General features: G+C 45.7%; 1 protein-coding gene and 1 long non-coding RNA gene across 2 annotated transcripts; one reads left to right on the top strand and one right to left on the bottom strand.

Moving 5' to 3' along the window:
• The first annotated feature begins 36803 nt into the window (after nucleotides 1-36803).
• LOC120994807 lies at nucleotides 36804-57844 on the top strand. The gene is made up of 3 exons (XR_005777472.1): nucleotides 36804-36816; nucleotides 54622-54626; nucleotides 57412-57844. It is a non-coding gene; the product is annotated as an uncharacterized LOC120994807 (long non-coding RNA).
• A 2619-nt stretch (nucleotides 57845-60463) lies between these two features.
• Nucleotides 60464-61710, bottom strand: CLDN3 (claudin 3). Its single transcript, XM_040423628.1, has one exon. It carries the CDS (start codon nucleotides 61255-61257, stop codon nucleotides 60613-60615), a length of 645 nt encoding a protein of 214 aa, XP_040279562.1. The 5' UTR covers nucleotides 61258-61710; the 3' UTR covers nucleotides 60464-60612.
• Between the last annotated feature and the right edge of the window lie 10379 nt (nucleotides 61711-72089).

Genomic DNA, 72089 nt, shown 5'->3' with positions numbered 1-72089 from the left:
GAGGTAGCGGTCCTGCTGCTGGGTTGTTGCCCTCCTATGGCCTCCTCCATGTCTCCTGATGTACTGGCCTGTCTCCTGGTAGCGCCTCCATGCTCTGGACACTACGCTGACAGACACAGCAAACCTTCTTGCCACAGCTCGCATTGATGTGCCATCCTGGATAAGCTGCACTACCTGAGCCACTTGTGTGGGCTGTAGACTCCGTCTCATGCTACCACTAGAGTGAAAGCACCGCCAGCATTCAAAAGTGACCAAAACATCAGCCAGGAAGCATAGGAACTGAGAACTGGTCTGTGTTCACCACCTGCAGAACCACTCCTTTATTGGGGGTTTCTTGCTAATTGCCTATAATTTCCACCTGTTGTCTATCCCATTTGCACAACAGCATGTGAAATTGATTGTCACTCAGTGTTATTGACTTGGAGTTACATTGTGTTGTTTAAGTGTTCCCTTTATTTTTTTGAGAAGTGTATCAAAAGTACCTTATAGATCATCCTCATTGTGTTATCATACAGTCTTGTCCCGCTTTTCTGCCATGTATATGCATGAAAAAATCGCCTTATAAAGTACTCTTCTCCAGCTCCACAAGTCATGTTAGAACTCAAGGGGATAGCCCTTCCCTCACTCCAGGCTGTAACTCCCCTGCCCTAACCCCGCCTCTATGCAGTCTAATTGACACCCGGCTCAGTCGCCGGGATCGCGCTTGTACAGGTGGCGCATGCGCCGTCGGACTCAAGCGCGATCCTGTAACTGAATCGCGCATGCGCCGTCCCCGATGCCTGCCTGTCTTCAAGATAGCCATCTAATTAAATCTGGGTTTGTCACATGTGTATATCTATGTATAGATAGATAGCCCCATGAAATATGCAGAGTTTTTGACATATAATACCTGCTGAATATGATAACAATGCTCCAGATGATCACTGGCTTGCGATCTGCGGCAAGTACACAGTGATCACGTGGACGCATGGAGCGTGAAGATCAGGGCGCGCGCGCGCGTGAGGAAGAGAAGACAGATGGCTATCTTGAAGACAGGCAGGCATCGGGGACGGCGCATGCGCGCTTTAGTTACAGGATCGCGCTTGAGTCAGACGGCGCATGCGCCGCCTGTACAAGCGCGGTCCCAGCGACTGAGCCTGGTGTTAATTAGACTGCATAGAGGCGGGGTTAGGGCAGGGGAGTTACAGCCTGGAGTGAGGGAAGGGCTATCCCCTTGACTTCTAACGTGACTTGTGGAGCTGGAGAAGAGTACTTTATAAGGCGATTTTTTCATGCATATACATGGCAGAAAAGCGGGACAAGACTGTATGATAACACAATGAGGATGATCTATAAGGTACTTTTTTTTTTTTTATTCTTTTTATTGAACACACAAAGTCAATTATGATGACAATCTTTGTACACATTCTATGACATAATGTACATCAGTAATTTTGACAATTACATAAAAGTAACATGACTTTGCAAAATAAAAGAAAAAAGAAAATCACAATAAACATTATGCTGTATCCAATCTTATGCTTTTTCTTTTCTAGACAAGAGGTATTTGCATGGCTGAATAAAACCTTCTATAGAATCTATTGCTTTCACCTGTACCAACTGTTTTCACATGTCAAGGTTTTTACTTCTATCCAACTTATTCTGCATTTAGAGCCTCAGTTAATCTTCTAGCAGAATAGGCAGTCCTAGTGTCACAGTCGTTACCTTTGACTGTGACCTTCCGTTCTTGCTCATTCGGCGCTCCTCGCTGAAGTTCTGTTCCTGTGTGTAATTTGTGGTTCTTTATGGGTTAACTTCCCTGTGTGCCTATTAGGAGTTAATCCTCTGTCTGCTCCATGGGTGTGGTCTCTCTGCTGCACCCATGGAACCTGTATATAAGCCTGAGGTTTCCTCAGTTCTGGTTCAGCTCTCCTGGTGTGTGTTGTCTTGTCCTGCTCTGCTCCTGGTTTGTACTCTTTCTCCCATGCTGCTGACCCATGGGATCTGTGTCTGTCTGTGCTCTGTGAGTTTCCCTACTTGTTCATTCTGTCACGAGTTGGAGGTCCCAGGAGAGACCACCGCGTTGTCAAGCAATAAACGGAAATCAGGTACAGACACATAAGAGTTTATTGCACAAACAGAAACATGGAAAGCAGCACAGATAAAACATGAGCTCTATGTACCGTCAGCACAGTGGGAGAAAACCCCCACTGCGCCACTGTCTAGTAATACTCCAGAGGGGCGTAACTAAGCAACTCCTAGTTTTCACTAGAGCCCTAGATGGTAGGGTTAGACTTAGCCGCAGGAAGTTGCCAGGGTCCACTCTGGAGCGTGACCTAGACAGTGACAGCAGGAGCGAATGGACAACAGGTACCAGAAGGAACCGACGGCACATAAGCAAACATAACATACAGGTAAATACAAAACAGGGCAAATAACACAAGCAGGAGTTCATGCAAGGGAGCAGGAGTGGCAATGAGCAGAGAAGGACTTGCTCCACCAGTAGTAAACTGCATGGCCTTGTCATGCCACTCTGCTGCAAAGGCTTGCTGAACACAGACATCAGAATAAACACAAAGTAACTAAAACATAACTGGCAGAACAGAAAGACAGGAAAAAGGACGCAAATGAACAAGTAGGGAAACTCACAGAGCACAGACAGACAGACACAGATCCCATGGGTCAGCAGCATGGGAGAAAGAGTACAAACCAGAAGCAGAGCAGGACAAGACAACACACACCAGGAGAGCTGAACCAGAACTGAGGAAACCTCAGGCTTATATACAGGTTCCATGGGTGCAGCAGAGAGACCACACCCATGGAGCAGACAGAGGATTAACTCCTAATAGGCTCACAGGGGAGTTAACCCATAAAGAACCACAAATTACACACAGGAACAGAACTTCAGCGAGGAGCGCCGAATGAGCAAGAACGGAAGGTCACAGTCAAAGGTAACGACTGTGACACCTAGAAGACGCACACCATGTCCCCCACACTTTTTGAAATTTGGACGAGCAGCCTCTATTCTTGTACACTATGTTTTCATATGGTATGACAGTGTTAACCAGTTGTTTCCATTGCGTTAGGGTAGGTGCCCTGTCACCCATCCATCTCATGGCTATTGCCTTGCGTGCTAAAAATAATGTCTCTCTCAAAAATATCCTAGTGTGGTGAGAATATACAACTTCATCCAGTATTCCAAATATGCAAGTTTTCGGATTTAGTGGGAGTGTGTTCTCTATACAGGGAGTGCAGAATTATTAGGCAAGTTGTATTTTTGAGGATTAATTTTATTATTGAACAACAACCATGTTCTCAATGAACCCAAAAAACTCATTAATATCAAAGCTGAATATTTTTGGAAGTAGTTTTTAGTTTGTTTTTAGTTTTAGCTATTTTAGGGGGATATCTGTGTGTGCAGGTGACTATTACTGTGCATAATTATTAGGCAACTTAACAAAAAACAAATATATACCCATTTCAATTATTTATTTTTACCAGTGAAACCAATATAACATCTCAACATTCACAAATATACATTTCTGACATTCAAAAACAAAACAAAAACAAATCAGTGACCAATATAGCCACCTTTCTTAGCAAGGACACTCAAAAGCCTGCCATCCATGGATTCTGTCAGTGTTTTGATCTGTTCACCATCAACATTGCGTGCAGCAGCAACCACAGCCTCCCAGACACTGTTCAGAGAGGTGTACTGTTTTCCCTCCTTGTAAATCTCACATTTGATGATGGACCACAGGTTCTCAATGGGGTTCAGATCAGGTGAACAAGGAGGCCATGTCATTAGATTTTCTTCTTTTATACCCTTTCTTGCCAGCCACGCTGTGGAGTACTTGGACGCGTGTGATGGAGCATTGTCCTGCATGAAAATCACGTTTTTCTTGAAGGATGCAGACTTCTTCCTGTACCACTGCTTGAAGAAGGTGTCTTCCAGAAACTGGCAGTAGGACTGGGAGTTGAGCTTGACTCCATCCTCAACCCGAAAAGGCCCCACAAGCTCATCTTTGATGATACCAGCCCAAACCAGTACTCCACCTCCACCTTGCTGGCGTCTGAGTCGGACTGGAGCTCTCTACCCTTTACTAATCCAGCCACGGGCCCATCCATCTGGCCCATCAAGACTCACTCTCATTTCATCAGTCCATAAAACCTTAGAAAAATCAGTCTTGAGATATTTCTTGGCCCAGTCTTGACGTTTCAGCTTGTGTGTCTTGCTCAGTGGTGGTCGTCTTTCAGCCTTTCTTACCTTGGCCATGTCTCTGAGTATTGCACACCTTGTGCTTTTGGGCACTCCAGTGATGTTGCAGCTCTGAAATATGGCCAAACTGGTGGCAAGTGGCATCTTGGCAGCTGCACGCTTGACTTTTCTCAGTTCATGGGCAGTTATTTTGCGCCTTGGTTTTTCCACACGCTTCTTGCGACCCTGTTGACTATTTTGAATGAAACGCTTGATTGTTCGATGATCACGCTTCAGAAGCTTTGCAATTTTAAGAGTGCTGCATCCCTCTGCAAGATATCTCACTATTTTTGACTTTTCTGAGCCTGTCAAGTCCTTCTTTTGACCCATTTTGCCAAAGGAAAGGAAGTTGCCTAATAATTATGCACACCTAATATAGGGTGTTGATGTCATTAGACCACACCCCTTCTCATTACAGAGATGCACATCACCTAATATGCTTAATTGGTAGTAGACTTTCGAGCATATACAGCTTGGAGTAAGACAACATGCATAAAGAGGATGATGTGGTAAAAATACTCATTTGCCTAATAATTCTGCACGCAGTGTAAGATCTGAGAGCAAATTTATAACTTCACCCCAGAATGATTGTAAAACTGGGCATGCCCAGATGAGGTGCCAAAAATCAGCTCCCTCTGACGTGCATCTATGACATTCGGAGTGAGCACGTCTGCCTATCTTAAATAGTCTGGACGGAGTTAAGTAACTTTGGTGTATTATACATACTTGAATAAATTTATTATTTATGGCCGGTGACACTAGTGTGGGGGATTCCAGCACATCCTCTATATCTTCATTGGATAAGTCAGGAATCAAAGCTTTCCATTTATCTAACGCTATCATCGGGGTACCTTTCAGCTTGACATTTAAGAGGTGAGTGTATAGTGCTGATATGAAGCCTCGTGGTCCTTGAGAGCGTATAATACCAATCATTGGAAAAGAGGAGAAGAGGACTGGGGTGTTTCGATAATGTGTCTGTAGGGCGTGTCTCAACTGTAGGTATCTATAAAATGCCTGTCTCGGCAGCTCATATTTACGACTCATGGATTCAAAATCATTGAAAACATTATTATTATAGAGGTTTCCCATTGTGATGACCCCATGTTCCATCCAGAATGTCTTGTCCTGTACAGGGAGTGCAGAATTATTAAGCAAGTTGTATTTTTGAGGATTAATTTTATTATTGAACAACAACCATGTTCTCAATGAACCCAAAAAACTCATTAATATCAAAGCTGAATATTTTTGGAAGTAGTTTTTAGTTTGTTTTTAGTTTTAGCTATTTTAGGGGGATATCTGTGTGTGCAGGTGACTATTACTGTGCATAATTATTAGGCAACTTAACAAAAAACAAATATATACCCATTTCAATTATTTATTTTTACCAGTGAAACCAATATAACATCTCAACATTCACAAATATACATTTCTGACATTCAAAAACAAAACAAAAACAAATCAGTGACCAATATAGCCACCTTTCTTTGCAAGGACACTCAAAAGTCTGCCATCCATGGATTCTGTCAGTGTTTTGATCTGTTCACCATCAACATTGCGTGCAGCAGCAACCACAGCCTCCCAGACACTGTTCAGAGAGGTGTACTGTTTTCCCTCCTTGTAAATCTCACATTTGATGATGGACCACAGGTTCTCAATGGGGTTCAGATCAGGTGAACAAGGAGGCCATGTCATTCGATTTTCTTCTTTTATACCCTTTCTTGCCAGCCACGCTGTGGAGTACTTGGACGCGTGTGATGGAGCATTGTCCTGCATGAAAATCATGTTTTTCTTGAAGGATGCAGACTTCTTCCTGTACCACTGCTTGAAGAAGGTGTCTTCCAGAAACTGGCAGTAGGACTGGGAGTTGAGCTTGACTCCATCCTCAACCCGAAAAGGCCCCACAAGCTCATCTTTGATGATACCAGCCCAAACCAGTACTCCACCTCCACCTTGCTGGCGTCTGAGTCGGACTGGAGCTCTCTGCCCTTTACCAATCCAGCCACGGGCCCATCCATCTGGCCCATCAAGACTCACTCTCATTTCATCAGTCCATAAAACCTTACAAAAGCTTTGCAATTTTAAGAGTGCTGCATCCCTCTGCAAGATATCTCACTATTTTTGACTTTTCTGAGCCTGTCAAGTCCTTCTTTTGACCCATTTGGCCAAAGGAAAGGAAGTTGCCTAATAATTATGCATACCTGATATAGGGTGTTGATGTCATTAGACCACACCCCTTCTCATTACAGAGATGCACATCACCTAATATGCTTAATTGGTAGTAGGCTTTCGAGCCTATACAGCTTGGAGTAAGACAACATGCATAAAGAGGATGATGTGGTCAAAATACTAATTTGCCTAATAATTCTGCACTCCCTGTAGTGTCAACAAATCAGGGAACATGGCGTTATCCCAAACCGGGGTTTCCAATAGATCCGTCTTTATATCACGTAAATGCTTGCAGGCTGTCCATACCTGGACTGCCACTCTATGAATTGGTAATAATTTGCGAGGGAACAATTTCGGTTGTTCTAGAACCGGCCATAGGTTAGTGAGACCCAGGTACTCGGCTAACTGTTTCTTCTGTCTACAGAGAGAAACTTCCGGATATAACCATGACTTGATATTCCTCAATTGCCCTGCAAGGTAGTACAAGTGAATGTCTGGCAAGGACATACCTCCTTCTTTTTTAAAACGGGTTAGATTCCCTATTGACAACTTGGGTCTGTTAGCTCCCCAGATAAAGGGTGAAAGCAAGGAGTTAATTTTCAGAAAAATTGCTTTTGGGATTAAATATGGAGCATGCTGTAGAATATACAGACACTTCGGTAATATGATCAGTTTTATCAGATTTATTCTCCCAGAGACTGATAGAGGCAATCCCTGCCACACCCTGCACTTTTCTTTACAATATGTTATAAGTGGCTGAATATTTAGATCATGATAGGACGTGACATCCTTTGTTATGTATATACCTAGGTATTTATAGCTATTTACAATGGGTAATTCCCCTCGGGCAACGTTATCATCCATCTGGTACAGTGGGCACAGAGTCGATTTGGACCAATTTATTCTCAATCCAGAAAACTGGCTAAATTGTTCTATTATAGCAATTGCCCTAGGGAGTGTGGACTCAGTCTGTGACATGAAGAGCACCATGTCATCAGCGTATAGGCCTACTCTATCTTCTTGCTCCCCTACTCGGGTACCATGGAATTGTGAGTCTGCCCTAATTCGTATAGCCAATGGCTCTATGGCTAAGGCGAACAATAATGGTGACAGAGGACATCCCTGCCTGGTACCTCGCCCCAGTCTAAACTTTTCTGAGAGCATCCCATTCACCAATATGTCCACCCACTGTAAATATCTAGGGCCAAAACCAAATTTCTTAAGGATCTGGAATAAATAGGGCCATTCAACAGAGTCGAATGCCTTTGCTGTATCTAAAGACGCTAAGGCCCATTCCTCCTGCCTCTGGAGCCCAATCTGGGTCACCACTTGCACCCTCCTAATATTATCAGTGGTGGACCTGCCTGGTAAGAATCCGGATTGATCTGAATGCACCAAGGTGCAGGCTACTTTACCAAGTCGTATGGCTAAGATCTTTGCTATAATCTTATAATCTATATTCAATAAGGATATCGGACGATATGATCCACATTCATCCGCATCCTTTCCTGGTTTCAAGAGTACTACAATAGTTGCATCGGATAATAACGGTGGAAAACATCCATTCTTAAATGCATCTCTATACATACGCAGCAACAACGGATTGATATGGGAAGCATACTTAATATAAACTTCCAGGGGAAGTCCATCAGGACCTGAAGCTTTCCCCCTAGCTAACTGTGCTATGGATTCCTGTATCTCTAGGGCAGTTATAGGAGCTTTCAGACTCTCCACCGCCTCCTGCGACAGAGTAGGAAATTCCAAATCCATGACATCTTCTATCACATAGTTAACCCTGGATTCATACAGATCTCTGTAGTACTCTTGAAATCTGTTCGCTATAGATTCCGGATCAGAAAGTGTCCGTCCATCTAACGCTTTTACTCGCAGCACCGCAGGGGAGGCTTGATTTTGTCTAACTTTGTGGGCCAAAAGCTTACTAGATTGATTTCCTATTTCAAAGTATGTTTGTTTGGTAAAGAACATTTTCATTTGAGCTTTCTCCTTAAGTAAGGTTAAATATTGCCTTCCTGTTGTCAGCCAAGACTCTCTAAGATATGCCTTCATAGTTTCCCATAGCAACGTATTGTTTGTTTCTTCTTCATGGCCCTTTATAAAAACCGCCAGTTGATCGGGAATGCGATCAGACGGTCCAAACAGGGTCAACCAAAAGGGATTAATCGTGTTGAGCGTCTGATCACACCCCCATCCATTATCAGCTTTAGTTGCACTGGTGCGTGATCGGATACACCTCTAGACCCATACTCTATATTATATGTTAAAGAGCACATGTGTAAGTTACCTAGGGCATAATCTATTCGCGATAGCGTATTGTGACTAGCTGAATGACATGAATACTGCCTAACGTCAGGATATTTAAGGCGCCACATATCTAACCAACCTACCTCCTCTAATAGTGCTGCAAGAGACGTTTTATTATGAAGCTGATTATCCACAGACTCCACCTGGTGATGCCTATCCAGTTCCCTATATAAAGTCATGTTAAAGTCTCCGAGACTTACTATACGGGCTGATGGATAAGAGGCTGCGAAGCTCACAGCTTGTTGTATCACCTGCATGGAGAAAGGCGGTGGAATGTATATACCCAGAATTACATACAACGTACAATTAATATATGCCGCTACAAACACATATCTCCCTGCCGAATCTATCTGGTACTGTTCCAGTTCCCATCTAAGAGATTTATGCACCATTAGTGATACCCCTCTGGACAGAGTCGTGTGGCATGAATGTTGTGCCCATTGTACCCAGGGTTTTTGCAACCGCCCAGCATTCTCGGCTGTCAAGTGAGTTTCCTGCAGGCAGAGAATATGAGGATTGAAATTCCTGACAGCCGAAAATACCATGGTGCGTTTCCTTGCTGTTCCCAGTCCCCTTACATTCCAAGACATTATACGAAGTTCTGACATGATGATTTGGCTTCAAGGACCTCATTTACCTCTCGTCTCTCTCCCTTTACTACATTGTGATTGATACAGCACATAACATATAAAATTTGAACCGTCAGGCATCTCCTGACATAAACTGTGAGTGCTCGCATGGTGTAACTGAGGAGCATACACTGCACTCTCGGCATATATACCACTTTTGTTAGGTGGCACTGCAAATAAACGGGGTGTGCATTTGGTGATTTACCAGTTGCACTAAAGATCTTATAACTGATACAAGGGAAAAACCGTAACCAAAACAAAAGCTCACTCCCTAACTTCTAACGGGGACCCGGTTCAGGACTTGGATCACTAGACCATCGGGGGATTCCACCCCTATCCAGTTTTTCTCAGCCTGCTCTGTATACTTATTATAACCTATAAATTAACAGGTCTATTCGTTCCACTTTCTTCCCATCACATTTTTCTGACCTTGTTCAGATATGATCATGGATGTGGATAGTAACAGAGGAGAAATACTATGACAGGACCTAAAAATAGCTTAATTTCCATTAGGCTGGCTATATATTCATATATAACTTTACCGCAGGTAATATACTCAAGTCCCCGGCTCTCCTTGCCATGCCGTCAGCAAGACTTAGTTGTCCGCATCTTTATCTTGGAGCCCCTGCATTTCTTCCCCTTCCATCCAGCCAGTCAGTGACTTCTTCAGGGTTATTAAAAAAAAAACGGCTCACTTCCCCATCCACTACTCTTAAGCGGGCCGGGTATACCATGGAGTAAGGCAGATTCTTCTTTCTCAGCCTCCTTTTCACTGTGCTAAATGTCGCCCTCCGTTTCTGCAATTCAGACGAAAAGTCCGGGAAAATCATGATGGTGCTGTTTTCATATTTGAGTTCTCGCCTGGTACGTGTCATCTGTAGCACATGATCTCTATCCATCGAGTTTAGAAGTCTTGCTAGCAGTGGTCTCGGTGGATTCCCCGGTGGAAAGGGTTTGGCGGGTACTCGGTGTGCGCGTTCTATAATAAACGCTGCTGAGAAAGACGCCTCTGGAAAGGAGCTGCGTAGCCATGTAGTGACGAACTCGCACGGATAATTGCCCTCAGCTTTTTCAGGCATTCCAATTATCCGTAAGTTATTACGGCGTGTACGGTTTTCATAATCGTCACACTTTTGTTGCCAAAAGCTGACCTTCTGCTCCAGCTCCTGTACTTTCGTGGGGATCGGCTGTAAGCGGTCCTCCACATCAGAGATCCTGTTCTCAGCCTCTTTCACACGATCCCGGATAGCCTAAATGTCGTGGCGGAGTAGGCCTATGTCTACCTTCACTTCCTCTAGCTTACCCACCATCGATGTGCGGCAGGTAGATATTGCGTGCAGTAACTGTTCGGTGACTTGCTTAAGGGATGGTTCGGCGGCCGCTTGCTCTGCTCCCACATGCGCAGGTTCTTCCGCTACCTCTGCTGCTGGTGAGAATCGTGAGCCCGCGCCATCTTGGTCTTCCACGCGGGCAAACTCCCGGAGTCGTTCTGCAGCGGACTGCGCTTTGTTTCGGGACATGCTTATACTGCGGGACTTCCCCGACCTCCTGCTGGTTCTGGAGGTAATTTTTGCGGCAGATAAGTGTGAGGATAAAGTAGAAGTTAGGGATTTAGGCTTGGAGCTTCTCTACATGCGTCCTCTCATATCAGCTTCCGGCCACGCCCCCCCTCTATAAGGTACTTTTGATAGTTTATTAAGTGAAATGCAGGTTAAAGGTTCACTTTAAAGTTATCACCACTTAAAGTGACACTGGTCAGATTTGCAAAAAATGGCCTGGTCCTTAAGGTGAAATAAGGCTGTGTCCTTAAGGAGTTAAACGCTTATACAAGTAGAGCCCCCCGACAGAGTGGAGAGCGTGTCAGCAGTAAGTTTGTGTTGACATCACTGATTATTTTGCTCTTCCTCTGATCCGTCAGAACAATAACCCACAAAAAACGGATCCTGTCTGTGGAGCATCCGCCTTCACTCGGTCAGCATTTGGTCAGTAATCCATCAGTATTGCTAATTCAAAAAAAAAAAGAGGACTGGATCCAAAACAGAGATGACACGTGAACTGAATATTTGCATGTCTTTTGTGTTTTGTACCCACTCCTGCTTTTGGCTACCAAATCATAAGCTATAAGCCTTACAGCTGCTACAGATCAGAAGAAGGGTCAAATAAATGATGTCAGCCAAGCCAAAAATGCTAAATAGAGTATGGAGGTGGTGGCAGCATCAGGAGACCACAGAGTGGCAAGGTGACATATTGTGGAGGTAGCAGCAGCATCAGAAGACCACAGAGTGGCAAGGTAATAGTGTGGAGGTGGCAGCAGCAGCATGAGGAGGCCACAGTGTAGCAAGGTGACAGTGTGGAGGTGTCAAGTCAGGAGATCAGGGAGACTGGCTGAACGTGGAGGAATCTAACAGCCTACTTGATTTCTCTTCATTCAGTGTTGATAGGGTTAATGACCACTTCCCTTTTCTCAGCTGTTGCTCAGTGGTCATCACTCCTACCCTTTATAGTCTTACCCCACCCTTCGACTATGCGGTAGATAGCTTCACTTGGGTTTAGCTGAGCTGGTGTGAAGTCATCTCTGGTGTTCCTGCTTGCCCTTCCCTACAGAAGTTATGTGTCGTGTTTGTGTTTGTTTTATTCACTGTTGTTTGTATCTGGGCCTGAGACAGAGACTTTCATTCGTCCATCTGGGGAGAAATGGGTTGTCTCTGGTCCTAACCTTATTCCAAGGCCTTATAGGGAATTACGGGCCCAGGTATACTGCATATGAGTATTCCTACCTTCAAGGTCTATTCATATTGATAGGTAGTTAGGGCCCGGATTAGGGTTATTTAGGAGGTGACCTGTTTCTTCCCTAGTTTTCAGGCCCAGTTACAGTTCCCCTTCCCTCCTGTGTTCAGTGTGGAGTTTCCCCCCCACACTAATTGTGACAGGAGGTGGCAGCAGCAGCAGCATGAGGAGGCTGCAGAGTGGCAAAGTGACATAGTGTTGAGGTAGCAGCAGCATCAGGACACCACAGAGTGGCAAGGTGACATATTGTGTAGGTAGCAGCAGCATCAGGAGACCACAGAATAGCAAGGCGACATGTTGTGGAGGTGACTACAGAGTAACCCAGTGACAGAGTGTGGAGGTGGGTGGCAATAACAGTACCCGCTGACAATGGTGGGTGTAAGAAGGAGCACTTGGCATCAGATTTGTGGCATCAGGTAGGTGGCAGCATCAGAATAGTAGCTGAGGCAGGTAGCCAGAAGAAACCGGTCTCTTTTGTCAAGGTTTGGGTGAGGCAGCATAGATCATCTAATCTAATGCATCAGGCATTGGTGGGTGGAAATCCTGGCTAATCCACGCCTGATTCATCTTGACAAAGGTCAATCTCTCCCCATTTAGGGTGGACATGCGAGTTCTCCTTGGGGTAACTGCTGCACTAAACACCCGCTCTGATGTCACACTACTGGCTGGGCAGGATAGCTTTTCCAGGGCAAACTCAGCCAGTTGTGGCCATAAATCCAGTTTGGCTGTCCAGTAGTCCAGCGGATCTTCAATGACAGCTGGCAGGATGCACTCCAAGTATGCCACCACCTGCTGGTTCAGGTTCTGCTCTATGTCTAGCTGCTGGTGAGTAGTTTCTTCACTAGGCGGGTGAAGAAAGCTGCTCATCTGCGACTCTAGACTAAGGCTGCTGCTGATGGAGCTGGTACTGCTCCTGCCACCCACCCCTTCTCAGCAGCCATGGCAGTGGAACGTGAACGCAGAGGGCCCCTTGGTAAGACTTGCGAGAGGATGGATGGTGGCGCAGATAGGCAGCGGCAAACTGACTACATAGGATGTCTCTATAGTAGTTCAGTTTGTCCTCCCTTTCAGCGGGTGTAAAAAAGGCCCCCATTTTGGACCGGTAGTGAGGGTCCAACAAGGTGGAGAGCCAGAAGTCATCCCTCTGGCGAATGGTGACAATTCGACTGTCACTACGCAAGCAAGTGAGCATTCAGCCGGCCATTTGCGTAAGTAAATTGGAGGGACTCCCTGTCTCCATCTCTACTGCATACTACCACAGTGTGTCTGGGTCCTTTGCCTCATCTTCCTCATTGCCCTGTAGCTCCTCCAGATGCTCCTGCTTCTCCTCTCCTGTCACCTGTGTAGAAAAACCACCCATTTCGCTACACATTGCTTGTGCTCCAATGTCCTCCTCCTCCAGTTCAGCTCCCACAGGGCTCATGTGGCCGTGAGATCTAGGCTCCACGTCTCCAGTCCCCTGACCAGCCTGTTAAATAATATATGATATATAAATTTAATTGGTATTTAATATAAAGGCTTTATTACACTACACACTGACACCATCCATAGTAATACACAAGGGTGATGGGAGGTCTGTATGGGAACGTTAAGACCTATATTTGAAGTCTCCATATATGACAATGTAGAAGCACATACATTAGTAAGACACACCTGTATCTATGGTATAAATGACTGACAATACAAAAAGGGACAGTAACGTACTAAAACATAACCTTTAATAGTATCAAGAAAAATCTCAAACTGAGATAAAGGCCCCTTACAAACATGTACTAACAGCTAGATCTCGTGATCCACATATATACACTAGATTACGCACTAGAAGCCCCAGAGTAAAGCCCCAGTGAGTGGGTGCTAGGTCTAGCTGGACACCAAAATTCAAAGCAGAGACAAAACCTAGCACGTGTGTACAATCGTACTCAACCAAAGTCACGCACACGGTAGAAAGAAGATGTCAGTGTCTCATGTATCTGCGGTACGCCAGACCCGCAGGGTAATGCGATTGTGAGGTCATGGTCAATGGCAAGCGAGGGTCACTCACAGTTATATATGGAAACCCTGGGCAGGCGTACAGCAGTGAAGGAGAGGCTGGCACAGAAGTCCTCTGGGGCACACTCTGTATTTAGGGACCAGGCCTGGTGGTGGATGAGGTGCCCTGGATGTTGCAGGTGTTTTATGTGCCTGGGGCAAGGTCCCTTTAAGGTTCGTGACGCCAGTGCCAATTGGACGGTGGCACACCGTGTAGTGATAGGTGGAATAATTGAGGAATCAGTAGATAAACCAAACGTCTTTTTACTTGAAGAAACGGTTTACACTTTGTACATACAGTTCAGTTGGGAAATGATTGTAATGCAGTTCCTCAGACAGTACTTAACAAACAGGTAGACTTCAGATGGCTGCAGGAAATAAACAGGCAAGATACTTGGAGGAACCTAATGGTGATTGCTTTACAGTGCAACCCTGCTCTATCCCCTTCAGCTATTCTAGCTGGCTGGATGCCAAGGCCCGGAGGCCTAAATGCTGGCTTATGTCCTTGGTATATCGGTTCTTTCTCCAAGATCGCACTTGCTGTATTCTATATAACCTCTGTCCATCATGGTACTTATCTGACCTTGAATTGTCCTGAATTGCCTGGAGGGTACTGCTGGTTTTCTCCCAGGAGGTGCTATCCTGCTACTGGGGCGTCTTCAGAGCTAACTAAGGCTCTTTTGCTCCACAGGTAGGCTAGGATCCCACTACTAGCCCCCTGGTTACAACTGACAGCCTGGGCTGTCCAGCTGCATGTCCGGAGAAGGCTCTGGCTGGTGCCTTCTAACTTGTCTCTGCAGACTCCTGACCTTGAACCCAAACTCCCTTCTCCTGTCTGGGCCTGAATACTTATACCAGGGCTACTCTAGCTCCCTCTAGTGTCTAGGATGACTAACTACAAAGACTAGGCCTGATACTGCATAACACAGGGAAAAACATTACATATAAAAAACAATTCTTTACCATTTACATAAAATATGCACAATTGGAAATGACACTCCTGTCCCTAGTGAGTAGAAGTCACGCACACCACAATTGATCCCTCGTGTAGTGCCCACGCTTATTCAGTAGCCCCACGCTTAGTCAGTGGGGCCACTAAAATATCCATACCCTGTTGAATGAAGTACCTTGTAAAAAAAAAGGGAAGGTCTTACCAGTTAAATACAGAGTTAGTTTTGTTCACCTGGCCGCAGATGTTAGGACAGATTTATTTGTTAAGTGAAGGACGGATACCAGGTTGGACGTAATCGTTGTCAGGGAAGCCTCAGGGAAATAGACTGTCCATGTTGGCGTCAGCTGGCCAAGTTGCTGGTGTGGCTGTGCAGGAACCACAATCACCCAGTTGGCCGTAAAGGATATGTATTGTCCCTGACCGTAGTTACAGCTCCACACGTCGGCGCTGCCGTGCACTTTGGCAGACACCGACAGGCTCAAGAACTGGCCCACCTTTTTTTCTACATGTGTGTGAAGGGCTGGTACTGCCTTTTTGGCAAAGAAATGACGGCTTGGAACTCTCCACCTCGGCTCGGCACAAGCCATCAGTTCTCTGAAAGGCGCAGAGCCCACCATTTGGAAAGGGAGGGACTGCAGCACCAGCAACTTGGACAGGAGCACGTTCAGCTTTTGCGCCGTTGGATGAGTGCACGCATACTGTTGTCTCTTGGCAATCGCTTCGGTGTTCTATTGCTGACGGAATGACTGACGAGGAGTAGGAGGGCGAGGAGCAGGAGCATCAGGACCAGCATATGATGGGAAGGACAGAGAGCTCCCTTCGGCTGAGGTAGTGACTGCCTGAAACCGGGTGCGTGCCACTGGATGATGTAGTGGTTGCTGCGGCAGGCTGGACCACCACATCGGAGCCACGGTTCTCCCAGGCCACTTTATGGTGACGCTGCATATGTTGACATGGGGCCGTAGTGCCAACATTGGCACTCTGGCAACGCTTCACCTTCTGCCCACAGATTCTACATATGGCCATGTTCACCTCCTCCGGCGGCTTAACAAAAAACTGCCACACCGCAGAGTAGATGATTTTACCCCCAACACGACGCAGTGACTGACTGCTACCGCCGTTGCCTCTGTGAACCCATGCACCGCTACTACCCAGGCAGGTAGGCTTCTGCGCAGCGGGTGGTCTACCCCGGGCATGTTTGGCTCCTGACCTCCCACTGTTGCCACCCTGCTGATTCCCGGCCACGCTAGCGACTTGCTGGCTCCGCTGCTGGCTCACAGGCAAGCTGCCACCCTCTTCTCCCGATGATGATGAAGCCCCTTCGTCACCCGGCTCCCAAGTGCAATCAGCTACATCATCATCATCGAGTACTGTCTGCACGTCACTAATGCCCTCCTCAACCGTCTCTGGGTCAGGAGCCTGACCGCTCGCAACACCAGCTTCCACACCACTCTCCTCATCAGTACTTGCCCCCTTAGTGGAGGAAGCGGCAGATGTCTCCTCCAGATCTTGGCTGGGCAGTAGCTGCTGACTGTCCTCTAGTAGCTCGTCCTCGCTGAAAAGTGGAGCCGAGCCCACAGCATAAAATACTTCTCTGGCTGAGGGAACAGAAAAGGTCAGAGGCAGGTTGAGGACAGGTGAATGCACAGGGCCTGCTCCCGGGCCATGCCAACTAAGCGTCGTGTCAGAGGAACCTACCGACTCCTGACTGGGGGTGTCTGATGTCACTTGGGACGAAGTGGATGACCGAGTCAACCATTCAAGAACCGCTGGGTTGCTGGTCAAGACACGACCGCTAGATGACACCGGGAGTTCAGGCCTCTTGCTGCGACCCCTTCTGCCACACCCCCTTACTCTGCTGCGACCTGTGCCTCCGCCAGAAACATTTAGGCCTCTGCCACTCCCCTGTGCAGGGCCTAGCACTTCACACAAAAGGCTTTTCAACATATAAGTGCAATGCTGAACTGCGAATATATTTTTATTTTGCCACTAAAACACGGAAAACAGGGCTTTAGAATATATAACTGCACCGCACAAGGGCAAAAATATTTTCTTTTGCCCCTAATACACAGCAAAAAGGGCTTTACAACATATAACTGCACCGCACAAGGGCAAATAAGACGTACTGTAGAAATATTTCCTTGTAATAAACCCTGTTAATGGCTGTATCAAACAGCACTTGCACCCCAATGACAAGAATGGTTTGCTGGAATGTCAGAGCTGTGTAATGGCAATTTGGATCCCCAGTCAGTGCAGCAAGGTGTAATAGGATTGTTCCTATTACCCAGTCTGTAACCTCCGCTATTGAACCATGTTCTACATAAATGCTGTGAAATGATTCCACCCTATCCTTTCCCTGCACTTAGAAATCGTTTTTTCACCACAATCAAGTCTTTCCTATCACTGTCCCTAGCGCCTGCTGACGTCTCTCCCTGCACTAAGTACGCTGGAAAATGGCAGAATCCAAGATGGCTGAGGCTATTTATAGGGCTGTGACATCAAAGGGCTGTCTGGCTGCTGATTGGCTGCATGCATGGCATTATGGGTGATCTCACCTTCCCAGAGTTCCTTGCTCCATTTCCTCACGAAGTGTGTGGAAATTCGGCTTTAGTGAGAATCAGCTTTGTTTCGCTTATCTCTATTCACCGGCACTAATAGGCGGGCTTTAATGCTGCCCTAGCCTGTAAAACTAGGACTAGGGCAGCACTAAAGCCGGCCCATCAGAGCCGGTGACGTCACTGGTAACACTGCTGGGCGGAAGTCTCTCCCTAGCAGTGTAATAATATAAACAAAAACGCCCTTGCCCTGCGCAATACAGCGCAAGGGAGCATGCTCTGATGCTCATGTCAAGGGGGGCAGAGGGGTGAAAATGGGGATATGTCCGGGTTCATCTCTAAACCCACACAACCCCTTTAAGTTGCAGGTTTTTGTACAGCCTGGTGATCTGTTCTTCAGGTGCTGCACAGAGTACGGTGTCAAGTGTTCATTCAGAATGCATCAGCTGTAAGGTTCACACTGAGTTGTTTGGAGGATGTTTTAAAGGAGATTTTCCTGCTGGTTTTTCAGCCAGAAGTGGATGCAGGAGAAATAGAAGTCCTTCTTATATTTATCCAATTCCATTTGAATCTTCTTCTGGCTTTGGCTGAAAAACCTTGTAGGAAAATCTGCCACAAAACCTCCTTTACACGTGTCAAGTTTACAAGTGTCCACTAGATGTCACTGTTACTTCTAATAATCACCAGAAAGGCTTTAATTTATGCCTTGTAGTTCCGTTTTTTTACCACCAGGGATCTGGTCTTTTCTATGCTAAACATATTGAGGAATATTTAAATAATAAAAGGTCGTTTTGTTTCCATTTTTCAGATTTTTTACATTTTATTTTGAAAATGTTGCAGGCGATGTATGCATGTCTGAACACATCCATCGCCGTGCACAAGAGAAGACTCGGTCTAGTGCAACAGAGGTGAAAAGTGAAGTCAATTTGCAATATTAATATTGGGTTTGTGTGTATTGGGTTTGAGTAAAGTCCATTCAACTTTTTTTTAAATATTCTTCTGATATTACATGAGACTGTATTCTATACATGAACAAATTCTGACTGCAAGCTCTGCAAGTCCATATTACAATCTGAACATGTACAATAGCGACTTCAGTTAGAAAGCAGAATTAACTATTGCTATGTATACCTATCTTATAGGTAGGGAATGCCACAACTTAATAAGTGATGGGGGTGTAACGTCTGGCACCCGTGCCGAACCTGAGAACAAAGGACAAGTCACTTATGCAATTTGCCAGTACAGTGGGAAATTGAAAGTGCCCATTGCCCATGGCCCTTCTGCTGCCCCCCTCTTGCCCCTACCTGGTGCTGCCTGAGGCGATCGCCTCACCTGGCCTCATTGGTGGTGCACCCCTGGCTGCAGCGTGCTTCCATGTACCTCATAGTTGATCGGGTAGAAAGGTGCAGTATGAGAGAATCTTTACCCATCTCTCTGGTCTCAAACGACTGTGCGATGCGAGAAGGGGCATTCATAGATCCAAGAATGTGAGGAATTAGGAGAGGAGCTACTAAACAGCATTGCCTTCTTGTCAGACAGGAGAAAGGGGATTAAAGGTGGTTGAAGTTTGAAGTGGTTTTTCTGGACTTTAATGAGTTGTGTCATCTCAAGCATGGTGGCAATCACTAGGATGTCACCAATGTGTGATAGGTGCAGGTCCCACCTATCTCTAGAATGGAGCCCACAAAGTAAAGGAGAACGCATGCGTGGCCACCCTCCCCTCGTTTCTATGAGACAGCCGAAAATAGCTGCTTTGGCTATTTTTGTTAGCCTCATAGAAGTCAATGGAGCAGAGGCTGCACTTGTGTATGTGCTTCCCATTTATTTCTATGAGACTTTTTTTTAAAAAGCCAAGCGCACGGCTCAGCTATTTTTGGCACTGCTATAGAAATGAATGGAGGGGGGACGCGCATGCACGGTCTGCTCTCCTTCACTTCGCAAGCTGTGTTCTAGAGATAGGTACGAATCCCAGAGGCGGGATTCGTACCTATCAGGCATTGGTGGCATATCCTGGCGATATGCCGCCAATGCTTGAGATGACACAACCCCAAGGGATAGGACATCAATATCTGATTGGGGGATCTGATCAGCTGTTATTAGGAGCCACGGTGCTCAAGTGCGCGCTAAAGCCTTCCCCATTGACCTGTGATGTCACATTCATTGGTCACCTGGCCTTTGTGCTGCTCGTCCCATTCAAGTGGCTAGGACTATGCTGCAATACAAACCATGGCCACTATACAAATATATGGCACTGTGCTTGGTATACTATAAAGAGGCCACTTCAAACAACAAGTCTGCCCCCATCGATCAGATATTAATGACGTATCCTAAGCATAGGTCATCAATATGTAAGTCTCGGAAGACCTGCTCTTTCAGAAAACAAATGAGATGTCAGAAGTTTTGATTGGTAGGGTTTGGGGTGCTGAGACCCCTATCTATGGCTGAAATGATGGGATTAGCCTGATGTGAACAGAGCTGTATGATCAGTCTCACATTCTAACAGAACTGTACTAGTGAGTGTAGTTTCACTAAACATCTCCCCATAGTGCCAAATCGAACATTTTGGTTTTGTGGAGTTGCACGTTGTATCTTATGATCCCTCTTAACTAATTAGCAGAAAAGAATCCTGTAACTAAAGGTGGATTTAGATGGGCCGACTGAGCGGCCGATTGTCGGGAAGGAAGCGTTCCTGTCTGACAGTCGGCTGCTCATTCTTAGCAGGAGACCGCGCATTTACATGCTGCAATCTCCTTCACTTTATAGCGATTCCTCGTCGTTATACAGAATCATGGTTTCTGAACAGTAGATCGCTGTTTAGACCAGAAACTATGATCGGTGGTGCCTGCACGATCGACAGGGTCACCCCATGAATGATCAGCGGCACATTTAGACGGCCAGATGATCAGGAAGACCATTTGCTGGAATGGTCGTTCCCAATAATCTGGACAATTATTGGTGCATCTAAATGCACTTTTAGGCTAGTTTCATATCTGTGGCTTTAAATTTGGCAAGCTGTTCTAGCCAGGGAACAGCCTACTGGAGTTCACTGCACCTGGTATAGCCGGATACTGCCATTCACCGCCGTTCACCGCCGGGCCCCCATTGACTACAATAGGATCCAGCGGATGCATGCAGAGGTTTTTGTCCAGCAGAAACTTGACGCTCATGCCTGAAACCTGCTGGTTCCTATTATAGTCAATGTGATCCGGCAGTGGAGGGCAATTTTCGCCCGTTTCGCTAAAAGATAGAACATGTCCTATCTTTTTGCGGAACGGAAGTACGGGACTTAACCCCACGGAAGCACTCCGTAGTGCTTCCGAGGGGTCCCGTCCCGTGCGGCCGTTCCGCGATTCCAGATTTGCGGACCCATTGAAGTGAATGGGTCCGCATCCGTGATGTGGAATGCACACGGAACTGTGGCCGTGTATTGCGGCCCGCGATTTGCGGGCCGCAATACTGCCACGGATCACACACGTTTGTGCGAACTAGGCCTAAGGGTTACATAGCATCATAAATGAATATAATGCTCTGTGACCCCGGCAGTGCTGGAAGTTCAGGCCGGTGCTGCTTTGCTAGGCCGCAGTGTTACACCTGCTCGTCTGAAGAGGGCCTAAAGCTGACCTTACACCTCCAATAGTTATCGGTTCAATGCTCCTTTGGCCGACCTCTCCATACACATGCATGCTTGGTCAGCCATGAGTTCTGAATGGGGAGAGGGGATACGCTTCAGTCAGATATCTCTGTAGGTGGCTTATCTCAAGTGAGAACAAAAGATCATGTACGTTGAAATATAACATGCCTGATCTTTTTGTTTCTCTGAAATCTGCCAAATGAACAGCAGCTGAACATCTAATAAAGATTCAGACGGTCGGCCAGTCCTGCCTGAATAAGTGGCTGCCTTTAAGGGTTATTCCAGAATTTTGCTATTGATGGCCTACCCCCAGTATAGGCCATCAATAGGAGATTGTTGGAGGTCTGACATCCCGCACCCCCGCCAATCAGCTATTTCAGAAGCTTGATGTCATAGCTCTGACGTCAGAACTGCACAGCTCTGTCCGCGGTGTAGTAACCGCACTGAAGAGAAGGGGGCAGCACTGCCGTTATCAGCAACGTCTTCTTCACGGTGGACGGCAGTGTGTATTTCCATCACCGCAGGTACTCTGAAACAGTTGCTCGGCGTGGGTACAGAATGTCTGTCTCCGACTATATAATATTAATGGGCAATTCTGAGGATGGGCAATCAAAGATAAAATAGACAACCCCTTTCATTTAAAGACTTTAGATCGTTGAAAAAGCCAATTTAGATCCGCCTTATGTCTTTTTATGACCCAAATGAGCATGACAGCCCAAAGGAATCTATCTGTGGAACAGTGGATCTGCCATGAGTTTATAGAAGTATAGTAAAGTATGCAATATATCCTGTTAATATACAGAACATGTTCAGTTTCCGTGTATGACATACCCTATTATATCACATAATCTGTACTGACAGACTATTAGCTGGGAGGCCGTGTGATCTCATAGTTGGAGTCATTGATCAGAAGACCATAAAAGAATTACAATATGGTAGTTACATAAGAGGCAGAAGGCAAGCAGCAGCATGGGTGAGGTAAGTTGCTTGCATGAATTGTACCCCTATAATTCACTCGTCTGATGCATTGGTGAAGTCGGATCTGATGTGTGGTAAGTGCTGTATATTATCTTCGTTTTGCTGATAGAGTGTAGTACGGCGCTGGGATGGTTCATTAGAGAATGTGACTCATGCAGCCCCTCCTACATCATGAAATGATAAAACACTGTATCTGGACCCGGGCAGATTAATAAGTACATAATGTGATATTTGGCTTTTTTTCTTCCTACGCCTTCCAGTTTCCCTGAAACATCAAGGAATGCAGGGCAGTTACCAGGGCAAGAAAATAAAGGTAGTTTCCAGTAATAAAAAAAATGCAATTTCTTGGTCTGTATTACAAAATATGAAAGAAAAGTCCTTTCACAGTGCCTCCATAACAGTGCCAGCCATAGTGCCTCCAGAACAGTGCCAGCCATAGTGCCTCCAGAACAGTGCCAGCCATAGTGCCTCCATAACAGTGCCAGCCATAGTGCCTCCATAACAGTGCCAGCCATAGTGCCTCCATAACAGTGCCAGCCATAGTGCCTCCATAACAGTGCCAGCCACAGTGCCTCCATAACGGTGCCAGCCACAGTGCCTCCATAACGGTGCCAGCCATAGTGCCTCCATAACGGTGCCAGCCATAGTGCCTCCATAACGGTGCCAGCCACAGTGCCTCCATAACGGTGCCAGCCACAGTGCCTCCATAACGGTGCCAGCCACAGTGCCTCCATAACGGTGCCAGCCACAGTGCCTCCATAACGGTGCCAGCCACAGTGCCTCCATAACGGTGCCAGCCACAGTGCCTCCATAACGGTGCCAGCCACAGTGCCTCCATAATGGTGCCAGCCACAGTGCCTCCAGAACAGTGCCAGCCACAGTGCCTCCAGAACGGTGCCAGCCACAGTGCCTCCATAACGGTGCCAGCCACAGTGCCTCCATAACGGTGCCAGCCATAGGGCCTCCATAACAGTGTCAGACACAGTGCCTCCAGAACAGTGCCAGCCACAGTGCCTCCAGAACAGTGCCAGCCACAGTGCCTCCAGAACAGTGCCAGCCATAGTGCCTCCAGAACAGTGCCAGCCATAGTGCCTCCAGAACAGTGCCAGCCACAGTGCCTCCATAACAGTGTCAGCCACAGTGCCTCCATAACAGTGTCAGCCATAGTGCCTCCATAACAGTGTCAGCCATAGTGTCTCCAGAACAGTGTCAGCCATAGTGCCTCCATAACAGTGCCAGACATAGTGCCTCCATAACAGTGCCAACCATAATAGCCCATAAACAAGCCATTCTGCTCAGGCACTGTAGGCACATTGTACCTGGCAATGTTCTGGTGTCGCTAGTTTTCTCACTAGGGGGAGGGACATAACATTGGGCATGTTGAAATCCAACCTGCCTGATCATTATTTCCCTCAACCATTAGGACACCTCCATTTCTGATGGTTATTCAGTCCCTCCGAAATCAGTGGGTTTAGGTGATATTATTGTAATGTGTATAGGCATGTTTAGTTATGGAAGCACTGGTTCTGGCTCTCTAATGGGGCACTGCTGGATCTGTTATTATTTGATCGAATTGGTATCTGTGGAAGCATTTCTGGTACTATTTTATACTTGTTCTAGTCACCTAAAAACTCTTAAAGGAGTTGGCCCATCTCTACTGCTAGGATATGCCATGTCTGATAGGTGCAGGTTCCACCTCTGGGACCCACACCTATCTCTAGAAGGGAGCCTGCAAAGTGAATGAAGGTGGACCGTGCTCTCTTTTTGAGCATCAAACTCGGCTATTTTGTAGAAGTCCCATAGAAATGAATGGGAAGCGCACTGCATAATTGCAGCAACTGCTCCATTCAATTCTCTGGGGCTGATGGAAATAGCCGAGCCAGTGGGACCCGCACCTATCAGACAATGGGGACCAGTGGCGGATCCAGAGCCTGGTCTCGGGAGGGGCACTTCCAGATTATTTTCTGTCCGCCGCCACAAAACAATGGTGCTTATAGAACAGGCTACACAGTGTAGAGGTATACTGTACATTGTGTGGCACAGTGTATGCTATATGTGTATTTCAAATGAAAACTTAGAATTGGCTTGGCCCTTGGGGATCTCGGACACCACTTCAACACTTTGGCTGGGGGGCTCGATGGAGCTGATGTGTTTTATTCTAATGAGAAAGATTTCATAATAAGGATTTGGAGAAGGGGCAGAGGGATAGCAGAGCAGAGAAAGGCTGGTGCTGCTACTAGGGGGCTCATAACATGGGGGAGTAAAAAAGCCCACCATAATGCCCCCCAGTGGAAATAATTCTTCTTATAATGTGACAGTGCAAAAAATACCCCCTTGTAATGCCCCGAGTTGAGCTAACGTCCGCATAGTGCCCCCATAATGTGCCAGTATAAAATACCCCTATATAGTGCCCCCAGTAAATGCCCTCATAGTGCTCCTCTCCCCCCTTCCTCCTAGTGCCCCCCATAATGTACCAGTAAAAAATGCCCCAGTGGATGCCCTCAGTGTCCCCCATAATTTGCAAGTATAAAATACCCCTTCTTGGTGCCCCCCGTAGATAACCCCATAGTACCCACCATAATGTGTTCCAGTATAAAATTCTACTGTACAGAGCCCCCCATATAAAATACCCCTTCTATGTGGCCTCAGTAGATGCCACTCAGTAGATGCCCCTATAGTGCCCCCAATAATGTGCCAGTAATAAGTGCCCCCAATCATGTGCCAGTAATAAAAGCACTCCCCCATCATGTGCCAGTAACAAAAGCAACCCCCCAATCATGTGCCAGTAACAAGAGCCTCCCCATCATGTGCCAGTAACAAGAGCCCCCCCATCATGTGCCAGTAATAAAAGTACTCCCCCATCATGTGCCAGTAATGAAAGCACTCCCCCATCATGTGCCAGTAACAAGAGCAACCCCCCCAATCATGTGCCAGTAACAAGAGCCTCCCCATCATGTGCCAGTAACAAGAGCCCCCCCATCATGTGCCAGTAATAAAAGTACTCCCCCATCATGTGCCAGTAATGAAAGCACTCCCCCATCACGTGCCAGTAATAAAAGCACTCCCCCATCATGTGCCAGTAATAAAAGCACTCCCCCCCATCATGTGCCAGTAATAAAAGCACTCCCCCATCATGTGCCAGTAATAACAGCCCCCCATTGTGCCAGTATTAACAGCCCCCCCAATGTGCCAGTAATAACAGCCCCCAATGTGCCAGTAATAACAGCCCCCAATGTGCCAGTAATAACAGCCCCCCAATGTGCCAGTAATAACAGCCCCCCCCAATGTGCCAGTAATAACAGCCCCCCAATGGGCCAGTAATAACAGCCCTCCAATGTGCCAGTAATAACAGCCCCCCACCCAATGTGCCAGTAAAAGTATTGTATATATATATAAAAAAAATAGCACTTACACTTACCTCCATGTCAGCGATGCGATGCAGGCCTCTTCCGGCCTGTGTCCCGTGCTGTACGGCTCAGGAGGCGCGATGACGTCATCGCGCCGCCTGCGCCGGCCTCTGATAGGCTGCCGGCCTAGTGCCTGCAGCCTACAGAGGAAGGGAAAGGGACATGCCTCTCCCTCCCCTGCCGCAGCACAGCCATCTGTATTGCTGTCCTGAGAACGGCGATACAGATGACTATGTGATGGGGACATATGCATATGACCCAGTGATGGGGACATATGCTAGCAATATACTCCCAATGTATGAGATGGGCCAACCCCTTAATGGGGTTGTCTCATAATGGACAATGGGGGCATAACGCTAGGATATGCCCTCATTGTCTTATAGGTGCGGCTCCCACCGCTGGGACCCGCACCTATATAGAGAACGGAGCCCTGCAAGGTGGTGGCTGAAGGACTCTGGTCCAGCCACCACCAAGCCGGCTCCCCATAATAGTATAGTAAAGTATGCAATATATACTGTTAATATACAGAACATGTTCAGTTTCCGTGTATGACATACCCTATTATATCACATAATCTGTACTGACAGACTATTAGCTGGGAGGCCGTGTGATCTCATAGTTGGAGTCATTGATCAGAAGACCATAAAAGAATTACAATATGGTAGTTACATAAGAGGCAGAAGGCAAGCAGCAGCATGGGTGAGGTAAGTTGCTTGCATGAATTGTACCCCTATAATTCACTCGTCTGATGCATTGGTGAAGTCGGATCTGATGTGTGGTAAGTGCTGTATATTATCTTCGTTTTGCTGATAGAGTGTAGTACGGCGCTGGGATGGTTCATTAGAGAATGTGACTCATGCAGCCCCTCCTACATCATGAAATGATAAAACACTGTATCTGGACCCGGGCAGATTAATAAGTACATAATGTGATATTTGGCTTTTTTTCTTCCTACGCCTTCCAGTTTCCCCGAAACATCAAGGAATGCAGGGCAGTTACCAGGGCAAGAAAATAAAGGTAGTTTCTAGTAATAAAAAAAATGCAATTTCTTGGTCTGTATTACAAAATATGAAAGAAAAGTCCTTTCACAGTGCCTCCATAACAGTGCCAGCCATAGTGCCTCCATAACAGTGCCAGCCATAGTGCCTCCATAACAGTGCCAGCCATAGTGCCTCCATAACGGTGCCAGCCATAGTCCCTCCATAACGGTGCCAGCCACAGTGCCTCCATAACAGTGCCAGCCATAGTGCCTCCATAACAGTGCCAGCCATAGTGCCTCCATAACGGTGCCAGCCATAGTGCCTCCAGAACAGTGCCAGCCATAGTGCCTCCAGAACAGTGCCAGCCATAGTGCCTCCATAACAGTGTCAGCCACAGTGCCTCCATAACAGTGTCAGCCACAGTGCCTCCATAACAGTGTCAGCCACAGTGCCTCCATAACAGTGTCAGCCACAGTGCCTCCATAACAGTGTCAGCCATAGTGCCTCCAGAACAGTGTCAGCCATAGTGCCTCCATAACAGTGCCAGACATATTGCCTCCATAACAGTGTCAGCCATAGTGCCTCCATAACAGTGCCAACCATAATAGCCCATAAACAAGCCATTCTGCTCAGGCACTGTAGGCACATTGTACCTGGCAATGTTCTGGTGTCGCTAGTTTTCTCACTAGGGGGAGGGACATAACATTGGGCATGTTGAAATCCAACCTGCCTGATCATTATTTCCCTCAACCATTAGGACACCTCCATTTCTGATGGTTATTCAGTCCCTCCGAAATCAGTGGGTTTAGGTGATATTATTGTAATGTGTATAGGCATGTTTAGTTATGGAAGCACTGGTTCTGGCTCTCTAATGGGGCACTGCTGGATCTGTTATTATTTGATCGAATTGGTATCTGTGGAAGCATTTCTGGTACTATTTTATACTTGTTCTAGTCACCTAAAAACTCTTAAAGGGGTTGGCCCATCTCTACTGCTAGGATATGCCATGTCTGATAGGTGCAGGTTCCACCTCTGGGACCCACACCTATCTCTAGAAGGGAGCCTGCAAAGTGAATGAAGGTGGACCGTGCTCTCTTTTTGAGCATCAAACTCGGCTATTTTGTAGAAGTCCCATAGAAATGAATGGGAAGCGCACTGCATAATTGCAGCAACTGCTCCATTCAATTCTCTGGGGCTGATGGAAATAGCCGAGCCAGTGGGACCCGCACCTATCAGACAATGGGGACCAGTGGCGGATCCAGAGCCTGGTTTCGGGAGGGGCACTTCCAGATTATTTTCTGTCCGCCGCCACAAAACAATGGTGCTTATAGAACAGACTACACAGTGTAGAGGTATACTGTACATTGTGTGGCACAGTGTATGCTATATGTGTATTTCAAATGAAAACTTAGAATTGGCTTGGCCCTTGGGGATCTCGGACACCACTTCAACACTTTGGCTGGGGGGCTCGGTGGAGCTGATGGGTTTTATTCTAATGAGAAAGATTTCATAATAAGGATTTAGAGAAGGGGCAGAGGGATAGCAGAGCAGAGAAAGGCTGGTGCTGCTACTAGGGGGCTCATAATATGGGGGAGTAAAAAAGCCCACCATAATGCCCCCCAGTGGAAATAATTCTTCTTATAATGTGACAGTGCAAAAAAATACCCCCTTGTAATGCCCCGAGTTGAGCTAATGTCCGCCTAGTGCCCCCATAATGTGCCAGTATAAAATACCCCTATATAGTGCCCCCAGTAAATGCCCTCATAGTGCTCCTCTCCCCCCTTCCTCCTAGTGCCCCCCATAATGTACCAGTAAAAAATGCCCCAGTAGATGCCCTCAGTGTCCCCCATAATTTGCAAGTATAAAATACCCCTTCTTGGTGCCCCCCGTAGATAACCCCATAGTACCCACCATAATGTGTTTCAGTATAAAATTCTACTGTACAGAGCCCCCCATATAAAATACCCCTTCTATGTGGCTTCAGTAGATGCCACTCAGTAGATGCCCCTATAGTGCCCCCAATAATGTGCCAGTAATAAGTGCCCCCAATCATGTGCCAGTAATAAAAGCACTCCCCCTATCATGTGTCAGTAACAAGAGCAACCCCCCCAATCATGTGCCAGTAACAAGAGCCTCCCCATCATGTGCCAGTAATAAGGGCCCCCCATCATGTGCCAGTAACAAGAGCCCCCCCATCATGTGCCAGTAATAAAAGTACTCCCCCATCATGTGCCAGTAATAAAAGCACTCCCCCCATCATGTGCCAGTAACAAGAGCAATCCCCCCAATCATGTGCCAGTAACAAGAGCAACCCCCCCAATCATGTGCCAGTAACAAGAGCCCCCCCCATCATGTGCCAGTAATAAGAGCCCCCCCCATCATGTGCCAGTAACAAGAGCCCCCCCATCATGTGCCAGTAACAAGAGCCCCCCCATCATGTGCCAGTAATAAAAGCACTCCCCCATCACGTGCCAGTAATAAAAGCACTCCCCCATCACGTGCCAGTAATAAAAGCACTCCCCCATCATGTGCCAGTAATAAAAGCACTCCCCCCCATCATGTGCCAGTAATAACAGCCCCCCCAATGTGCCAGTAATAACACCCCCCCCAATGTGCCAGTAATAACAGCCCCCCAATGTGCCAGTAATAACAGCCCCCCCAATGTACCAGTAATAACAGCCCCCCCAATGTGCCAGTAATAACAGCCCCCAATGTGCCAGTAATAACAGCCCCCCACCCAATGTGCCAGTAAAAGTATTGTATATATATATATATAAAAAAAATAACACTTACACTTACCTCCATGTCAGCGATGCGATGCAGGCCTCTTCCGGCCTGTGTCCCGTGCTGTACGGCTCAGGAGGCGCGATGACGTCATCGCGCCGCCTGCGCCGGCCTCTGATAGGCTGCCGGCCTAGTGCCTGCAGCCTATCAGAGGAAGGGAAAGGGACACGCCTCTCCCTCCCCTGCCGCAGCACAGCCATCTGTATTGCTGTCCTGAGAACGGCGATACAGATGACTATGTGATGGGGACATATGCATATGACCCAGTGATGGGGACATATGTCCCCAGTGATGGGGACATATGCTAGCAATATACTCCCAATGTATGAGATGGGCCAACCCCTTAAAGGGGTTGTCTCATAATGGACAATGGGGGCATAATGCTAGGATATGCCCTCATTGTCTTATCGGTGCGGCTCCCACCGCTGGGACCCGCACCTATATAGAGAACGGAGCCCTGCAAGGTGGTGGCTAGAGGACTCTGGTCCAGCCACCACCAAGCCGGCTCCCCATAATAGTGAATAGGAGTGTACCGCGCATGCGCGGCCCCCGCTCCCATTCATTTCTATGGGGCCGATGGAAATAGCCAAGCCAGGGCTCAGCTATTTTCTCCAGCCCCATAGAAAATGAATGGAGGGCGACTGCGCATGCGCCCTCCTTCACTTGCAGGGCTCCGTTCTCGATATAGGTGCGGGTCCCAGTGGTGGGACCCACTCCTATAAGACAATGGGGGCATATCCTAGCGATATGCCTCCATTGTCCATGTTGGGACAACCCCTTTAAAGGTTATGTTTTCCTTAAAGGGTTTCTGTCACCCCGCAAAACTCCTTTTTTTTTTTTTGGATAGTTAGATTCCTCATAGTGCGATATAGGAGAATATAATGCTCTTACTTACTTTCATGCGGCCGATTCTTTATAAAACGAACTTTTATAATATGTAAATGAGGGCTCTACCAGCAAGTAGGGCGTCTACTTGCTGGTAGCTGCTGCAGAAATCCGCCCCCTCGCCGTGTTGATTGACAGGGCCAGCCGTGATCTCCTCCTCCGGCCGGCCCTGTCAGTAATTCAAAAATCGCGCGCCTCGCGTCATTAGGCGCAGGCGCTCTGAGATGAGGAGGCTCGTCTCCTCAGCACTCCCTCAGTGCGCCTGCGCCGATGACGTCTTCTCTTTCGGTGATGTCATCGGCGCAGGCGCACTGAGGGAGTGCTGAGGAGACGAGCCTCCTCATCTCAGAGCGCCTGCACCTAATGACGCGAGGCGCGCGATTTTTGAATTACTGACAGGGCCGGCCTGTCAATCAACACGGCGAGGGGGCGGATTTCTGCAGCAGCTACCAGCAAGTAGACGCCCTACTTGCTGGTAGAGCCCTCATTTACATATTATAAAAGTTTGTTTTATAAAGAATCGGCCGCATGAAAGTAAGTAAGAGCATTATATTCTCCTATATCGCACTATGAGGAATCTAAGTATCCAAAAAAAAAAATGAGTTTTGCGGGGTGACAGAAACCCTTTAAAACTTAAATTTCTACTGCTAAGAAGTTGAACCTAGTTATGTAAAGGTTTGTGTATTCCCTATTCTGCAGAATGGTGAACGGTGGGACAGCTCCATCAGTATTTGCAGTACTGCAGATGAATTGGGAAAACTTCCCTTATCTTAAATGTTCTGACGTTTTCGGTTCGGGTTGTGGTATAATGTCAATTGCGTTATGGATTCTGTTACCACGGGCCATAACGCAATTCCATGACGGAAACCGGACGGATCCGTTATGCAGGCCATAGACTTCTAAAGGCATTCCATTATGCATTCCGTCATGGAATTGCGTTATGGTCAGTGGTAACGGAATCCATAACGCAATTCACATTATACCACAACCCGAAACGAAAACAAATTTCAAAATATGAAATTCGCTCATCCATAGTTCGGACATCTAGCAGCACCACAATCGCTTCGGCCTCCTGACAGCTTACCGAGCACAGCACCGTTTATTTTATATTGTCTGTGCTTGGTACTGCAGCTCATCTCCATTCACTTGAATAGGAATGAGCTGGCCTAGTCCATGTGACCGATGAACGTGACACCAAACAGCAGATAGACAGGGGTGCCGCTGATCATATAATTTTATATCCCCAGAAAACCCCTTTAACCAATTTCAGTGCTGCCCATACCTATCTTTCATACATGGAAAAAATGCGGAAATTGGCATGCGGTGCATATTTGAAATCATGTCAATCTATATTGTGGACTTTGACATGTAAAACATGCAAATGTTTCCGTAGATTGTAAATTCCATGGTGATTGTGCCGTGGATTTCTTTTTGTCACATGTAAATGCGGCCTCAGGGCTCATGCACACAAACGTATTTGCTTTCTCTGTCCATTCGTTTTTATTTTGCGGACAGTATGTGGAACCATTCATTTCAATGGGTTTGCAAAAAAAACTGAAGCTGCTCTTCGTATTATAGTCCGCATTATCTACAAGGATAGGACTGTTCTATTAGGGGCCAGCTGTTCCGTTCCACAAAAAACGGAATGTACATGGAAGTCATCCGTATTTTTTGCAGATCTGTGTTTTGCAGACCACAAACTTCATACGGTCGTGTGCACGAGCCCAATTTTTTCTGTCACTTCCATCAATGCAATCATTATGTGTACGACACCTTTTTCCTCTACAAGTTCAGATGTAGAGGTAAGCCTTGGCAAATGTCAAAGGGGTTGGTCCCCAACGAACATTTATCACCTATCCACAGGATAAATATCTGATTGGGGCCCCCATTCCTCCTCAGTGCACAACCATAGTGGGGAGTGAGTCTTATGGAACATGTGTCCTGCTGGGAGACACAACGCGAGCGCTGTACTTTTCTGTTTCAGTCTTTTAAGATATAAATTAGGACGGGTTCGCATTGGCGTTACGGAACTCCGTTATAACATAGTCATAACGGAATACAATGGAATTTTAGGACCGAATGCAAAACGGAATTCCGTTTTGCCTTGTCCTAATACATGTTAATGGGGACAAATAACGGTTCAGTTTGGTTCCGTTATACATGACGGAAAAAACAGTTGATTTTGGAAAAATGGATGTCTTTCCCACTATCACACATGGTAGTAAAGGCAGCACAATGGCTTGTTAGCGATTCTCTTGGAGACATATGTCTAGGGCGTTCCCCACCTTCTGTACCTACTCATTACCTGTAATTAGGTTATTTTTAGCTGTGGGGATTTGGATTATTTCACACTGAAAACCAAAAAAGAGGCAGCAGATAATGGTATAAACTGAAAAACAAAATGCACAGTAATGCTTCACTGGACGCCTGTCTCTACACACCCTGTCTACAGTCAGTTATTTCCGTTACGTAAATGAAGCATTCGCATTATTCGTTTAACAGACAAAAGCAGCGACCGGCCTTTTCAGTACAATTTAATGCAAGGAAGCAACAGACTGGAATCCCGGCCCATGGGGCACAATGAGCGTGCGGCCTGTGTACACACAACTGTATTTGCATCTCCTAACAGAGGGCTGATTCCAGCAATTGATAAGCTGGGTCTGCTGCCTTGTCATGCAAAGAAGAGGAATCTGGAGCCTGTTGCTAGGAAATATTGATTACTTGAAAGTTTTTTTTTTTTTCTATTTTTGCGTTTTTTTTATAGGTTTACCATAGATTAAACTAGTGTTCAAAGAAAACAGTAAGTGCAGCGCTGACCTGCTTGAGCTCACTCGGGGAACCACGGAGGTGCTCGGGATGCAGCACCAGTAGAATCCAAAACGAGGGGGGTAAATCCAGCTTCCGTTAAAAAGAATGACCTTTATGTTTAGCGCTGTGAAATCCTATGTGAAACTATTTTATTTTTATCAAACTGGTAAAGTAGAACTGGCTAAGTTGCCCATAGCAACCAATCAGATTCCACCTTTCATTTTCAAACCTCCTTGGCAAAATGAATGGTGGAATCTGATTGGTTGCTATGGGCAACTAAGCCAATTCTACTTTACACCAGTTTGATAAATCTTTAATGGAAGCTGGATTTAACCAGTGTTGGATCAGGTTGCCTAGGGCCCACCAGTGGAGTTATGGGGGCCCACTGTCCAGCTACATACAAATACTACTTGCTCACACAGCAGCAAGACGTTCAAGATGATTGCTTATGGGGGTGTCTGCAATGACTTAGAGAAGGCAGGTCCCTGGGGAAAGAGGATACTGGCTGGCCTGCCTCTTACCTAAAAATCATCTCAGTCACCTAAAAAAACGAAGTATTCTACCCAGCTTTAACATAAGTTGGTTGAGATGCTGTTCTCTGGCTATCTGTATGTAGAGCAGCCAGTCTACTGTGCCATGTGCCACTTGTGCAGGGGGTGGGGGACTAGGAGCTCACCTTTGCCCAGGGGCCCACCGAAGGATTCACCTGTGGGCCAGTCCGAGCCTGGATAAAACCTTTACCTTTTGAAACGTGGTACCTGTATATTATAACCAAGCATAGGCCGGCTGTCAGAAAGGTATTCTTGGATAAAATTGCTTCTCCTAAAAGGTTAGTGGGCCCCAACGAGGGGGGCCAACGTGGAAAAAAAATAACCATTGTTGTAAGTACAGGAACCTCTGCATAGCAGGGGATAGGAGCCGCACACAATGGGAAACCTGCAGCGTTGGACTTGGCTTATACTGTATTGTGAATAGAGTTCAAAAGCGTCAATCTAAACAGGAATTTCCACTTTCTATTTAGACAAAGCAGCAGCTTGGGCTAAAGCTGTAACATAGCAAATATCACATAGCGCTCCGGTGACGGTAATCCTTCTAATAACCAGCACATTAGCCCTTACATTATTGAACGGCTGCAGGTATAGTAACAACAGCTCAGAAAAGGATGCGAGGCAGAAAGGACAATTGGGACGTACACGTGGATCCTGGGGGAAAAGATGTGTTTGCACGGCTGATGTGTAATAGTCGCACCATCACGAAGCTCTTTGAAACATAAAGAGAAAGACTGATAAAAAAGACTATCATTTTTGAATTTTTTTTAGACGGATGCTGGCCAGTAGGCAATGTTGGCCAGGAGATGAGGAAGAGGTTAACCACGGTGTTACCCTCCACCCCTCCCACCTGCACCTGTTGCAGTATCGGTCATGTGACACAAGGGTTTCACCTGGCTACACAGAGCGGAACGTAATCCAGAGGGAACCTTAGCAGGAGTGGTGGGGGGTGGTCACACAGCAACGGGACTCTGCAATTACACAAACACAGGCTCAACCCAGACAAAGAGATCGGCACAAAAGGAAAATGAGTTTAGAAGCTATAATCAGGAAATGGCCTCAGGTGCCAGATGCCAAGGGGGCAGGAGGAGCAGTGCATCTTGTCAACCTTCAAGGAAGTATTTCTGCATGAACCATTCTAAGAAAATGTCAGCTCCGAGTGAGGAATGTTAAGTGGAATCTCTGGAATTGAAGTGGACAGGAACCGATCACTTCTGTAGATATGGTGTTACGGAAAGGATAAAGAACATTCTCCCTACAAAATGAAAATGATGAATTTGTAACTTGTAACATGAGATACAAACATAATTATCACTATGGTAGGCCATAGGCAGCAAAATGATGGTGTAATGTGACAGGTGTACCTCCATAGGCCCCTGGTATCGCTCTACTGTTTAGAAGGCTTCTTCTAGAAGTCCTATCAAATCTTACAGAAGGAAAATTTATGGCAGGCATGTTATGGGGAAAATCTCCTTACAAGCAGCGCTTCTACCGATACTGCTATGTAATATGGTGCTATATGGACGCACCTTGCAGCGGTTTTGTGTCTGGTCACAAAACGGAATGCTGCCGGAATAGAAGACATCCTGAACGGGTCCCGTTCCATACAGAATGCATAAGGACTAAACAGAAACATTTTTTTCCCTGTATTGAGATCCTCTGCCTGATCTCAATACCGGAAAACAACGACGCAAGTGTGAAAGTAGCCTTTTTTTTTTGCGTTCCATATACGGTCCTATTCATTTCAATGGGTCTGCAAAAAAAATGGAATGTACTCCGTGTGCATTATGTTTCCGTATTTCCATTCAAAGATAGAACATGTCCTATTATTGCCCGCAAATCACGTTCCGTGTCTCCATTCAAGTCAATGTGGCTGTAAAAAAAAACGGAACGGATACGGAATGCATCCGTATGTCTCCCGTATCCGTTCAGTTTTTGCGGAACCATCTATTGAAAATTTTATGCCCAGTCCTATTTTTCTATGTAATTACAATATACTGTATATGCCACGCTGGCGCCAGCGTTGCGTTAAAAACGCAGAATATAGAACATGCTGCGATTTTTCACGCAATGCACATGTGATGCGTGAAAAACAACGCCCGTGTACACAGACCCATTGAAATGGATGGGTCCGGATTCAGTGCGGGTGCTATGCGTTCACCTCACGCATTGCACCCCTGCGGAATACTCACTCGTGTGAAAGGGGCCTAAGGGTGCAAACAGTGGCCTGGGCCCGCCCTCTGTGCACTTAAAAGTTATAAATAAAACGTTATTTTTCTCCAGAATGAAGCAACAGATCGCATCGAAGGGAGAAAATTCATTACATTCAGCTGATCTAGACCTACAAGGCATTGCTCCTATTTTATCAGTGAATTTCCTGCTGACAGACTGCCTTTAAACAGGAGCTAAAAAAGGTTATCCACTTTTATAAAACCGATGGCTTATACTCAGGATGAGTCATTGATATTTGATTGTGGTGGTGGTCCGACTCTGAACACCCCATGAGAGCGCTGTGGCTTCTTGTTTTCATTGCTCCACCTGTGTTCTGTACGTTTAGTAGTGGCTGTGATCAGTGGCGTACATAGAGAAGTGAGGGCCCCATAATAAGAATCAAACCAGGCCGCCCCCCCCCCCCACAGGACAGAAGGGTTTCTGCCTAAACCCCTTTCAATGACGCTTGGGCCATTTTTTCCACTGCCTCATTTGGTAAAAGTTGTTCCTTTAGAGGATAGAGTCCTGACCAAGTTTTCACCCCCAGTAGAAGAGGAGATGATCCCAACTGGGCCCCCTCTTGCCTTGGGCCCCATAGCGGTCACATGGTGTGCCGTTATGGTAGTTACACCCTTGGCTGTGCTACATTCAAGTGACAAACAGCAGATCGGTGGGGCTGCAAGAGTCAGACCCTCCTCAATCTAATATTGTCAGCCGATTCTAAGGATAGGCCGGACATTTTAAAATAACTGGGGAACACCTTTATATTTGGTCAATTAGTTTTTTCTGCACAAATTATGGGAACGTTGCATGGCTGCTGCTGCTGTCTCACTTCATGTCTGGAGTCAAAGCCTATGCAATTTCCTAATCTATAAGTGTAAGTTCATCTAAGGCGAACCTATAGAAAAGTACAGCATTAGACAAAGCAGGTGTTGCCTGAGTATATTATCCAAGAATACAGATTAAATTTATTAGAGTGAATATAGCTATTTAGGATTGTGATAACCTGTACGATAAGTTACACTGTGTATTTCAAAGCAATTCAGATATGGATATTATGTCTACAGAAGGTCTAGCTGCCATGCAAGCAAATCTGAGTTTGTAACGATATCTGTAAAGCCATAGAAAGCATATAGACAATAGCTCTGCTGAACCCTTATCTGGTATAATAAACAGTGCACCCGCCTTTTCTACTATAGGACAAAGACTCACACAGTTATCACTATTGCCCTGATAAAGCCGTCACTGGCTGCGAACCAGCTGCGCTAACAACCTATGGCTGGCCACAGGCATACGATTTTTCTTCGAATTGTCTGAGAATCTCACGTCTTTAGAGACTGGCAGACCAGGTAGGCGGTGCTATAGGCTTATCGCTGCTCCTAACATAGGAAGGACACACCACTTTGGCTAGCCCGTATAGACATGTTTATTCCTTTATTATTCCTGCTAGAAGTTATGAATGAATTACTAGCAGTTTGCAGTGAGTTTTACCAGTTGGGGGTTTGTCTCTGCATAGTCCTACACTGACAACACTGATTGGGTAGTATCAGATCGTGCAGGGACACCCCCTTCCCCCAACTGGTAACACCCATCTAGACCTTCATCGCCAACTGCTAGTAGTAATTCATTTTTAACTTCTAGCAAGACTAATATAGGAATGACCCATGATAGAGTCATAAGCATGCATTTTCCAGAATTGTTATAACATGAGGAATTCAAGTAGTTACTAAATGGAAATAGAATAGAAGAGGTGACAGGTTCTCTTTAAAGCAGTGCTCCATATGTGGCTTTTAAGGGGAATCTTGGACTCCACGATCTTGGACTATTAGGGTACTTTCACATTAGCGGCAGGGGAGTCCGGCAGGCTGTTCCGGCGGGTGAACAGCCTGTCGGATCCGTCCTGCCAGTAGTTCATGTGTGCCCCCGGACTGCCGCTCCGTCACTATTGACTATAATGGGGCAGTGGCGGATCCAGAGCCTGGTCTCGGGAGGGGCACTTCCAGATTATTTTCTGTCCGCCGCCACAAAACAATGGTGCTTATAGAACAGACTACACAGTGTAGAAGTATACTGTATATTGTGTGGCACAGTGTATGCTATATGTGTATTACATAAACATACAGTACAGACCAAAAGTTTGGACACACCTTCTCATTCAAAGAGTTTTCTTTATTTTCATGACTATGAAGGCATCAAAACTATGAATTAACACATGTGGAATTATATACATAACAAACAAGTGTGAAACAACTGAAAATATGTCATATTCTAGGTTCTTCAAAGTATCCACCTTTTGCTTTGATTACTGCTTTGCACACTCTTGGCATTCTCTTGATGAGCTTCAAGAGGTAGTCCCCTGAAATGGTCTTCCAACAGTCTTGAAGGAGTTCCCAGAGATGCTTAGCACTTGTTGGCCCTTTTGCCTTCACTCTGCGGTCCAGCTCACCCCAAACCATCTCGATTGGGTTCAGGTCCGGTGACTGTGGAGGCCAGGTCATCTAGCGCAGCACCCCATCACTCTCCTTCATGGTCAGCCCTTACTTTCAAAGTTTTCCCAATTTTTCGGCTGACTGACTGACCTTCATTTCTTAAAGTAATGATGGCCACTCGTTTTTCTTTACTTAGCTGCTTTTTTCTTGCCATAATACAAATTCTAACAGTCTATTCAGTAGGACTATCAGCTGTGTATCCACCTGACTTCTCCTCAACGCAACTGATGGTCCCACTTATTAAACCTGACAGGGCACACCTGTGAAGTGAAAACCATTTCAGGGGACTACCTCTTGAAGCTCATCAAGAGAATGCCAAGAGTGTGCAAAGCAGTAATCAAAGCAAAAGGTGGCTACTTTGAAGAACCTAGAATATGACATATTTTCAGTTGTTTCACACTTGTTTGTTATGTATATAATTCCACATGTGTTAATTCATAGTTTTGATGTCTTCAGTGTGAATCTACAATTTTTATAGTCATGAAAATAAAGAAAACTCTTTGAATGAGAAGGTGTGTCCAAACTTTTGGTCTGTACTGTATTTCACATGAAAACTTACAATTACTTGGCTTGGTCCTTGGGGATCTCGGACACCACTTCAACACTTTGGCTGGGGGGCTCGGTGGAGCTGATGTTGTGTTTTATTCTAATGAGAAAGATTTCATAATAAGGATTTGGAGAAGGAGCAGAGGGATAGCAGAGCAGAGAGAGGCTGGTGCTACTACTAGGGGGCTCATACCATAGGGGAGTAATAAAGCCCACCATAATGCCCCCCCCAGTAGAACTAATTCTTCTTATAATGTGACAGTGCAAAAAATACACCCTTGTAATGCCCCCAGTTGAGCTAATGTCCCCATAGTGCCCCCATAATGTGCCAGTAAAAAATACCCCTACATAGTGCCCCCAGTAAATGCACCAATAGTGCTCCCCTCCCCCCTTCCTCCTAGTTCCCCCCATAATGGACCAGTATACAATGCCCCATAGATAGTGCCCCAGTAGATGCCCTCAGTGTCCCCTATAATTTGCAAGTATAAAATACCCCTTCTTAGTGCCCCCCGTAGATAACCCATAGTACTCCTCTCCCCCTTCCCCATAGTACCCACCATAATGTGTCCCAGTATAAAATGCTACTGTACAGAGCCTCCCATATACAATACCCCTTCTTTGTGGCCTCAATAGATGCCCCTATAGTGCCCACCAATAATGTGCCAATAAGAAGTGCCCCCATAGTGCCACCCAATAATGTGCCAGTAAAAAGTGCCCCCAATAATGTGCCAGTAATAAGTGCCCCCAATACTGTGCCAGTAATAAGTGCCCCCATAGATGCCCCCCAATAATGTGCCCCCATAGATGCCCCCAAATCATGTGCCAATAAGAGGTGCCCCCATAGATGACCCCAATATTGTGCCAGTAACAAGAGCCCCCCCATCATGTGCCAGTAACAAGAGCCCCCAATAATGTGCCAGTAATAAGTGCACCTAATACTGTGCCAGTAACAAGGGCACCCAATACTGTGCCAGTAATAAGTGCACCCAATACTGTGCCAGTAATAGGTGCCCCCATAGATGCCCCCAATAATGTGCCAGTAATAAGTGCCCCCAATAATGTGCCAGTAATAAGTGCCCCCAATAATGTGTCAGTAATAAGTGCCCCCAATACTGTGGCAGTAATAAGTGCACCCAATACTGTGCCAGTAATAAGTGCACCCAATACTGTGCCAGTAATAAGTGCCCCCATAGATGCCCCCCAATAATGTGCCCCCATAGATGCCCCCAATCATGTGTCAGTAAGAGGTGCCCCCATAGATGACCCCAATATTGTGCCAGTAACAAGAGCCCCCCATCATGTGCCAGTAACAAGAGCCCCCAATAATGTGCCAGTTAATAAGTGCCCCCAATAATGTGCCAATAATAAGTGCACCCAATACTGTGCCAGTAATAAGTGCACCCAATACTGTGCCAGTAATAAGTGCACCCAATACTGTGCCAGTAATAGGTGCCCCCATAGATGCCCCCCAATAATGTGCCAGTAAAATTGCCCCGTTGGCCCCCCCCCCCCCCGGATCCTCCAGTGTAATGGGGGCGGGGGAGTTCTGGCAGCAGCATGGCAGCGCACGGCGAGAGGCAGCCGGACTAAAAGTACGACATGCAGTACTTTTAGTCCGGCTGCCTCTCACCGTGCGCTGCCGTGCTGCCGCCGGAACTCCGCCCCCATTACAGTCAATAGGGACGGAGCGGCAGTCCGGGGGCACACGTGAACTAGCGGCAGGATGGATCCGACAGGCTGTTCACCCGCCGGATCAGCCTGCCGGACTCCCCTGCCGCTAGTGTGAAACTAGCCTAATTTGTTGCACTACATTAATAATACTATAGATAAGGAGTCCAGATCACTATTCTTTATTTTCCTACTGTGCCCCCTTCCCCCGCTGTCAGCGCTCAGAGCTGCACTGAAATACATTGTCAGGACTGCTAGGCATGCACACATAAGTCCACTCCATTATGTTAGAACAGCACAGCAGTCCTGACAGTATATTTCAGTGCAGCTATGAGGGCTGACAGCAGAGGAATGGGGCAGTAGGAAAATGAAAAACAGCTGTTTTACTGCAGATTCCCTTTAAAAAAATATTTTTTTTCTGTTAGGTGATGAAAAAGAGAACACCTCCCCCCCCCCCTCCCCATGCTTCCTCTGGTACATGACTATTCAGTGCCATTGTCTTGTGCCACCTGAGCATGTTTCATAAAGGTGACCATACATATTCAAAGCTGTCAGCCAACAGCCATCTCTCCTGACTCCCGCCCGGCTTCCCCATACACATACACATTCAGCTTGACCAAACAGGTGTGTAATCTATGGGGAGAGCGGTGAAAGCTGCTGCCAGACACTGCAACGATCAGGTGAAATTAATATCATCTGACATCATCTAATGGGGGAGAATCGGGAGCTTCCCACACACATTAGTGTTGGCTGAACCTGCTGTTCTCGGCAGGTTTGGCAGACAAAAGGCTAATGTGTATGACCGGCTAAGGCTACTTTCACACTTGCGTTTTTTCTGATCCGGCAGGGATCAGCAAAAACGCTTCCGTTTTTGATAATTCAACCGTCTGCATCTGTTATGAACGGATCCGGTTGTATTATCTTTAAAATAGCAATGACGGATCCGACATTAAAACCATTGTAAGTCAATGGGTGCTGAATCTGTTTTCTATTGTGTCTGAGAAAACGGATCCAGCACCATTGAATTGCATTGTGTGTCATGCCGGATCCGTCTTGCTCCGCATCCCATGCCGGACAAAAAACCGCAGCTTGTAGCTTTAAAAAACTGTGTAGGCGCGCTATACATTTTAACAGATCTTGGCCAACTCCTTTAAATAATATACTCCTCTCCTCCACCATATCACAAACCAGTGGGTGTGAACCCACTGTGCCACGTGTCCTACATCCTCTAAGGGCATTGTCTAAGTGAACCACTCGATTCTTCACAGTACCCCTGATGGTGGGGATATACTTTCCCAAGGGGAACACCAGGTCACTACCTCTTGAGAAGGACAGGCACACGAGGCAGGTGGTCCAGGGGGTACCAGGGAAAGGTATTAGAAGTACAGGTGTAGTAAAAGGCAGGGATAAGAGGGGTGGCTGAATCCAATAACACAAATACGAGTCAGAAACACAGGAACACAAGCAGATATCAGGAGCCTTAGGGCTCTTTCACACTTGCGTTATTGTCTTCCGGCATAGAGTTCCGTCGTCGGGGCTCTATGCCGGAAGAATCCTGATCAGGATTATCCTAATGCATTCTGAATGGAGAGAAATCCGTTCAGGATGCATCAGGATGTCTTCAGTTCCGGAACGGAACGTTTTTTGGCCGGAGAAAATACCGCAGCATGCTGCGCTTTTTGCTCCGGCCAAAAATCCGGAACACTTGCCGCAAGGCCGGATCCGGAATTAATGCCCATTGGAAGGCATTGATCCGGATCCGGCCTTAAGCTAAACGTAGTTTCGGCGCATTGCCGGAGCCGACATTTAGCTTTTTCAGAGTGGTTACCATGGCTGCCGGGACGCTAAAGTCCTGACAGCCATGGTAAAGTGTAGCGGGGAGCGGGGGAGCAGCATACTTACCGTCCGTGCAGCTCCCCGGGCGCTCCAGAGTGACGTCAGGGCGCCCCAAGCGCATGGATCACGTGATCGCATGGATCACGTCATCCATGCGCATGGGGCGCTCTGACGTCACTCTGGAGCGCCCCGGGAGCCGCACGGACTGTAAGTATACCGCTCCCTTGCTCCCCGCTCCTACTATGGCAACCAGGACTTTAATAGCGTCCTGGGTGCCATAGTAACACTGAAAGCATTTGGAAGACGGTTCCGTCTTCAAATGCTTTCAGTACACTTGCGTTTTTCCGGATCCGGCGGGCACCTCCGGCAACGGAAGTGCATGCCGGATCCCAACAACGCAAGTGTGAAAGAGGCCTTAGCAGAGCACAAGGACCTTGACACTGAGGCATCTGGGAAGGGGGCTGATCCACTTATAAATGCGCAGGAGGGCTAGGATTGGTCAGCGAAGTCACATGACCTAACCCATAAAGCCCAGGAAGTGCTTCAGAAAACAAACAGCAAGCATGATGTGGCCAGGGCTGAGAGGAAACTGTGGAGCGGATCCCAGAACCACAGCACCCACACAGACAGAGCCCAGGACTGCAGCGGTGAATGGGAAGCACTGGCCACAGATCACTGCTGAGTGCGGCGCCCAAGACCGCGGTGGTAAGCAGGGGAACAGTGGCGCACAGCAGTCGCTGTTACACACCACTAGAACTTGAGAGCTTTCTGAATGCTGTTTTTATTTTGAACTCAATAGTAAAACAGTGTGCAGTAAGCTCCCCCTAGTGGTGTCTGCTGGCAGTCAGAATTGTAGCATTTAGCTCTGTGTCTACGCAGGGGATTTGGTGTTCTGTATCAGAGAACCAGAGCTACGTTTTAAATTATGGTGGTAATCTGTGAATACTCTTTGGATTTATACTACCAAAGTACATTGACCCTCTGACGGGCTATTGTCTTAGCTGTGATACTAGTTATTAAAGATACAAGATTTCTCTTATTTGTATGGACAAACAAGTCATTAGTTGTTCAAGCAGCAGCCAAAGGTTAGGTGCCACTGTGTTACTCAGTTACAGATTGACTAAAGGCAGGGGCCAGATCCCCTCCTACATGTCACCTTTGTTCTGCAATAAATAGTGCTCATAAAACTCATTGCTCTACAAAGGTTTTTTCCAATATTCGACGACCACTCCCTCCATCTTTAAACCTACAACAGTTTCGACAAACAACATTACGAAGTTTCCGATCCTCACACGCTGGCTATATAAATAGAAGGGAAAAACCAAGGTTCAAGGTTGTCTCGCATACTGTGATAGGGTGGACGTGTGAACAAAGATATAAATAATGTATACCATGTATGACACAACGCAGGACATTTCGCTCATTCCAGGGCACACTTTTGGCATAAGCCAGCCCCACATTACGCCTCTATGTTTTTTCTTTTTTTGCATTGAATAGTCATGTACCAGGGGAAGCGTGGGGGGGGGGGGGGGGAGGTGTTCTCTTTTTTATCACCTAACAGAAAAAAAAATTTTTTTTAAAGGGAATCTGTCACCATGGAAATACCTCCGGAAATGTTATCAAAAGGCAGGGGATCATTATTGATCCACTGTATTTTGAAGAGGCCGCACCTGGCCAGCCATTTAGGCGGCATCTCTCTTCTGCAGGCGCGCTGATATGCGCCTGCAGGGAGATTAGGCTGGGGAGGGGGCACCCATGGTTGGTCTACATGCTGGCCGCATTTAAGTTTGTATAAATATATATATATGCATATAGATAATTGGGGCATATCTATATACATATATATAGCAAATTACAACACATAAAATCTGGGGCAGATAGCCCATATATATAACCTGGGGAACCTGGTATTTCCCTCTACAGGGGGCATGCTATATAAGTATATACATATATATGTATTGTGGGGATTCGCTCTGGTAGACAGGGTATGCGGACACAGTACAGAGGCAAATTACCAGTTCTTAAATCAAACTTCCATGTTTATTCACACATGATGCAAAAACAAAGCGTCACTTTGCAGTCTTGGTGTTAGTTCACACAAAATGAAAAGTCCACATAACAAAAATCACCTTGTTGGCTGTTCTACCTCCAGCAGTCTTTTAGGGGGCCTGTTTCCCCTAAACACGGGTCTCAGCCCTCCAGCAAGGCACAAGCCTCAGATCCCAGCACACACACCTTGCTGCTGAGCCCAGCTGTCTTTTAAGGACAGCTAGGTGTTGTCAAAACCCGGAGCGGCACTTAAAATTCAGTCCGGTGTTTGACCCTACCTGGCTGCAAATCAGTCCAGCAGCACACACTGGGAGGAAAATACCTGTTTTCCCAGACCAAACCTCTCACTGTGTCACAGTATATATATATATATATATATATATATATATACACTCACCTAAAGAATTATTAGGAACACCTGTTCTATTTCTCATTAATGCAATTATCTAGTCAACCAATCACATGGCAGTTTCTTCAATGCATTTAGAGGGGTGGTCCTGGTCAAGACAATCTCCTGAACTCCAAACTGAATGTCAGAATGGGAAAGAAAGGTGATTTAAGCAATTTTGAGCGTGGCATGGTTGTTGGTGCCAGACGGGCCGGTCTGAGTATTTCACAATCTGCTCAGTTACTGGGATTTTCACGCACAACCATTTCTAGGGTTTACAAAGAATGGTGTGAAAAGGGAAAAACATCCATTATGCGGCAGTCCTGTGGGCAAAAATGCCTTGTGGATGCTAGAGGTCAGAGGAGAATGGGCCGACTGATTCAAGCTGATAGAAGAGCAACGTTGACTGAAATAACCACTAGTTACAACCGAGGTATGCAGCAAAGCATTTGTGAAGCCACAACACGCACAACCTTGAGGCGGATGGGCTACAACAGCAGAAGACTCCACCGGGTACCACTCATCTCCACTACAAATAGGAAAAAGAGGCTACAATTTGCACAAGCTCACCAAAATTGGACTGTTGAAGACTGGAAAAATGTTGCCTGGTCTGATGAGTCTCGATTTCTGTTGAGAAATTCAAATGGTAGAGTCCGAATTTGGCGTAAACAGAATGAGAACATGTATCCATCCTCTGATGGCTACTTCCAGCAGGATAATGCACCATGTCACAAAGCTCGAATCATTCCAAATTGGTTTCTTGAACATGACAATGAGTTCACTGTACTAAAATGGCCCCCACAGTCACCAGATCTCAACCCAATAGAGCATCTTTGGGATGTGGTGGAACGGGAGCTTCGTGCCCTGGATGTGCATCCCTAAAAATCTCCATCAACTGCAAGATGCTATCCTATCAATATGGGCCAACATTTCTAAAGAATGCTATCAGCACCTTGTTGAATCAATGCCACGTAGAATTAAGGCAGTTCTGAAGGCAAAAGGGGGTCCGACACCGAATTAGTATGGTGTTCCTAATAATTCTTTAGGAGAGTGTATATATACACAGTATAATAACTGGGGCATACATACATCTATATCTATATATACCCAGATATACCTATGGCATCCATGGCCAGAACCTGGGGTATACAGATCTATCCCCACATATATACTGGACCCATACTGGCCACACAGTGCCAATATATATATGCATATATTAGAAATATATAAATATATATATATTCAAATCTCACCCTTCCCTCTACTGGGGTCATTTATTATCCAGAAATACGCCTATGTTGGACTTATAAGCTCCGCAATCTGCAACTTTTTGCCGCTCACACCAGGTCTAAAAAAGTGGGTGGGCAAGGGGACAGGCAGGCCTGTCTCATTCATCATTTTCTACACCTGTTTTAGGCGTAGAAAATGGTCTAAATGTAAGACAGCTAGGAAGCCGTCCTACATTTAGACTGGTGCTGGATGCCCCAGAGTTATGTAGAGGCCAGCGCCAGATATAGGGGTTATTAAGACCGTTTTCTAAAATGCCTTTCTTAATAAATGAGCCCCATATGTCTTCTAAAGTAAACTATACCTACTTTTTGTTCACATTTTGACATAATAAAGTTGCAAAACGGCCAATATTACACAGTGCCAGTGTTCACCATTTCACTCCTGTGCAATGTACGTCAGCTCAGACATGGCATTAGCTGGCTATGTTTTGATGTACCAGTGTCATACACTTTGTGCATGAGGCCTACATCTCCACCAATTTCAGCCAGTTCCACGACGAGAAAACAAAATAACGTCTGTGACAATTTTTATAAATGACCCCTAATTTGGGATCTTTTCCATTACGTAAGAAATAATCTATAATACCAAAACGTTACTTGACCTGGAGGAACGCACACTAAATTATACATTAACCACTAACTTATTAGTAATGTGATAGCCTTCCTCTCTCAGTTGTAGGATGTTGGTTATATGTATCACAAAACTTTCCACTAGAAAGCAAGGTTAGAAGTTAGTCCTTAGGAAACGGTAAGACTATTTGAGTGTTGTAGTAGAAGGTTGTACAGGTATAATGCACAAATGTTTGCTCCTGTACAATAAAAGTATATGGGAACAGTCTCCGCATCCAGTGTCTTGGACTATATGGTGATTACGCTCTGGGTTTCCTGTTCCAGTAACAGGTTTCCTCCTTTGCAGGAGGTATCATTGTTTTCTTGTACGTGGCTCAAGTTCAGTTTGTCCATAAACAAACATAACTCATGTCTCCATTATATGCAAACGAAAACACTGCCTCCTACGGTTGCTATTAATGTGGCATTTAGTTGAGATGAAAATGCCCCTTCATTGTAGTATATACAATCTCAAATGGATTTTCTGCGACTGTCGCGTCGCAGTCGCAGCATGTCGCATGTTGCAGTGCGACACCATAGACTGCCATTATAAAAAGTGTCGCACGACATTGGTGCAACAAAATGTCGCGCGACAAATGTCGTCGTGTAGACCTAGCCTTAATTGTTACAACTTTGCATAAAACAATAGTACAACCGATCTCAAGAAACTCTGTAATATGTTTTATCAGTGAGAAACGTCTATTTCTTCTATTATTAGCTGTTTACTAGAAATCCCCCTGCAAACTACTTTTTACATTGAACAATGCATTTTTCCATATAGGACGGAATCTCTCTGTAAGAGTATCATATTACACATGTCAATGCAAATCTATGGAGAGGGACTGCACAGCTACATTGGAAACTTAAAGAGGAGGACCTTTCATGGTTTTTACTTATTCTAGATAAATACTTTTACTTGTGTGGTACCCCCCCGCTGATGTTGCCACCATTCCTGTTTTTTTTTTAAATATCGCTCCTGCGCCCCGCTGTGCCCCCCTATAGTTGAGTGAGGTTTTTTTTCTCCCTGGCTGTGATGCTCTTCTGCAATTTCTCGTTTGATGCAATATGCATGGGAAAGACTGGTATGTATCACTGATAGTAAGTGGTTTTTCATCTGCTTGACTTTGCAGATCTTACTCACATAATTGATGAAAAAATGCTTAAACAGGCCAAAGGATTCATATTTGTGATTTCTTGAGTAAGGCTAGTTTCACATCTGCGGCAGAGCCACCGGAAGGCTGTTCTAGTAGAGAACAGCCTACTGGAGATCTCCAGATATGGCATTGCCAGATACTGCCGCGTTCCTGCCGGACACCATTAACTATAATGGGATCCGGCAGAAATCCAGCCACTACACTACCCGGCAAATATTCCAAGAATCAGCCAAATAAAAACCGCTACAAACAGCGTTTTCTGTCTGCCGGAACTGCCGGCTAGAACACCCGGTCAGAGATGTGGAAGTAGACTAAAGAAAAATGAAATCTCTACTATTATATGGTGTTTGCAGATGCTCTTAAATGGAAATTACAATGGATGTCTGCATCCTGTATTTCCTGTTATGGTGGTCATGCACAGTAGATGAATGTTGGCCAAACCTGTTGATTCTGGCAGGACTGGTTGACCATCTAATGCAGGCATCCTCAAACTGCGGCCCTTCAGCTGTTGCAAAACTACAACTCCCAGCATGCCCGAACAGCCTACAGGTATAAGCCTACAGCAGGGCATTGTGGGAGTCGGGGCGGACACAGACAGCAGAGGCCCCCTGTGGAAAGAATGTGCCTGGGCCCCCTTCCCCAAGCCAAATTCGCAATGTAACCTATTCCGTCCTAACATTACTTAGAGAAATGCAAAACATGCAGGGTACGGCTACTTTTACACCTGCGACACTATGCTCCGGCCACCTGATCCGGATGAAAATGCAAGGAATTGGCCGGACACAAACCGCAGCATGCGGTCCCACTGATTCTCTGCATTTTTGCCAGGTTGTGGCCGGATCTCTGCCTTACCCCATTATAGTCAATGGGGCCGGCGGGCATTCTGTCTGCATCCAGCAGTGACGGATCCAGTGAATTCCAGCAGGCTGTTCTCTACTGGAACACACTGCCAGAATCACTAATGCAGATGTGAAAGTAGCCTAATACAGGTCCACATACCTCTTCTATCCAGTGACGTCTCCTTTGATGTAGATGTTCTCTGTCCTCATCTTCTCCTTTCAGACCAGACCGCCTTGATGATTTTTCAGCCATATTTTCTCTCTGCAGAGTTTGAAAGACAGACAACTTAGTTTCCTTCTTTTCCATCATCCTCCCACCTTCTGAACACCCCATCCTGCCACCCCCAATACTGTGCCCACTGTGCTCCCTATACAGGTTACACATAGATAGTTCCCCTTCAATAATTATTGGCACACAGTGTCCTAAAAAATAACTGTGCCCAGGAAACCTTGTCCCTGACACTAATAGTGTAAACATAATGTTCCCCAAAAATAATTGTGCTAAGCTGATATCGTGCCAGGGTGCCCCCACAGTATTACTGCTCCCCAAAGTCCCACCAATAGAAATAATTATCTACCAGACAACACATAGTAATAATAGTGCCCCTAAAGTAATAATTTCCCCACTGTGTCCCAGAAGTAATTATACTCCCATAGTGCTCATACTAGTATTCAAGTTCCTCATAGTCCCTCAACTGTAATAAAGCCCACCATAATGCCCCCGGTAGTAAAAATTCTCTTTATAATGTGTTACAGTAAAAATAAAAGTACCCTGTTGTGTGGCAGTATAAAAAATACCTCCTCTTAGTGCCCCCTGTAGAGCCAATGTCCTCATAGTACCCTCATAATGTGTGCCAATGCCCCTTACTGTGTGCCCAAAAAACCTTTTAGTGCCCCCAGTTGAGACAAGGTCCCCATAATTTGCGCCAGTATAAAATACTCCTATATCGTGCGGCTCCCCTTATCCCCATTGTGCCTGACAATGTGCCAGAATAAAATGCCCCCATAATGTGTGCCAGTATAATTCCCCTATATAATGACCCCAATAGTGCTCCTCTCCTCCCTTCTCCATAGTGCCCCCCATGTGTGCCAGTATATAAGATAGGGTCCCCAGTAAATGCCCCCATAGTGCTCCCCCTTCTCCATAGTGCCATGTGTGCTAGTATATAAGATAGGGCCCTCAAAGTGCTCCTCCCTCTCCATAGTGCCCCCCATGTGTTCCAGTATATAATATAGGGCCCCATATTGCTCCCCCCTCCATAGTGCCCCCCATGTGTTCCAGTATATAATATAGGGCCCCCATATTGCTCCCCCCCTCCATAGTGCCCCCCATGTGTGCCAGTATACAAGATAGAGCCCCCCATAGTGCTCCTCCCCTCCATAGTGCCCCCCATGTCTGCCAGTATATAAAACAGTTATTTTGCATATTACAGTATATAAAATAGGCAGGCCCCTCCATATGTCACTTGCTCAGATAGGCCCCCATATCTGTTGCTCAGGACCCACCTATCAGATGCCCATTCACGCCCCCATATAAGTTGCTCAGACCCCACCATATGCCAGTTGCCCAGGACCCCCCCATATCAGTTACTCAGGAGGAACCCCCCCAATGTCAGTTGTTTATTTATTCAGCCCCCCCATATGTCAGTTGCTCAGCCCCCCCAATATCAGTTATTTATTTATTCAGCCCCCCCATATGTCAGTTGCTCAGGCCCCCCCAATATCATTTATTTATTTATTCAGCCCCCCATATGTCAGTTGTTCAGCCCCCCATATGTCAGTTGCTCAGCCCCCCCATGTGCTCATTCAGGCCCCCCCCCCTTGCTCAGTCAGGAGTCGGACCCCCAGAGTCAGGCACCCCCATATGCTTATTTCAGGCCCCCCATGATGTGACAGACCCCAGGGCCCCATGATATCAGACCTCAAATCAGACTAAAATAAATAATTAAAACTTACCTCTCCTGCTCTCCCTGTCCTGTCTCCAACAGCCCGCGCTGCACACGTGACCTGACTGAGTATAGCGTCAGGTCATAGTGCGCACTGTACGCAGTCAGGCTGGAGGAGACCAGCGCCGGAGGGGTAAGTAAGCGCCGATCTCTTGCATACTAGAGAGCGCTTCTGGATGCTAGTGAGCGCTTCCAGAAGCGCTCACTAGTATGAATGGGCCCCCTCACACGCCGGGCCCCTGTGCAGCTGAACCGGCTGCACCGGCGATATGTCTGCCCCTGGTGGGAGTTGTAGTTTTACAACAGCTGGAGAGCCGCAGTTTGAGGATGCCTGATCTAATGTATATGGTAGTGACCCAACTCTCAGATGTCAAGGAAAAGAATGTTCAGGCATCCTGGAATTCGATATGCCCAATTATTTGTTCTCAAGGTAGATAAGCCACTGCCAGAGGTGTCTGGCAGCAGCTCTTACTTTTGATTAATGATATACTTCAGCCTATGATTGAACAGCATCACAGCCATCTTTTGCTGTGTTGGGACATCAACAGGAAATAGAGTCTAGCAGAGACCTGGACACCATTGGAAAGGAAGCAGCAGGGGACTAGCAAGGTGCATATAAACATGTTTATTTTTTTGCCCATTTGATAGCATTGGGAAATCTTTTTGGCGTATTAGAATACCTCTTTAAAGACACAGAGTAATGTCCAACCAAAATTACACCGGGTAATTATTGTCAATATCACAGCTATCCCTACACATTAGATAAATGTTGGCCAAACTCACCAAGTTCTCGTGTAGACAGATGATAGATACCACTATGTGGGCAGCATGGTGGGTCAGTGGTAGCACTGGTGACTTGCAGTACTGGTGTCCTATGTTTAAATCTGACCAAGGGCAACATCTGCATGAAATATGTATGTTCTCCCTGTGTTTGTGTAGATTTTCTCTTAGCCTCCAAAGACATACTGATAGGAAATTTAGATGAGTAATGTCAATGTCTGTAATGTGTATCACAATTATAATTTATAAACTTTTTCTGAGGTCTGACGAGTTATCTATTTACATTTTCACCCAGGTAATGATATCCTGTAGCTAAATGCCATATCCTGTGACTTCTGCTCAGCACGTACCACCGGCAGCAATCTTTGCAGTACTTCAGGCGTACATGTATTTACAGTAGTGCTTTTGCACACAAAGGTTGACTATGTGACACCACCTGATTCCCATAAAAACATTTACGGTACTTTATATTTGACATTCTCAAAGGGCTTATTCAGTTTCAGCAGAACATGGTCCAGGAGTCTGGTTAAATTGCTGGAATGTTTAACTTGTATATGTACAGTAATTGCCCCATCCCAGATACCGCTATTGTTCTCACACGTAATGGTTTATTGTATTTAAACATTAGCTTGAAAAACGTTGACTATCTTCTTGTTACAGTGGTGGCCTGTGTCCTCTGCTACTCTCGACCACTCCAGTGCTCTGGTCCCCAGTGGCTTCCTGGTGGTCCTGTCTGCTGGAGCAGCTATGTCCCTTCATGCAGGCTGCTGCCTACTTACTGTCTATGACTCCTCTGTGCACTCCTTCCAGTACTTTAAAGGCCAGCGTCCATGCATTCTAATCTCCACCAGCCTATGGATGGCTACTTTGGGTTACTTAAGGTACCTTCCCCACCTGAGAAGGTGTCTGAGTAATAGGTTGTGGTCCATTAGTGTTCTTCTTAGATATGCTGCTCTACATTTTATCCCTTTTCTCAGATTTGACTCTTCGCTACCTTATCTGACCTTTGCCTGATCTCTGTTCTCACCATGAGCTTCCTGCCCTGACATCAGATTGCACATACTCTGTCTACCTTGACCTCAGCCTGTCCCTGACTACAGATACGCAAGATCCCTTGGTGTTCCGCAGAGATTACCCCAAGAGGAAGTGGCATACTGATTCCCCTGCAGCAAAGTCCAAATCCCTGTGTAGGACTTAAAGGGTTAATACCAGGGGGATCACTTGGATAACGCCCTTAGGAGTAGCCCCAAGCCAAACCTATTCAAGTGGCATAGTGGATCCACATCCATTTCGTAACACTCATTAAACTTTATAACTGGTTTTGCTACATCTAGAAGCAGCAGTTGCAGCTGAACATTTGCTATAATTTGATATCAATCTTTCATATCACTGTTGAGAAAACTAATCTAATACAACAAAAGTATGCCTTAGGAAGGGGTCAGTATAACCGGAAATGCTTATTAAATTTGCTACTGGTTGAATACATTGGGGAAGATCTTATAAAGGGTCTTTGAACTTTTAGAAAATATGTGATATGTCATAGAGACATGTCAAAGTTTTAGATCGGTGGGGGTCTGAGTGCTGAGGAGAGAGAAGTCCTCAGATATTGTGTTCTCTCTCCTCACTGCAGGAGATGGAACAGAGATGGGCCCATAAACATTCTTCTGAGTCTGGCTTGCTTCCTCTCCTGCAGGGAAGAGAGAGCATGCAATATTCCAGAGTTTCTCTCTCCTCATTCTAGAGATCGGTGGGAGTCTCAGGACTCAGACCACCACTGATCAAAACTTTTGATATGTCTATGACATGTTAAAAGTTTTCTGGAAACTCAGTGACCCTTTAAGATACAATTACAACTGTTTTCTTAAAGGGGTTGTCCCACAAAAAACTATTTTACATCTGATTTGGATACTTTTTTAATTACATGGAATAAAAAATTTGGCATAACTGTTATTGAATAAAATGTATAAATACAAGAAACAGAACTGGATCGCACATCCTCAATACTATGCTTTTATCTAACTTCTCAGCATAATAAACATGGCTTCTCAGCATAATTTATCGTATACCTACCCCTATGCTGCATGCTAGACATGAGGCATTAGTATACAATTTGATCAAAAAGCATAGGCCAACTCACCGCGACAAGGTTGCCTCTTTGAATTGGACCCTATTCTAGATTTGGCGCAGCACTGCACGGCGACCGCCGACGCCGCAGCACCACCCCAGCAGGTAGCGGGACCCAGCAGTCAAACAGCACCCTCGCTGTATGACAAAGCCACTCCGGCACTGGGCCCCACCAACCCACCAGGACGGCACCAAAGCAACAATGGCTGCCGCGCAGTACTGCACCATGTGAACAGGTGTGGAACTCACCCTATCACATACTCTCAGGAACTGCAACTGAGAGGTAGGAATATGGTAGGAATATGGTGGCTTTGTCATACAGCGGGGGCGCTGTTTGACTGCTGGGCCCCGCTGCCTGCTGGGGTGGTGCTGCGGCGTCGGCGGTCACCGTGCAGTGCTGTGCCAAATCTAGAATAGGGTCCCATTCAAAGAGGCAACCTTGTCGCGGTGAGTTGGCCTATGCTTTTTGATCAAATTGTATACTAATGCCTCATGTCTAGCATGCAGCATAGGGGTAGGTATACGATAAATTACGCTGAGAAGCGATGTTTATTATTTATGCTGAGAAGAATTTAGATAAAAGCATAGTATTGAGGATGTGCGATCCAGTTATGTTTCTTGTATTTATACATGTTATTGAATAAAATCTATCTGTATAGCGCCACTAGCTGTTTATTTCTTTTTTTATTTCTTTGTCCTGCTCACTGAGATAGCCGCACATGCTCAGTTTCATTCTTCTACTGCCTCCCGAGTTGTGATAGGGAGACTACATAAAAATATTTTACATTTTTTAAACCAGCACCTGGATATGAATACTTTTGTAATTACGAGGAATAATTTTTTTTGCATAGACGCAGTTTTTTAAAATAAAATCTATATGTATAGCACCACCTGCTGTTTGTTTCTTTCCTTATTTCCCTGTCCACCTCAGTAACATTACTGGACACATATGCTTGGTTCCATCCTTTAACTGCCACTAGCCGTATCTGCAGTTAGAAGCTGTGACAGTTACAGGGAGAGAGGAGCTGTAGAAAGCACATACCCCTGAGCTGTGGTAGGGAGAGAGATGCAGAAAGGACGTGCTCCCTAAGCTGTGACAGGAAGAGAAGTCTTGCAGAAAGGACATGCCCCTGAAGTGTGACAGGAAGAGAGCTGCTGTGGAAAGGACATGCCCCTGCGGTGTGACAGGAAGAGAGCTGCTGGAGAAAGGACCTGCCCCTGCAGTGTGACAGGAAGAGAGCTGCTGCAGGAAGGACATTCCCCCCTGAGGTGTGACAGGAAGAGATCTGCTACAGGAAGGACATGCCCCTGAGCTGTGAGAGCTGCTGCAGGAAGGACATGCCCCCTGAGCTGTGCTAGGGATTTTTATATTATTCATGGGATAAAACTGTGTCTGTAATAGCCTATGTTTAACAGAAGGGGTTTAAAATCAAATAGGCTGTGGTAATCCAAGTGCACCAGATACAGGTAATTTATCAGCATGGACCTGTTGCATTTAGTATCATTAGGTTTGGCTGGCAGCATGATATTTACAATCTTAAAGGGGTGTTCCAGCCTTATGGATATTTTTTAACTAGCCCAAGGAGCATGTTGTACATAATGAAAAAATCATAGTCACCTACTCCCCGCCTCTCTGTTTCATGATCTTTCAGACCCCAGCCTGTAAACCAGTCATTGGCTACAACAGTACGTTACCCCATCCAGAAGTTTACCAGCCGGGGACCAGAAGATTGCAGAATGGAGCCAGCGCTGTGGAATGGCGGTTAGTGTGATTTTTTTTTTGTTACTCCTGGGCAGGGGCGGATTGGCCATAGACCTTACAGAGAAATTTCCTGGTAGACCGATGCCCAGGGGGCCACCTGGGCCCTCCTCACAGCCTGCCAGTGGAAGTTTTTGTGGGTGTATTTTGCGCTGCTGGCAGTATTTTGTGATGGACCCTGGTATTTGGCTCTGCTGTGGTTGTATAATGTGCCATAATATGGTATTGCTGGCCCTGCCTTCCATCAATTTGGACCCGACTACAACTATAATTTTTCCAGGGCCACTTTAAATTCCCAGTCCGCCCTTGCTCCTGGAGCTAGTTAAAAATGCCCATAATGCTGGAACGCCGTACAAACACAAGTCACCATTTGGCCCTACCTTAACCTGGTAATTCCTGATTAATGTGGGGGATTCAGTCAGCACAACCCTGTATGCAGGTGCACATCGCTATGGCGAAATACACATACAAACGCAAAAACACAAATGCAATAGCACTCTGCAGCCAGCACTCTGCCCTGCCTCTATGCTGGATGTTGAATGAGGCATTGGTGTACATTTTGGCCAAAGCCGTAATAAGCTGGTTGCAGAGTGCTATTGCATTTGTGTTTTTGAATTCCTGATTAATGCTTTCTCCACTTTCTAAGTTTCATATCAAGTTTCCAAAATATATTGAAGGATATTTACCTGCAGGAAGTACCAGGATGCCAACTGTGTCCGCTCTTGAGTAAAGGTGTGCAATTTGTCTATTCTATTTATGCACTTACCCTATAGTCAAATACAGATACATGATATTGTAAAATCTAATTAAATCTGTGAGATTGTGTCTCCGTATCTTTGTCAGTGTCCTTTGTCCTCCCTCGAGTTCAATGAGGAAAGTGAAACAAAAAAGGTCTGTCTGTAACACAAAGCCAAACATACTCTACAGGAGCAAATTTTATTGAAAAGTTAACTTAAAACAAACAGTAATATATACATAAAGATGGTTAATACGGCAATATAATAGGTAACAATCCGAGGGTACGGCCACATATGCATGTTTTTTATGCAGTTTTTGAAGTCAGAATCAGGAGTGGATCATAAAAGGATATAAGTATAAAAGGTCAGACACTACTTCTCCTATTTTTTGAATCCACTTCTGGTTTCGGCTTTAAAATCTGCGTAACTGAACATGTGGCCGTAACCTAATCACACACAAACAAAGTCCTCATATTCCAGTTTTTCCTGGTATTAGGTAAAATTTCGTCAGCTCCTCGATCAATAAATACAGTGCGGAGGTGTGATGTGTGACAGTGCTGGAGTTGAGCAATAGTCTGCTTGATAGTTTACTTAATGTCATGTTTATATACCCTTTCAGTGCCAGATATATTAGGTTGTATTCACACAGGGTAGTTTTAGGACTCTTTCACACACAAAAGGGCTGAGGTGTTCTTTACTTTTACTAGTGAAAGAACACCATAGAAAATGCTTGCAAACAGCACGAAAAACTACAGTATATGAGCAAGAAATACCAATAAAACCTAAGTGTTAATTCACCCTAAGGCTAGTTTTACAAATAGGGAAATAGGGTTTACTTTTTTTTTTGTGGGGGGGGGGTTACTCTTTTTTTGGGGTGTTTTTTTTTGCTCCATTTTTAGCCAAATGATGCCATCCCCAGATGTTACTTAAAAGTCCATGAGAAATATTAAACACAGCACACACAAACATTTTTCTAGTGCCATTTATTATCACCCCTGTGGTTTTTGGGTCATTTTATTTATTTATTTTAGTATGTTTTTGGTCTGGTGATTTATCCCTCATTGTCTGGCATTTTTGTCCCATAGACTTACATTGAAATTTTGCCCTGCTGAGAAATGCATGTACAATGTGTGTTGCCATTTTTAATAGTGTTTTTCGGGCTAATGTATTTTCCCCATACAGTTCTACAGAAGAAGTGACATTACAGGGCAGTACATTCTTTGCTATAAAAAAACACAAGGCAATCAAAAAGTCTCTAAAAATGCCAATTGGTAAAAAAAAAAAAATGAGAAGTGAGACACCACTTTTAGAAATTTTTCTTTTAGCTAAAAGCCGAAGTGGATCCTAAATTAATTTCAGAAACATTGCAGATGAAGAGAATGACAAGTAAGCCTTGAAATGCTCGGTACACAAGGAAAATCTGCTTTATTCAGGTTTACCTTGAGGCGCAGACTATCTTTTTTTTGCAGCCATATATATGAAGTGCTAGTTTATGAGGCTTTTATAAGATTCCTCCTATTATACATCAACACTGAAATATAAAAACACAACTGTCAAATACAATGTTTTAATATTCATGGGGGAGGAAAGACTCCTGTGTTGTAATGTTCCAGCTACTACCTTACTAACTGTAGATATGTACTGTTGCACAAGTGCTAGTGTAGGGGTACGGCCACGTGGTCAGGTTTCCTGATGCGGTTTTGGAAGCCAAAACTAGAAGCGATCTTAAAAAAGATCTGAAGAGAAGTCCGCCCTTTATATTTTCTCTCCTTTTATGATCCACTACTGATTTTGACTTCCAAAACTGAATCAGGAAACCTGACCGTGTGGCTGTACCCTAAAGCTTATGATTTATTGGAAATATCTGAATCAAATATCTCTAGAAGGTTTTTGTGTCCTGAGCTGATAATACATAAGTAAATATTCAGTTAATAAGACCTGTACACCTATCAGTCTGCCCCTATCAAAAGTACACAGGGAAAAAGCAAATATGAAATCCCTAAAGTAAATTCTTCATTCAAATTATATTCATGGACTTCACCCATAGATAGCTGCCCGAAGGCTTATTTGGCCGACAGTTAAAAGGGTTGATCAGCACTAAAATATTGATGATCTATCCTCATATTGATGATCTATCCTGCTTCTGCTTCAAAATTACCTGTGCGTCGTGGCGGTGTGCTGTGACTCAGACCTCCAACAATCTGATATTGATGACCTATCCTGAGGATAGGGCCTCAATATTTTAGCACTGCACAACTTCTTTAAACCTCGGCTGAGTATGCATGTGTTCTGAATGGGGAGCGGGAAGTAAGCGACTGCCAGATCCTTCTGGTGCCAGCTTATTTCCTCTGAGAACATGTTGAAATCCAACAGCCGAATCTTTCAGGACGCTTCCAAACTGCCGAAATTAACCTAATGTGTATGGCTATCCATATGAGTAACTGGAAATTCCTAGTGTACGGTATGTCCATAACAGCGGATTCGTGACTAAAGTAAATTAATGTAACTTAATATGACAACGTGATGACCCTGACTTTCCAAAGTAGCCAGCAACTTGTATGTGTGCAGGTCATTCTGGCAGTGAATTGCTAAACTAAGCAAAGGACTGTGAATGTGTCACCAGCTCCTCTAGTAAAGGAGAATGCTTTAAATGTTATTTATTAACAAGGATCTCATTTATTACCAGATTTATCCCAAGATAATTGAGAAAGCTGTAGGAAAAACATGGGCAAAGCTTTGAAAAACTTCCTAGATGTAAAAAAACAAACAGTAACTAGAAGGGAATTGAAAGCAAGATGGAAAGGGTCAAATTCCAGCAGAGCATTAATGTTTTAGAGAGACCAAGAAGGAGGGAGGAGAAGGGAGTGGACAAAGGACAATAGGAACCAGAGGCCAAGAAGTATTCACCGATAGTATCAGTAAAGTCTATAATTTAATCTTTAATTACAGATGCTTGAAATAGTACATCGGACCTATAATACTTCTAAAGAAGGCTGCAAAGTTATACGTAGCCCTACAACATGCATTTGCCATAAGCATCTATTTGTAACCATGTCTACATGTACGCTTTGGCAAATTGTAGCTGTCTAACAGTAGTGGATGTCAGCATGCAGAAATTCTTGGTTTATTACCAACATAACTATTTACAAGATATAAAAATGATAGAATTGATAAGTCTGTGCAGTTGGATAAATAAGATGCATTTTAAGGTATAAATCTCAAGCTGTTTAATAGAAATAATATCTGCATATATAACAAATAAAAAATCTATATACATTGTTCTCACTGATTATAAGGCCTCTTGCACACGAACGTTGTGTGTCCGTGGCCGTATTGAGGCCCGCATACGGCGGGTCCGCAATACACGGGCACTGGCCCGTGTGCACTCCACATCACAGATGCGGACCACTTGAATGGGTCCGCAATCACGGAGATGCGGAACGGAAGCACGGATCGGAACCCCACGGAGACACTACGGAGTGCTTCTGTGGTGTTTCCATCCGTGCCTCCGCACCGCAAAAAAATAGAACTTGTTCTGTTTTTTTGTGGTGCGGACGGATCACGGACCCATTCAAGTTGAATAGGTCTCGATCCGTCCTGGCCACCGCACAGACGTTGCCCGTTAGTTGAGGAACGCAAACTGCGGTCCCCAATGCACGGAACGGATGCACAACGTTTGTGTGCAAGAGACCTAAGACAAATACTTTCCCTGTCTACAGTTGAAGTACACCTGTACTTTAACAAAAAAAACTTCTGATATGTCATATGGACATATCAAATGTTTTGATCAGTGAAGGTCAGAGTGCAGAGACCCCCACTGATCGCTAGGATGAGGAGAGAAAAGCTTCCTCTACCTGCTGCAGGAGATGGACTTGAGATGGGTTCATAGACTTTCTATTGAGCCTATCCTGCAGCAAGGAGTGACAGCGCTCAATGTGAGCCTTTTTTTCCCCTCGCTCTAGCGATCGGTGGAGGTCTCAGCACTCAGTCCCCCACGATCAAAACCTTTGATATGTCGCTGTAACATATCAAATGTTTTTTTCAAGTACAGCAACACTTTAACTGTACAAAGTTGTTACTTATGGTATCTGCAGGTGAGTTTCCCAGCTGACCCTGCAGCTGTAGCCTATTGACTATCAGTGGGACAAAATGCATTAAGTAAGCATCTTACTATGGAAAAGAGTTACATAAGTTAGGCCACCTCATCTATGCCAGGAGAGACTGCTCCTCCCAGCCCAAGAGTAATCTACCAATGCCACAATGACAATGAAGAACAACCATTCATGGACCTTGCATATTCATGTACATGCACACACACACAATGCTGTCTATAATATATATGTTATGTAAAACACTACATCTTACAGAAGCTTTGCACATGTTGGACTTAGTAGTCAGTGATCTTTAGCTTCATCTTCTTTGCATGTCAGAAGCCACTCTGCTCACTTGATACATGAAAGTTTTATAATCTGTTGAAGAGTAGTTTTCAGTTTAGACGTAGTCTTTCCGATCATATCCAGGATTCGTGGACCTTGCAGCTGAATAAGCCACCCTTGACGCAGGGTATTTCTCCTGTTTTGGTGGGCAAGTGCAGCATAGCATGGCACCTCCAAGCATTAGAAGAGCTGAAGCTGCCCACCCAATGTACATTGATGCCCCCAACTCCCTCTTTTGAGCATCCACAACTAGAGGGTTATAGAAATCACGAATAATTGTATTTGCTGACCAGGAGACAGGGATTAGTGTCATGAGTCCTGAAAGAATAAAGATAACCCCAGATACAATCATGATCTTGGCCTTTGCTGACTCATCTTGAATACAGTTGGTGCATTTCGCGCCAATGATGGAGATGAGGACTCCAAGTACAGCTATGACGATGGAGATAACCATCAAGGCTCGAGCAGCTTGAAGATCTTGAGGAAGTGCAAGCAGAGAATCATAGACTTTACACTGCATTTGCCCAGTGCTTTGTACTACACAATTCATCCACAGTCCTTCCCAGATAATCTGGGCCACCACAATGTTGTTGCCGATGAAGGCAGTCACCTTCCACATAGGAAGAGCACAGGAGACAACAGTACCAAGCCAGCCGATAATGGACAGGGCCACACCTAGGATCTCAAGTCCCATAGACATGATGCCAATTGAGAAGTGTCAATTTAGCGACAAAATAATTATTTTGAGTGTAAGCGCAACTGAGATGCTACACTCCTTTGGAAATGGTTCCCTCTTACTTTTTTTCCCCTTTTGTAGAAGATGAGCACTCACCACTGAAGAGTGTTCTGTAGTTAGGGAATAATTTGCTCTTGTTGAATGAGTTCCTCTGTTTACTTCTTTCCAGTTCAGAGCCTTTTAGCTGTTGCTCGTACAATTTTTCAGTCTTGTTCAGGGATACGCCTTGGTATTGTTCAGTACCTCCTGGTGCTCTCTCGTGATCTGTCCCTGGCTGAATGTTCTCTCTGGACTATTGCCCAGGTTAGCCCAACCAGAATATCCTTGAGATAACAGATGGTAAATTTTCTAGTTGTGTCTTCAGACTCGCTCACTGAGACCAGCTAGTGTGTAACGGATCCTTGCACCTGTCCTTTATAGCTGCATCAGGTGCAAGTGATGTCACAGCACTCAAAGGGAGGAGGGACTCTTAAAGGAACAGTGGTACATTTCAGAAGGTACATAAAGGCTACAGAAATATCTCCAAAAGTAAAACATTAAACTGATGAAGAACTGTCCTAAAAAAGAAGCACTTTACATTTCACCCACAGAACCACACACTAATTTCACTTTTAACTGCGCATATCAGATTTGTATTACATTTCTGTTGCACATTAGTTAGTATAGGTATATGTACATGTTCACACATGTACCTATATCCCTCATCAGGGGAATGTAAAGAGGACCTGTCATTTTGCTGATTATTTTTTAAATGGTTTCCTAACCTAAGTTTTTTTTTCCTTGCACTTAAAGTGCTTTACACGGTATTTGTATGCTTAAACTTTCACGTGACATCAGAGTACAGATGAATGCTGTCATTGTTCTAAGCATCTTTTAAGTGACTATTAAAGATTTAAAGGGATTGTCCAGGAATTTGAGAAAGTTGGCTAAAGGCAGGAAATCATATAAAATAAAAGACACGATTTGGCCTCATGCGCCTGCAAAAAAAAAGGATGCGGCATCCTTTTTTTTGGGAGGATTCGTTTTTTTCCACAGATCCCTTGTAATAAATGCCTATCCTTGTCCGCAAATGTGAAAAAAGTAGGACATGCACTATTTTTTTTTGCTGAAGGGAAACACGGACAACGGATGCGGAACACAAACGGATGAACTATCAGCATTTTATTTTTTTGCTGACCCATTAAAATGAATGGGTCCCCATCCTATGCGCAAAAAAACCGGAACAGAGGCCAAGAAAAACAACTGTCGTGTGCATGAGGCCTTAGGCTACTTTTACACTGGCGTTTTGGCTTTCCGTTTGTGAGATCCGTTTCAGGGCTCTCACAAGCGGTCCAAAACGGATCAGTTTTGCCCTAATGCATTCTGAATGGAAAAGGATCCGCTCAGAATGCATCAGTTTGCCTCCATTTCGTCTCCATTCTGCTTTGGAGGCGGACATTGGTGTCCGTCTGACAAAACTGAGCCAAACGGATCCGTTCTTACACACAATGTAAGTCAATGGGGACAGATCCGTTTTCTATGACACAATCTGGCACAATTGAAAACGGATTCGTCCTCCATTGACTTTCAATGGTGTTCAAGACGGATCCGTCTTGGCTATGTTAAAGATAATACAAACTGATCCATGACGGAACCACACCAAACGCGAGTGTGAAAGTAGCCTTAGACTGGTTTCACTCATAGTTTTTGTTTTGTGTTTTTGAGTGATTTTGAATTGTTTTGCTGTGTTTATAGGCAAAAAATGCCAACTCCAGAATTTTCATAGAAGTCTATGGGAGATATTAAATGATGGACAAACAGGTGTTTTTACCTAGTGGCGTATTTTCACCCTTGGGGTGCATTTTTTGCGTTAAATTGCAGCATGCTCTGAGTCTGGCACTTTTCTCCCATAAACCTCTATATGCAGTGTGTATCAGTGTTTTTTAAATGGCGTTTTTGCATGCTTTTTTCCCCCTAATGTTTTTTCCCATACAGCTCTACAGAGAAAATGACATAATGGGAGGCACATATTTTTTTTTTAAAAACTAGGCACGTGGAAAATGGCATTAAAACACAAGGTGCTAAAACACACTAGAGCAGTGATGGCAAACCTTTTAGAGGCTGAGTGCCCAAACTGCAACCCAAAACCCAATTTTTTATCGTAAAGTGCCAACACAGCAATTTAACCTGAATGCAAATATAGTATATCTTCCATGTACTTTATTATTTAGCTATAATATCCTCCCTACATTCAATGTGCTGCCTGTGCCGTTCATAGTGCGTCCTGGGCTGAAGAATAGCAGGAAAACTCTAAGGCATATTGGTACACCATAGACTTTTTCCTGGGTGCTGGTGCCCACAGAGAGGGCTCTGCGTGCCGCCTCTGGCACCCGTGCCATAGGTTCGCCACCACTGCACTAGAGGGACAAAAAAAAACTCAAAAAATAAATAAAAATGATGATCAACATATGTATTTTTCCATGTGTGTTTTTTGGCCCCAAAAATGCCAAAATGAAAACTTTGAGTAAAGGAGCCCTTGAAAGGGGTTGTCCAAGTTATTTTTATTGATGATCTATCGTTAGGATAGGTCATCAACATCAGTTTGGCTGGGGTCTGACACCCAACATCCCCGCTGATCAGCTGGAAGAATAGAAGGCGTTCATCGTGGCATCACAGCCTTCCCTTCATTGTTTACCTGCTCGCCATCGCAACAGCAGTGGTGAGCAGGTGTAATTACAAGGAGCCATCCCCTTCATTTCAGTGGGATGGCTCGTTCCTATACACTTGAAAATAACTTGGACAATGCCTTTTAAGAGGACCTTTCATGGGTCTAGACATTATGAAATAAGTAGGGAGTTGTGTAGGGCATAGTTCGTGGATGTAAAATTGCTTACTAGTTTGTCTGTCCGGCGCTCTGTTTGTCTGTCCCCCGCTGTGCCCCCGTTCACTTTGCCTGCCTGATATGCTAATGAATAGCATCGGTACAGGGAGGAGGACAATGCCCTGTTTCTCAATGGGCGTCTCCTTCTCACTGGCTGTAGCGCTGTCCAATCACAGCGGAGAGCGTCACAGCTAGGGAGAAAAAAAAACTCACCTTCTCCCATGCTGTGACGCTCTCCGCTGTGATTGGACCGCGCTGCAGCTAGGGAGAAGGAGACGCCCATTGAGAAACAGGGCAGTCTCCTCCTCCCTGAACAAATGCTATTCATTAGCATATCAGGCGGGCAAAGTGAACGGGGCCACAGCGGGGGAACAGAGAGCGCCGGACAGACAAACTAGTAAGCAATATTACATCCATGAATTATGCCCTAAACAACCCTCTATTTATTTCATAATGTCTGGACCCATGAAAGGTCCTCTTTAAGTTTCCTTCACATACAAGTTTTTTTTAAATATATTTTAACTACCAAAAAGTTATAGAAACTGCTTTTGTTTGTTTTTTCCATGCCACATGCATTTTTTTTATGATTTGCTTAGTGGCCTTTTTTTCAAACTAGTATAGTAGAACTATACATACCATATTTTTCATCCTATAAGACGCACTGGCCCATAAGACGCACCTAGGTTTTAGTGGAGGACAATAAAAAATATTTTTCATTAGACCTCAGATCAGATCAGCAATCAGACCCCCAATATTAATCAGACCTCAGCTCACGGCCCCGATCAGACCCCCAATGTTAATAAGACCCTCAATCAGACCTCAGATCAGACTCCAATGTTAATAAGACTCCAATCAGACCTCATATCAGAGCCCAATATAAAGACCCCCCCATTCAGACTTCAGATGAGACCCCATGCCTCATATTAGCTTCCTGCTATATCTTATAACCCCTAGCCATATGTCTTTGCCCCCAGCCATGTTTGATCAGCCCCCAGCCATGTTTCAGCAGCCCCTAACCATGTTTGATCAGCCCCCAGCCATGTTTTAGCAGCCCCCAACCATGTTTCAGCAGCCCCCAACCATGTTTGATCAGCCCTTAGCCATGTTTCAGCAGCCCCCAACCATGTTTCAGAAGCCCCTAGCCATGTTTCAGCAGACCCCAACCATATTTGATCAGTCCCCAACCATGTTTCAGCAGCCCCCAGCCATGTTTCAGCAGCCCCCAGCCATGTTTCAGCAGCCCCAGCCTCAGATCACAAAATAAATAAACCACTTACCTCTCCTGCTCCTGGACGCGACCGCTCCTCACTGCCTGCGCTCTGTCTTCCCTTCCCGTCGGCTGTGCTGTGAACCGGCATGCACAGCGTGAGGTCACAGAGTGCCCTCATGCTGTGCGCAGCCACTGCACAGCCGACAGCTGAGGACCAGGAAGTGGTGAGTACAGAGCCCTCACCGCTTCCTGGTCCTCCGGTACTAATGAGTGATTCCATAATGGAAGCGCTCATTAGTATTCACCCCATAAGACTCAGGGGCATTTTTCCCCCACTTTGTGGGAAAAAAGTGCGTCTTATGGGGCGTAAAATACGGTACTTCTTAACAAACCACAACACTCAGAATTAAGAGACTGTCAGTTAACCTCACGTGCAGTCATTCTCTCCGATCTTCTAACCTCTATCACAGAAGGTACCATGACAACATGACAAACTCTTTCTAACAAAGCTAGAACCAGCACTCTACCTCATATGGATCCAGAGATCTCACCATTCATTGTTCTGCTAGATTTATATTAATGTCACAAAACAGCAGGTGTGAACCCTCTGTGCCACATAACCAACCTCAACTAGAGGTGTTGTCTAAGTTAAGGTTGGTTATTCGTTGTACAGCTGATGATGGGGATAGACTTTCCTGAGGGGAACACCATGTCGCTACATCTTGAGGAGGATTGGCACAAGAGGCAGCTGGTCCATTCGGACCAGGGGGTACCAGTGCAAGGTATGAGAGGTACAGTCATGGTCAGCAGGCAAAGTCGTAAACAGGAGTGACAGTGCAGGACTGAAGGATGAAACAGAGGCGAAGTCAAACAAACAATGGGACAGGGCAGGTGGCACAGGTACAGGTCAGGCAATCCGGATCAGCAACAGGAGAGTCGAGGCAAAGCAGGCAAGAATCAAACAGGTAGTGGAGTCCAGAAACACAAGCACTGGTTAGGTATACAGGAACACAAGCACAAGCACAATGCCCTTGGAATCATTCTGTAGTAAAACAGCATTGGCTCCTATGGAGGAGGCATTCATAGGCGACATCTGGATGGTGCAGAACAGGAGCAGAGGCAAAAGAGGCAAGGGACTTCTTTAATTAAACAAAACCAGCCTCAGGAGTCCAGACTTGGCGTTCACCCCTGTAGATCAGGGATATAAGAGGCGAAAAAATTAGGAATGAACTGGCGATAAAAATGAGCAAAACCTGCCTTGATATAAAATTGAATATTTTTCTAGTTTTAATGAAGGAAAATATAGATTTTATGTACCTTCTGGAAATAATACCATGGAAACGTGTGGATCAGGTCAGAAATAAAGGGTATTAAATGTAGATTCTGAGGCCCAGTTGGTCGCCTTTAGAATGTCTGATAAGGATCATCCAGATTGTCTAATATTTGTGGACATAGCTCCTCTAGTGGAGTGCGCCCCAAAAAGAGAAGTGTCCACCCCTGCTAAGGACACCCATCTAGCTATGGTTGCCAATGACACTGGTAGATGGGGTCTTAGAGGTAAAGTCCTATGTTCGTAGGATCTTAGGCACCTGACCACACAAAGCTTTTCTTGTAGAGGGAAAGAGGGGTACAAAACGGAAGAGATATTAGTTTTGGTTTGAAGAGACACTAAATTCTTGTTGAGGACGGACCGAATTTCTTTCCTGATGGTCTTCAATTTCCTAGGTGGAAGGCTCAGAGTAGCAGACTGAGTATCCACTAGAAACTCTAAAAACTCCATCTGTCTCGATGGGGTTAGAATCGATTTCTCATGGTTGATCAAAAACCCCCGGTTGGTTAAAAGAGTTAATGTCCAGTGGATGTGAAGGAAAATTAATGAGTGAGACTGAGCCATGATGAGGATGTCGTCTAGGTAAATGATGAGACGTACACCCTGGAGAGTTGCTATAACTGGTTTCAAGAGTTTCGCGAAACACCATGGTGCGGAGGACAGTCCGAACGGTAGGCTGGTAAATTGGTATTGGTGACCTTCCCATAGAAATTGGAGGTAGGGTTGAGACATGGGGTGCATAGGCACCGTCAGATAGGCGTCTTACAGGTCTATTTTTGCGAGCCAATCTTTTTGTAAAAGTAGATCTCTCAGTAAATGGATACCTAATACATAATTGTCGAGGGTCTTCAAGTTGATGACAGGTTTGTGGCCACCATCCCTCTTTTTGACCAAGAAGAGGTTGCTCAGGAAACCCAGGGATTTTATGGGTATTTCGAGTAATGCGCCCTTGGAACATAGTTCCTTGATTTCTAGTTGTATCAGACCATGATCTGTCTGTGAGAATATTATAGGATGAGGGAGCTGTGTTTGTATTGGTTGACAGAGAAAATCGATTTGATAACCCCTCACGGTGTTTAGGATCCATGCGTCTGCTGAGATCATAGCCCAGACATGGATAAAATGTCTTATTCGATCTCCCAAGGGAATGTGGGAAGAATACAGAAGAAGATCTCTTACCTGCAGAGGAACTTGATCTTTGGAATCCTCTACTGCCTCTGGAAAGCCATGGTCTTTCTCTTGTGGGGAAGAAAGGAGTGGTGGCATAGGAGGTGGTTGGGAAGGTAGGATGTTCTGGCCGAGGAGGGGGAGGGCTTCTGTAATATTGTCCCTCCTGGGACACCCGGCTGGGAAATCGGCCCCTCCGTTTCCCAGCTCTTGTAAAAACACGGCCTTGGAAGACACGTTTTAGTGATGTCTGGGCCTTTTCTAGGGATGAAAAGAGCCCTACGTATTTACTTATGTCCTTCACAAAGGAATCTACGAAGAGTAAACCTTCTGAGGATGGGGTATTGTCTGAAGCGGCCAGGTGTACTAGCTGCGGGTCTAGCCGCATGAGGATAGACCTCTTCCTTTCCATGCAAATGGATGCCCACTAAACATACTGCCCTCTGGGTCCAACCCTTCAGGACCGATAGGTCCACCGGAATTCCAGAGATAGAGGCTTGTTCAGTCAAGTCTAAAATTTTTGTTAGTGGACCGACTACGTCCAACAGGCTGTCCTGGATCATTCTAAAAGAACGATCGACTCTTTTTTTAGGATTTTTGCCAGATTTGGACAAAATTTTTATAAGAGTTGGATCTATTTCAGGAGTATATGCAATTTTGTGCGGGAGCGTGGGCCTAGGGCATTCAGAACGCAGCTTACTTCTAGCTGTCTTATCTAATGGTTTCTTAAACCATAATAGAACTAATTTGGATACTTGAGGTTGAGGTACCCACTCACCTGATCGAGGATGTTTGATCATCCCAGGGTCAAAGAAAGGGGTACCCGACCCTTCCAAGATAAGGGATGAACAGCTTTCCTCTTCTCCCAAAAATGAATTATTAATCATGGACTGTAGGATTTCTTCTTCCACTATGACTGAACCTGGAGTCCCAGGTATTTTATTGGTATCCTCAGCGGACATGGTAATGGTAAGTATATGGATAATTAATCAGTAATATAATAAAATTAATATAATGAATTAAAGAATAACATATATATATATATACAGTCGTGGCCAAAAGTTTTGAGAATGACATAAATATAAAAAATTGTAAAAGTTGCTGCTTAGGTTTTTATAATAGCAATTTGCATATACTCCAGAATGTTATGAAGAGTGATCAGATGAATTTCATAGTCCTTCTTTGCCATGAAAATTAACTTAATCCCCCAAAAAACTTTCCACTTGTCACGAACCGGCAGGACAGGTAGTGAATCCTCTGGACCAGAGAGGCGATGGCGCGGGTTGTACTAGAGGACCGGTTCTAGGCAGTTACTGGTCTTCACCAGAGCCCGCCGCAAGGCGGGATGGATTTGCCGCGGCGGTAACTACCAGGTCGTGTCCCCTAGTAACAACTCGACCTCTCTGGCAGCTGATAAGGCGTGGTACACAGGAAGAAGGTAAGAGCGTAGTCGGACGTAGCAGCGGTCAGGGCAGGCGGCAAAGGTTCAAAGGCGAGTGGACGGTAGCAACGGGTACGGCAACAGGTAAGGCAAACTAACATAGTAGGGAACGCTTTCTCTGAGGCACAAGGCACAAAGATCCGGCAGAAGGCTGTGGGAGGAGAAGGTATAAATGGGCAGTGCACAGGTGCAGCCTAATTAAGTCAGCACTGCCTCTCACAACCTTAACCCTTAATAACCCCTTTGGACCAGGCACCAATCACTGGTGCACTGGTCCTTTGAATCTAAGAGTCCCGGCGCGCGCGCGCCCTAGAGAGCGAGGACGCACACGCCGAGACGCTGGAGTGCTGCCTGGGGGCATACGCTGTGAGCGCTCCGAGGCCAGCAGGGGACCCGGAGCGCTCAGCGTAACAGTACCCCCCCTTTGGTCTCCCTCCCTTTTTGGTACCGAAGAACTTGCGGATGAGACTGCGGTCCAGGATGTTCTCCTCCGGCTCCCATGACCTCTCCTCAGGACCGCAGCCCTCCGAGTCGACCAAAAAAAATCTTTTCCCCCGGGAGATCTTGGTCGCCAAGATCTCCTTGACAGAGAATATATCGGAGGTACCGGCAACAGGGGTGGGAGAAACAAGCTTGGGAGAAAAACGGTTAAAGACAGCAGGTTTAAGAAGGGAGACATGGAAGGAGTTATGGATTCGGAGGGAGGGAGGAAGATGGAGCTGATAAGAAACTTGATTGACACGACTCTTGATTTTATAGGGTCCCAAGAAATGAGGGCCCAACTTGTAACTTGGGACCCTAAATCGGATGTACCTAGAGGAGAGCCACACCTTGTCACCCGGACGAAATTCTGGTGTTGATCTGCGTCTCTTGTCAACTTGAACCTTCATACGGGCGGAAGCCCTGAGGAGAGCAGCGTGGGTTTCTCGCCAGATGGAGGAAAAATCCTGTACAAGACTGTCAACGGCAGGTACAGAAGAAGGAGTGGGAGACTGCGGCAGAGGTGGAAGAGGATGACGGCCAAAAACTACAAGGAAAGGAGACTTGTTAGAGGCAGAGGATTGTTTGTAGTTGTAGGAGAACTCCGCCCAGGGAAGTAGATCAGCCCAGTCGTCATGGCGTGAGGATACAAAGTGACGCAGATAGTCACCCAAAATCTGGTTCACCCGTTCTACTTGGCCGTTAGACTGAGGATGGTACGAAGAAGAAAAGTCCAATTTGATCCCGAGCTGAGCACATAGAGCCCTTCAGAATTTGGAGACGAATTGTACCCCACGATCCGAGACAATATGTTTGGGAAGGCCATGGAGACGGAAGATGTGTTGGAAAAATTGTTTGGCCAACATGGGTGCAGAGGGTAGACCGGGCAGGGGTACAAAGTGAGCCATCTTGGAGAAGCGATCCACCACGACCCAAATAACGGACTTGCCATGGGAGGAGGGAAGATCTGTAATAAAGTCCATGGCGATGTGAGACCAGGGAACTTCAGGAACAGGTAGAGGCAAGAGAAGACCCGCTGGTTTCTGGCGAGGCGATTTATCCCGGGCGCAAATCGTACAGGCCTGGACGAAGTCCGAGACATCTTTCTCCAGAGAAGACCACCAGTACCTTTGGAAGATTAGTTGGAGAGACTTTAGCACCCCGGGATGACCGGCAAAAGGGGAGGCGTGGCCCCACTTGAGAATTCGCAGCCGCTGACGTGGAGGTACGTAGGATTTGCCAGGAGGAAGAAGGCGCAGGTCCACGGGAGCGACTGTAATAAGGCGCTCTGGAGGGATAATATATCGAGGTGTTAACTCGTCGCCCACCACATCAGAGGAGCGAGACAGAGCATCTGCCCTAATGTTCTTACAAGCCGGATGGAAATGGATCTCAAAGTTAAAGCGGGCAAATAACAGAGACCAACGAGCCTGACGGGGATTTAATCTCTGAGCAGACTGGAGATAAGCCAGGTTCTTGTGGTCCGTGAAGATGTACACAGGATGTGTGGCGCCCTCGAGTAAATGTCTCCATTCCTCCAGTGCCAATTTAATAGCCAGCAGTTCCCTGTCCCCAATGGAGTAATTTCTCTCTGCGGAAGAGAATGTTTTAGAAAAGAAGCCACAAGTTGAAGTCTTGCCCCGGGAAGACTTCTGGGTGAGGACAGCTCCGGCTCCCACCGAGGAGGCATCCACTTCAAGAGAGAAGGGCTTGGTGGAATCTGGTCTAGAGAGAACGGGTGCAGAGGCAAAGGCGGATTTCAGGGACTGGAAGGCTTCCTCAGCTTGGGAAGGCCAGGATTTGGGGTTAGCTCCTTTTCTAGTGAGGGCCACGATAGGAGCAACCAGAGTGGAATAGTGAGGGATGAATTGCCTGTAGTAATTCGCAAAGCCCAGAAATCTTTGTATGGCTCGGAGACCAGAGGGACGTGGCCAATCCAGAACCGCCGAGAGTTTGGCTGGGTCCATTTGAAGTCCTTGGGCTGAGATAATGTAACCCAGGAAAGGCAGGGAGGTCCGTTCAAAAAGACATTTTTCAAGTTTAGCGTACAGGCGATTTCTTCTAAGACGAGTAAGAACTTGTTGCACATGGACCCGGTGTAGATCCAAATTGGAGGAAAAGATGAGGATATCATCCAGGTATACGACCACGCAGGTGTAAAGTAAGTCCCTGAAAATATCATTGACGAATTCCTGGAAGACAGCAGGTGCATTGCAGAGGCCTCAGGGCATCACCAAATACTCGAAATGGCCGTCCCTTGTGTTAAAGGCGGTCTTCCATTCGTCTCCCTCACGGATACGGATCAGAT

This window comes from Bufo bufo, chromosome 3, assembly GCF_905171765.1.
Source record: "Bufo bufo chromosome 3, aBufBuf1.1, whole genome shotgun sequence".
Lineage (NCBI taxonomy): Eukaryota > Metazoa > Chordata > Amphibia > Anura > Bufonidae > Bufo > Bufo bufo.
The sequence above is the reverse complement of the archived record's forward strand: the minus strand, read 5'-3'. Positions and strand labels throughout refer to the sequence as shown.

What these genes read in the sequence shown, in the direction of transcription:
- CLDN3 (XM_040423628.1), bottom strand. Translation starts at nt 61,257, where the DNA reads ATGTCTATGGGACTTGAGATCCTAGGTGTGGCCCTGTCCATTATCGGC.